The sequence below is a fragment of the Sceloporus occidentalis genome, unplaced genomic scaffold, assembly GCF_023333645.1.
Source record: "Sceloporus occidentalis isolate IW3139 unplaced genomic scaffold, rSceOcc1.0.p SCAF_97, whole genome shotgun sequence".
NCBI classification, from domain to species: Eukaryota; Metazoa; Chordata; class Lepidosauria; order Squamata; family Phrynosomatidae; genus Sceloporus; species Sceloporus occidentalis.
The window spans coordinates 3,157,862-3,219,475 of NW_028317077.1; the positions used below are offsets into that span (position 1 = coordinate 3,157,862).

The following is a 61,614-nucleotide window of genomic DNA, read 5'->3' on the forward strand; positions in this document are numbered from 1 at the left end:
CTTAGCTCCACCCTAAATATAAACGCACTACTGTTTAAAAGTTTGAGGTCACGTAGAAATGTACTTGTTTTGTAAAGAAAAGCTAATTTTGTCCATTAAAATAACATAAAATAGATCAGAAATCCAGCGCAGACGGGGTTAATGTTCTAAATGACTATTGTAGCTGGAAACGGATGATTTTTAATGGAATCTCTTCTTAGGCGTACAGAGGCACTTTATCACTCCCATCACTCCTGTGTTCCAATGGCCCTTTATCACACCCATCACTCCTGTGTTCCAACGGCCCTTTATCACTCCCATCACTCCTGTGTTCCAATGGCCCTTTATCACTCCCATCACTCCTGTGTTCCAATGGCCCTTTATCACTCCCATCACTCCTGTGTTCCAATGGCCCTTTATCACTCCCATCACTCCTGTGTTCCAATGGCCCTTTATCACTCCCATCACTCCTGTGTTCCAATGGCCCTTTATCACTCCCATCATTCCTGTGTTCCAATGGTTTTCACTGTGTTTAAGTTTAAAACACTAATTCATCGTTAGAAAACCTTTTTGCAATTATGTTACAGATAGAAATTCTTTTGTTTTCCATGAAAACAGTTAAGTGGCAACACATTTTTGAATTGTAGTGTGTATATGTATTTCCCATCCTATATGTATATGTTCTAAAAGGGAACATCAAGCAGTTCTAAATGTTAGGCACTCCGCCATGTAAAATGTTCTATCACTTTTTTTCCCCCATATGGGTACAGCAACGGTATCCTAGATTGCTACAAGCCCTGTATGTATTAACCAATGCTCGTATTCTTAGGCATACAAATGGCCTGCATATCCCCCTCTTGCCCCAGAAGGTAAGGGTTGAGAGCAAATCCACAGCAATCGGCCCCCGGGCACTTAACGTTAGTGAATTTGTGATTTTAAGATACACGGGGGGGGGGGGGCAGTTTCTGCTAGCATTTTACTATCAGGATCGTGTGATTTACTTTATTGTGAGTCCGTTATGAATTTGCACAGTTCTTGTGAAGTTAGTCCTTCTATAGGTTCTATAGAGTGTACAATTTAGGACACAGGAAAGGTACAGCTATTGTCCCTTTAAGATATATTTCTCTGTGAGAGTTCTAGGATCCGTATTCCATTTTTTACTTCGTAACTATCAATATGTTTTGTATGTTTTTTTTATTTTATATTGTTTTCTGTATATATTGAAAGTGCATGATCTATGTTTGTGTTTGACCGGTTCCTGAAGTCTTGCTGCTGTCCAGATGTTTCTATACATACTTTGTGTCTTGTAAAAAAAAAAAAATGTATTAAACATATTGGAAAATGTAAATAAAAACAGAGTTATTTGACTCAAAAAGAAAGGACGCGTGACGCGCGGTTCTTGAAAACAACGTCTTGTCCATCAGGTATTGTAGAGTTACTTTGTAAGACATTTTTCATTGTAGCTAATTTGATTTGCGTCACCGAAAGATTCAGCTGGATTAGACAACGTGAAGGGCAGGAAACAGGAGACGATTCTTATTCAGAGAAATGGCGGGTGTACAAATTGTTTCTTTATGCTTTACATATGCAATGGAAAACAAGCTGGAGCAGATGCAAGACACAAACGCGCTCCCTGATTTGTCTGCTACACGGACAGCTGTCTATAAAAGACGGAGAAGGTTGCATGGAGCCCTTCAAAGGTTGGCGGCGTCCCGTCGGAATGGTTGTACCAAGGCTGCTTCTTTTGACAGCTTCTCTGGCTTCCATCGCCGAAAACACGACAAACGTATCTTCAACATGTTTCAAAGATACCCTGGATTTCTTATCTGACCTGAATTCCAAGGAGCCGCAACCGTATGCTGTGCTAAGTAAGTCTATCTACCCTACTTTATTGGGAAGGCGGCCGATAAGTGGAACGGACTACCAACAAAACGTGTAGAGGCTAATAAAGTGAGAGAATTTAAACATGAATGGGATAGACATATGGCTCTAAGACAAGGCCAATGACTGATTAAGGTCTTTACAGCAGGAATAATGGGTGGACTAGACGGGGCGAATGGGTCTTACCTGCGGGCAAAATGTTTGTTTCCATTTTACGGATGTATCTAAGTCCTTCACGACAAAGCCTGTACATGTACAGGCTCACAATGCATTGTTGTTAATGGGTTTAAGGGCAACCTGTTGCCCTTAAGGGGTTAAGTATGGTTTTAGGAGGCTTGTTGGAAAGGACCTTTGACTCTATTTTATTGTGTTTGATTGTAACTGTTACGCGTATATATATATATAGATCGCTATTTCTGTTTTTTCTAACCACATTTGGGTGCTTTTATGGGCCAAAGGGAGCTAATGTGCTTTGTCCAAAATATGGTATTAAAGTCAATTAGTCAATGCCTCTCTTTGTAGGTCTCGTATTACTCAGATTTGATAATCTGTGCCACAGTTTACTCATTGTTTGTTCAGTAAAGCAGGAGTTTGCGAGAGAGTTATAGGTATCAACTCTCTAATAGTACCATGCATTGGGAAGGGCAAAGCCCAGCAAGATTCTCATGCAAGATGAGCTTGGTTAGTAAATCAACGAGGGCCATCTCCACTCTTTTTGAAGAATGAACGTACAAAGGTTTGTGTTACTGAATACATAGTGAAGTTGCACCGCTGGAACTCCGACTCCATCTTTAGTGAATATGCCTCATAGTCCATACACATCTGCTCCATTTCAGTATTTTAGCAGACATCCCTTCTCCTGCAGAGTGTTTCCACGCGAAGAGCTAAGCATAGAGAATAAGCCCCTTCTCGGCTTAATAGCCTGTTAACTATCTCACTACGTCATTAAAAGCAACGGGGGGTTATTAGACACATTGCAAATGTTACATCCTCACGCACTACACTTTATTCACTAAAGATTGCATCTCTTAATGATAGTATTGCATTGTAAACCTGTTGGTTATTAGAACTATTTCATTTTCCGAGTACCCCTGCTGTAAGCTGCTCAATATATTATAAGAGACAGCCATGCGCATTGAAGATTATTGGATTAAAAGCAATTGAGAACTCTCTAAAAATAATAAAAGTCCATCTTTTATGGGTACAAAGGGGAAATACATTAGATATTGGATTTTTTTTTCTTTGTATTTCGATGGAGATGAAACAAAGCTATTTTTTAGCTTAAGATACATTGTAAAATTCATTTTTTAACTGGATAGGACCGCTGATAATAAGTAATCTCATATCTTTTAAGTGTCCCTCTTTAAGAGTGATGGTCCCACTTTGGGACCCAAATCCTTCTATTTTTATTTCCTCTCCCGATGCCCCTCTTTTCTAGGAACTCGGAATGTTTGCTGGTTATGAGGGCATCACAGGGTTCTACAGCCCTAAAAGTGACTGCAATGTATATCGAAACAGCCGGAAATGGGTTTATAGATTAAATTCTATAACAAAAATGTATTGTTGTTCTAAAAAGCATATATATATATATATATATATATATATATATATATATATATAAAGAATAATTGTACCTTTCATATTCTGTGAGTACCCTAGCGCCACCAACAGTTTTTACACCTAGGGGAGGCTAAACATGGACATTTTGGGGCACACTTACACTTTTTCAATGCACCACTTTTTAGCCATTAGATCCCTGGCGCCACCTGCTGGTAAAACAAGAGACGTCAATTCCGTAGGCGCAGAGACCACTTAAAGATCTTCATGGCAAGGGTCCCTTCATTTAAGAAATCTTTGAGTGAAAAGACCACACATTGGCCAGGTTTAAGTAATCTGACAAAAGCATTCATATAACTGTGTACTATTAAATTATAACGTGCCACCCTCCCCAACCTCGGGAATTTGCCTTTAAAGTGGTTTACCCTATTTTTATTCCTGTATATAGGGTTCGTTACATATCTGTATATCTTATGCATGTTTATGATTTTTATTGGCAAACAGAAAAGAAATATAATTTAAAATGTAAAGAAAACTGTCTACTTGTAGATGATGTTCCATACTGACCCAAACACTGGCCACCCATATTATATGGACGATTAAATATGTCAAAATAAAAAAAAAATCTGATTCATGCTAAACCTAAGGCCAATTTTTAAGCCCTGCGTTCATTTTGTTAACAATACATTTGGGGGAGATGCAGTGTTTATATTTGGGATAACTATTTAAAATATGCTTATAGCAGGGCTGCTATCAGAAATCTTGATGCCTGGTATAAACCTAAAGACAGGACCCCCTGCCATGCCCCATACTCCTGATAGGGCCATCATTGGGATCCAACCCCAAGAAAAAGGGCCACGAGGTGCCATATTCCAAAAAGAAGACACAATACACCCACACCCTCCCCCTGGGCCGATACACAAGTACTTTTTGGACCCTCTGATGGCAACCCTGTTTTACACACCATAAATTCTGGGACCCAAGAAGCAAAGGGGTAAGACATTTAGGCTCATGGTCTTATGGAAAAAGGCAATTAATCATATACATTTCAGAAATAGTTAAGGCTAAAGTACCTTTTTGTTCCACTTTTGTGCTTATAAATTGTTAAGATCTAATGTGCACTATTTACCTATGAAAAGTCCAAAATTGACCAAAAATATTATCGCAATAAAAAAAATAAATAATAATATATATATATATATATTATTATTTTTTTAAATAAAATGCAGTAAAGGAGTGATTTTTGCAATTTCTTTTCTTTTGTGTTCTGTGACTTTTTTTGTGATTAATTATGTTTGGCTTTCTTTTACCTTAGGTGATTTAAGTTTTAAAGTTCTATATAAAGTTTCCTGCAGGTAATTTTTGGTATATACAGATATACGGGGGCTCGACTCCGAAAATCCAAATACTATTGTTTTACATTATTTAGGAAAGAAACAGTCGCCTTTGTAGTAATCCTCGAAGGACACGGATATGCAGTGATATTTCAGTGGGCTTTACTTGTAAAGAGTAAATGTAAGAGGAAGAAAAAGTTACATTTTGATTAAAACATTGGAAAAGGGGAACGGGATTAGTTGTTACCGGATCAAAAAAAAAAAGGATATTAATAGAGGACTGTGTGCTGTGATTTATAAAGGTGCCTTATTGCATAATAATGCTTAATAATTAAAACTTAATTAAAGGAACACTCCAGCCATCATGTGTCATAGTATATATGACACCGCGTAGTCCCTTTAAATTGGTATGGTGTCCCCCTTTTAAGTGCATGGGGGGACAGCGCAGCACCCCCTCATATGCTTTTGCCCCTTTTCCCCAGCCCTCAGCTATATATATTTATGTAACATTACATTTCTAAAAAAGTAGAACTTTTATTAGTATACAAAGGGTATACTTTGTATGTATTCTAGTTCAGAGGGTTTTACATAGCATTTGATAAGAAGATGACTTTTTTGCCATTTCTGTTTTTTAATATTCATGTCAATAATGCTATTTTTTTAATTTTCTTAAATCTTCCTCTTTTTGACAATCCTTGAGTTGTCCAGCTCTGTGGTTTACAGATACCAATAAACACTATGATTATTTTGTTTGCTTTAACGTCTTATTGTTTTTGGAATATGGGGGCTTTGGTAACCGCAGCATTGGTTGAATACATTTGTTTCTCTCCGGATCCAATTTAAAGAAACTTTATCCAGTAGTGATATGGCAGATGGTATAACCGCGGAAATATAATTTCCTAATGATTTAAAAGGAACTAACATCGGATTTGCCGGATCTTGACAGGTGACCGCTGGGTCCCGCTGCTAGTCACTCGTAGCAGTTCTTAAATTCAGCAAACCCAAGTAAAAACATAAAATATTCCCCAAAAATCATCTCATGGGACTTTACCTAATCGTGCTGTTATTAAGAGGTGACTGCTTTGTATGATACGGTAACCTCTGTTCTTCCGTCTGAAGACTTGAAATGTTTATTTGAAGCCTATATTTTGTGTCAAGAGCGAAACAAAAAAATTAATATTTTATTTAAAAAAAAAAACAACTGTATTAACCCTTTGTGCTTTTAACGTTAGGTTGATTACAATGTATGTGGTGTTTTCTGTTGCAGTGTACGATGCTTTGGGGAAACAAGGAAGCAACCTTCTGAGTGGGAACATCGACAGAATAGGATCGTACAGCCAATGCCGCTCAGTTACAGCTCCTTCGAGGAACTTCACAGGGGAATATTGTAAACTGCATGTGGAACAGGTGTATGAAAATGTCACATTCTCATATTGCGGCAGTAAATACCCCATGCCGTTTCTTGGCTAGAGCAGGGGGGTATAGCAAAAATAAGGAAAACACTGGAGGTGGAGAATTTCATGTGATCGTGGGGCTGGTTGGGGTAACGAGGGATGGTGGTTAACGGGACTGGGTGGATGAGTGATAGTAGACTAGTTTAGGGTTATTTAGCGTAGACAGTGGTAAGAACTGGAATAAAGTTGTTTAAATGTAAAAATATGATGGTTAAGGGATGGTTATATAGACAGGTGTGGTAGTTCAGCTCAACAAGAACACACTCATAAACACAACAGGAAAACACACAGGGGCTTATTCACTAAAGGGGGCGTTTACGGGAGAGTTGTGTTTCAGCTCCATGACTTCGCTGTATACTAGGCAGGTCCGTCTGCGATGAGCTTCTGTTTGTTGGGCCCTGTATAATGTATATTTCTTTAAAAAAAAAAAAATCTCCTTATACATTGAATTATACATTTTACAGGGCCAGCTCAGCCATTCTTCTAGGAGAAACCTGCCATGTTGGTCCTTCATATTGAATAGTGAAATTGAGGAGTTAAAAACTTTCCTGCAAACACTTCCTTTAAAGAATAGACCCCAGAGTTGAAGCAAGCCATGGCTGCTAAGAGTTTAATCCTAAGGATTTAGGTAACGTATATGAAGAAGGAACTTACTGTAACTTTATTCGTGTGTACCTGCCCTAGGAATTTTTCATCAAAAAAGGTTTTAAACCAATTGATTACATTATAATATGGAGTCTTCCTGGTATTTTCAATTCTCTCTACTACCAACATTAGGAACTGAATGTGTAGGTTCTGCTTTTAATTATTTTTCTTATTTTAATGACTTAATACAGTTGAAGTTTTATTATTGTTATTTTGGCTGGAGGGATCGCTACCTTCTGGTTATACAGATACCGTTTTTGTGTAGTAAGCATTAGAGTGGGGTAGATATTGGGTAGACTGGGGTGAAGAGGTATTAATATGGGGGACACAGATAATTCAGTCGTCCGTCTTCCCTGAAAAATGCATAAATTATTTCTGAAATAAGGCGGTCTATGATGCGATGTAGTTAGTTACCATTGAATATTTTGTTACTGCAAGTGTACTAAAAGGTATACATTTTACTTTATTGCCATTAAAGGAAGGAACTAAATTTGTCATCGGGATTTGTGTTCCAAATTCATGCAGCAGCCAAGACATAACTTCACTGTCAAAAATGGGTAAGAATGATATATTCACATGCGTTTAAAAGTTTGGGGTCACTTAGAAATGTCCTTGTTTTTGAAACGATGGAGACGCTTGTGCTGATGTAAAGATTAACGCTAACAGCGCATGGTTTATAGGGCTCAGCGTTACTAATATACTAACATCTCTTTCAGATGTTTTTGAATATAAGGGTACTTCATTTTTGGCTCCTTTGCCTGTTGTTTTGACCCAAAATGCGAGTTCACTAACAGTGATGACTGCGACGTGTGTGAAAGGGCTCTTTGCGATCGATGCATTTGCAATTGTTTGCCTGTAAGTATAAGTTTAATAAGATAATTAAGATATAAAAATCTGTTGAATTGTGAGAATTGTTTACAAATTCTAAATTGTACATCATCATTTTCCATGTCCTTTTTTCAGAATTTGGCAATTCTTTGCAAGTTGATCATATGTGTATATATATATATATATATATATATATATATATATATATATATGTATATATATATGTATATATATATACATATATATATATATATGTATATATATATATATATACTACTGTATGCAAAAAAATGAATATTTTTACATTTCTTTAGAATTGGTCCATTAACCCCCTATTATCAAGCCAAAGGCAACATATCAGCAGATATATACATACAGACAGACACCCATCCCCTCCATATAATGTATACAATCTCCGGCTATCTATTAAACCGCAGAGGTGAACAAAGCCCAAAACTAAATGTGTTCTTTAACTTTTCTCAACAAAATCCCATAGGATCAATGATATATCCTTTTAATTGGGCCATATCTGCTCACCTTAATTTGGGGGGGGGCTATAAATGAACATGATCAGATACCCCCTTCAATTAGGGAGCCTACGCAACAAATATAATACACAATGGCTACATTAGATTGTTTATTGCCTTGGATGATGTATCTTTAACCCCCCCCCAAAAAAAATTAGGATGGCATCATAGACCTTTGCTCTAAATAATACTCCTGTCCCATTACTAGCGAACACGCATAGCATAATCCATAATATGAATCAAAGTAATATCTTTTTTAATGCTTGGTGACATACAAAATTAAAGAGAAGAAACAAAAATGTATTTGACTTTTTTTCTTGGGTAAATTGTTCAGCAATCCCTCCAGTGCTATTGCGGAAATAACCAGTTATACATTTTCCCGCAGATGTCTCTGTGGCGCTCTAATCATCCTGCCTATAATTGGATCCATTTACACCGGAGTTCAGCAGCTAAAAGTCACTCCGTCTTTTGCACGCTTCAGGAGTATTAATTCCAAAAGGAAAGACGCCATCAGCACAGAACGTGATAAACTCGCATTAAAATCCTCTTTGCCGCTGGCTGGGAATGATGGCCCTAAAAAGACAAGAAGTAAACAATACTACAAATGTTATTCTTAAAACATAAATGAGACAATTCCTTTAAGCAGATCGAGAATGGTCACACTGGGAACTGGATGGGCCAAAGGGTTCTTATCTGCCGTCAACTTCTACGTTTCAATATGGTACAAAGGATACATTGGTGTAATTAGTGTAGAAAATCAAGAAGAAGAACATGACCCTAAAAATATGCCCTTTCACCCTAAAACTGAGGCACAGCTCCTTATAGATTGTGAATACCTAAAATGCCAATATATAGTTCTGGGGTAGCCATTGGCGGATCCAGAGCCCAATCTCCGAAAGGAAAACTGTGTACATTCTATGTCCATGGCTTTATAGCAGTGCCAGGGGTTGGGTCGTGTGACGTGTCATGTCCTTGTTGATGTTGGCAATTTTTCCACCAACCACTCTTCAGCCTGTTGAGGCACTTTCAAAAGCACCCAAATATCATGGGGGGCAATTTCCCATTTCGCTGCCTATGGATCCGCCCATGGGATCAACCCAAATCTGAGCAGCAGGATGGTAAATGTGTGCCTCCTTAATATACCCAGCGCTCAAGACGTTAAATAATTCCAATGGCTCCATGAATTTACTCAACATAAGTAAAATATTTGTGAAGAGTTTCCGTTTCATGACATTAACGCCTTTTTTTTTTAAAAGATTGTATAGATCACCTTTTGAAGAGTTTTTGCTTACAAGAGAACATTTCCACTTTATTGAAGAGTTCAACCAACCGGGAATATCCAACGTTGGATGGAATCAGAGTTCTCAGTCTCCTGTGGATCGTTTCAGGACATACTGGTCAACTCGCGTCGGTCTTTAATATGGGTATATATTTCAATGTTTTCATTCTGATGCTTTCCATCTAATTGCATTTTCAACAACAATCCCAGATCTACATAAATTATTTTCAAACCTAGTCTTCCAATATCTTATACATTAAATGCATGGGATGATTTTGGTATCATTTCCCTAATAAAAGAACACAACAGACCCAGGGCAGCGCCCCAGCTGCCCCCTCCGCAGTTGCTGTCCTCTCTCCTGGGATATGATGTCATATCTCGGCAAACTGCATTTTACCGACACTATTTGGTGATCTGCCCGTGGTTAAGCTGCCTCCCTTGAAACTGCCACCCTAGCCCTACCCAGCCTAGGGCAGAATATGCCACCGCTAAAGATACTGCAGCTGCTTAATACAAATTATACTACCTATGGCCTTGAAGTACCCTGAACGTTGTTCGCCTTCATGATCTTCTCGATGAGGACAGGTGAAGCAAGTGAGTAATAAGTACAGTAGTCATATCGACATCATGAACTGGGTACAGTAGGCACGAATACATTAACCAAGCCCCATAGAACTTAGATTTTGTAGAGTATTTTGATAAATTTTAATTTAATAAACATGAATATCTTAGCAATATAATTTTTTTTCATATATTGTGCCTAACCAACCTGAACACAATAACTGGTGGAAACGTCTCAAAGTCTTTCATAATCCGTGATTTAATCTTCCTCTGTAAACAGTTGTTCTCCCCTTTAAGACTAAACCCAGAGGAACCGTTGACATGTCACACACTCGAGATCATTGACACCGAGGAGAAGGGGAAACACGTTACATGGTGCAGGGCACAGGAAAGCAGGTCATTCATTTAATAAACAAATTCTAAAAGGCGCTAATGACTGTTTCTTTAACTTGTGTTGCAGATAATTCTTTTGAATGGAAATCTAAGGTTCTAGAGAAGCCGGTATATTTCTACACATTGAGCGGGCCGGTGTATTTGGGAGTGGATTCATTTTTCTTATTGAGGTAAAAACACATTGTGCTGTTACATTGACTATGTGTAGAACATACATTATATACCGTTACATCCTTTTATTACCATGTACCAATTGGGTTGCTTGAGAATATGATTTCTGTTTTGGGGCTTACTTAAAGAAGATTCTAAAGAGAACAATGCATAAAATACAAATAAATCAGGTGATTTTACTGTCATCAGGTGATATTACACACAAAAAAGAATGTATATACATAATACAATTTTATCTAAGGTCTTGAAAGCTTATGAGATTCTACATCTTATCTTGCACATGTTGTTCGACTTAAGAGTATCACAAACTTTGGACTTGGAAGACTCCATAAATAACAAACTTTTCAGTACAACTTTATGGTTTGACTTTATTCAAGTCTAGAATTCCAACCTGGGCAAATAAAATGACAATTGCAACCAATAGTCTAGAAAATGTAAACCAGTATGCTATCTTAGAAGGAACGAATACTTAAACATTTATTGTATGTCCATTAATATTAGGTGATGATCAGCCCAGGTAAAAGACCCAACCAAACATACGAAAAAAAAGTAATGGAAACAATAAAAAAATAAAAGCATAAAATATAAAACTTCAGCAGGTAGCACTAAATCCTCATGGCTGTTGGATATTGGCGCTATATAAATAAAAGATAATAATAATAGTGACCATTGGCACAACTTCTGCAGCGTCCTGATTGGCTAAAACCTGGTTGGAACCTGAAAGTCCCCAGTTATGAAGACTTGATCTCAGGCGGACTTTAGCCAAGTAGAATAAGTTTGAATAATTAACAAAAGAACATGTATCATTAAATTGCTGAACATAAATATAAAAATGGACACAACGTGTTAATTGTTGAGACATAAGACCACAAAGAGACTCCACAGAATAACAAGACTGGAGAGATGCCTCTCACCTGGCATGCCTTAGCTGCTTATCACATTAACAAACTTCAACACAGAAAATGGTAAGTTACGTCTGGCTATAGCTCTGCCGTGATCTTTTAGCCGGGCTGTAAATCATTTTGGCCTTTTTAACAAGTTTGCTGAAAAGACATTTAGCAAAAAAAGGTAATATAATTAGAAAGGCATTTTGAAAATGTTTGATGTACGCAATTTTATACCGGTGCACATAATTCCTGACATTCACTTGCATGCTCTTTGCGACACGGCTCTGAATATCGCCTTAATTTATGTACATTGCAAAATAGTCTCCGGCTAAAGTTTTGATGTTCTCAGACGACAGTTTATGGTGGTCGTAATCATTAATTTTAATCAGGTTATAATGTTTTAATGAGGCTTTTGTAGCTGTTAGCGGAAATTTGTAAGTTTTAAAGGTATCGCTTTATGGATACCAGATCATCTCAATATAGGCTGCGTTAATGATTATTTATAGGGGGTATAAATAATAAATCGAAAATGCCAGAAAATGCCCCCACTGTATAAAAGTTCCTCTGATATCTGACAGGGCCCCACAATGCATTGGGGGACATGCCCAGGAGCTCTATGCCTACATTTGGGTTCCAAATGCAATAATGCCCTTGTGGGGGGCAAAAAAGGGACTTCTTGAGTAGGACGCTATTTGGTTGTGGACCAGCCCTGATTGTGTTACACTAAAGTACACTAGTACCTGTAGAAACCGGTGGACATGCATACCTGAACTGATGTATTTGCTGAAATCTGCCGTAGTTGTGAGTTTTAACTCTTTAATCATTTAAAAGTTTGCCTCATTCACAGTTTTGTGCCGGGAACATTTAATGATCATGTGACCCAAAAGCAGCCACTGATAGGTTGTTGCCACTGAACCTTGTTTTGGATTTAAGTGATTATGCTTTCTGAAGCAAGAATAATAAGATAAGATACATGACCCTAATAAGTCCCCGCTTCAGCTGGTGCGAATTGTTTGAAGACTTGACTTTTGCCCCCCTGCCCAGCCAGCCTCTGTTCTTATTACCATATGATATAACCTACCCTGGGGATAATAGGCAATTACAGGTTATTATATGTGCATGCTCTGCGATATTAAACCAAACATGCCTGATTTTAATGGAAAATCATCTGTGACTGTTCCAGTTATTGGCCAAACATATTATGTGCCAAAACAAAACATTTATGTGGTTTAAATTTTACTTTTTTGATCATTCCCATGAGAAAATGACTAATATCACAGCTTTCCATAGTAATGGTCCAATTTTACTAACTTCATCACTTGATCACAATTGATCGAGAGAGCATTCAGCAGATTTATTCATTCAAAATCTGTATACTGAGCAACTAGGTCTGCATTCTATTCTATAATAAATGCATATGCTGCAGGCTACGTTTTAATCCTTCATAGGTCTACATTATAAAAAGTTCAGACCATTGGAATAATCCAGATTTTATTATATATTATATATTATAAAATATGAAATCAAGTTAAAATACTTCAGTAACAATGGATGGTTTCAAAATAAGGACGACTGTAGTTTGGTGAACACACCATAACCCCAGCACTGTATACAGTAATAACCCTCAGTGCTGTATAGTAATAACCCCCAGTGATGTATACAGGAATGTTGGTCAGCGTTGACTAAAACTTGGTTTTATCTTGTTATGTTCCATTAAATGTCCGTTATCTGCACACCTGGAGGCGGCCGTTGTTGTCAGTGATTTGATATTTTGGGTGGCTTTCCTTGCTTACTCACCCCACTGAGCTGATTCTTTATGGCGATGCTAACAAAGTCTGTTCATCCATAAACTTTCATTACTCAACACAAATTATACATTGTTTGGTTCAGGAGAAGATGGGATTTCTATTAAAATAGAAAAAAATCTATACTGCAGGGGCTACGGCTAATCAATGACCCAATTTATGCTGTGCAACATTTCCTGATTATGGTCATACATATTTTTAAGTTCAAGAGGGCCACATCCATCCTTTACATATGAACATTAATTACATATATATTCTACTACTGGCTTAAGAGCTTTGGGGTAGTGTTTTTAATTTTTACTTAAAGTGGTATTTTGTAAAAAATATTTTTTCACAAATTGTGCTAATAATGTATTTTTTTTATATAGATTTAATTTTTTTCTACTTTTTCTGAAAGGGTCTCCATCTCCTCCTCCTGATCTGTCTGTGCTGATCACACTGTGATCAGCAAGCAGGGCTCCATAGCCGTACATTGCTGATCACGGTATGTGTGATCAGCCAGCAGGGGGAGCAATCAGTGAACTGACACCTACTGGAAGGGAATGCTCGATCGCTTGTGCCAAATACATTACACAAGATCAGTTGGCAGCTTTTAAGGATGTACCGGTACGTCCTAAGGGCATCTAAGGGGGTTGCGACTGAGCCATTCTATTGTGGCATTATAATAAAGAGCCAGGGTGTTTGTCTTGTAGACTGAGTTTTTTTTTTTTTACAACATCATTTTACCTGGAAGTTTCTTTTTAAATAATCAATGCTATGCAGTCAAAATGCGTAGCCCTTGTACAACCAAGTTGTTATAAGTTCTATTTTAGCTTTCTATCCTTCTCAGTGTCAAAATGTAATTTGGCAAGATGAGAAATTGTACATTCTTCATTCTTTCTTCATGTGGATAGGAAATACGAACACTGAATGTGTCCTGCAGCTGCGGGTGGGAAGTCGTTATGCGCACTATGATAATATCTAACAGAAATGTCACAGAGCTGTCACTCTAATGGGGTCATGGAGGATGTACGTAAACGCAAAAAGGCGCTGATTACTCTTATAAAACATGACTTAATTACTTCTTGTCCCTGAAATCGCCCGCTAGTCATTTATGTGATTCAAGATGCCATTTTAATAAATACGATATAGCAAGTAGATAAAGCTAATGTAGACCTTGAGTACACTAATTAAACTTGGGAAACCTAAATTTGATTTTTATCGCATCTGTCTATGGCGCCTGAAACTGCATGATTTGGAGGGGGTTTTTTTCCAGCTTTATAAAAACATTAATTTAACATTTCTATATAAAATGATGTCATTTCCCAAGGCAGACAGGGCAGAGGGGCACAGGTAATCAGTTAACGTAGCTATAAAATTAGGCGGGTTAAACTTTGAGAATGTCAGCCCTGAGATATCCTCTACCGATCTGAGTTGCATTTGGTTATGTGAGTGAATTTGATGACAGATAAGACCCATTTGGCCCATCTAGTCTGCTCGTTTTTCCCCCTGTAAAGAGTAAAACCTTTATCATTCCTTGGCCTTGTCTTCAGGATTCAGGATAGCCATATGCCTGTCCCATGCAGGTTGGGACCTGCTGGGTGGCTGTCCTGCCTTTCAACAGCCTTACATCACATCCTAAACTTCTGTTCCTTTAGTTTAAAACAAGGCGTTCTCCAAAGCTTGCTAACATTCGGCAACAAGAAACTTGCAATATATCCTAGTGACCTTGGTAGAGCCTTTAACACAATTAGGGTCCAGCAGTATACAGTAACCAAACTTTCCACAAAGTTCTGGGGATTATTGAATTGACCAAACTTTCCTAGAGTTGCATCTCTGTAATTTTATAAACTACATCATATAAACCTTTAGAATTCACTACTTCATTTGCAAGGGGTCTATGTTGGCAAAGAAGGTGGCTTTCTGAGTATTTGCTCATATGCGCAGTGGCGTGATTGCTGAAGGTTCTGCGTATTGAATGCTCTTTCTATGCACATGTACGGTGCGTGATTTGGGCACTAAGTATGCAAAGCTGACAGCAGTCTGAATAAACGGAACACTTTGGGCCAATCAACATTTGCTATATGGTGCTAAAAAATTCAGGACTGTTGGCAGGGATATTTATACTGGCATCCGAATAGCCATTCCACCAGCCACTAGACAAAAGAAAGGGATAATTATCATCGGGCATCGATTTTCCTGCATGTAAAGGGGATGGATATGGAACCTATGGGACTCTCAATATGCTCATCCAGCCTCATTCTTATGGAGACCTCTGAGGTCCTGAAAGCTTATTTTTGACTCAATAAATGGTATCAGCCTAGACTAAAGACTCCAGTATCCTAATGCATAATAGTGTATTTATTACTGCTATTAAACTGCTTTCTTTTTTTTTTATAGTGGATTCTTGAGTGCAATATCATTCCTTAAAATAATAGAAAACTCAGAAAAAACCCTAACGCCTCTTATAATGATGAAATTTATATACAGGAGACTAAGGAGGTAAGTTTATAATACGCAAAAACAGTTAAATAGTAGCTAAAGTACGGCTGCATGAACAAATACGAAGATGTATGTGTTCCGTTTAATGATTTTGTAAAAATGTAAACATGGCTAAATATTTTCTATTATTGTCTTTTATATGTGGCATAAGTAAGTGTGGAAATATGTTCTTAGCACTTACAAGACCCAATAAAAGGTATCAATTTCAACCAAAAACTCCATGGGGCAAAGACCAGGTTTGATTTAACCCCAAACTCTCCTACTAATACCATGAATTGGTATCATCAATAGCTATAGGAGATTGCAGAACAGTGTCGAGGGCATAATGCCAGGTTGGTCAATTGCCCCCTTTAGCAATTATCTGACCCCCAAGTTGAGGGATAACATTTTGCGTTTTGTTTTAGGCTCCAGCCCCTTCATCTGGCTTCTATCTGTTTTTCCATTGCTCTGATCACATTGGTTCACTGGGGATCTTTCTGGGAGCTCCCTAAACATCAGTGGGACAACTGCCGACGTGTCTGGTGGGCTAATGTCTTGCTGATAACCAACTTTGTGTCTGTTGCAGAATCAGTGAGTTTTCTGTTTATATTTTTTATTATCGTTTTTCCTTTCTGCCTGAAAAAAATATATACCGGTAATATACAAGCAATACATTATACAATATATGGACAAAAGTATTAGGACACCTGACCATTGCACCAACAGGGACTTTGGTACATACTGTAGACATTTATAGGATGTTGGTCCCCCCTTTGTAGTCTTTATGGACATTGCTTTGTGCGCTGGGGCACAGTCATGCGGGAATAGAAAAAGGGTTTCCCCAAATTGTTCCCACAAAGTTGGAAGCATAGCATTGTCCAAAATGTCTTGGTATGCTGAAGCAATTACATTTTCCTTTGCTGGAAATAATTAACCCCACATTGATTTCAATAATTAGGAGGTATGTCCCAAAATTTTGCCCATATAGCGGTGCACAAAGCAAAGTCCATAAAGACATGGTTGGGCAAGTTTGGTGTGAAGAACTTGACCGACCGCACAGAGCCCTGACCATCCCTGTTGGTGTAATGGTCAAGTGTCACAGTACTTTCGTCCATATAGTGGAAGAGTTGTCTTGGAGCTCATTCTACCAACTGAGATTGTTATCTTTCCACCTACAGTTAATGTCACAAAACATACATATTTAATATGACTGTGAATGACTCTACAGGGTCACATAACACAATGTAACGCACATAGATTGCTTAGAAGATAGACCTTGCGCAAGTTTAAGAGGGATGTCACCGGAGCTACATCTAACATGACCCTAATAATTTATTTAACGTCTAAGATAATAGATAATATCACCCTTTAACTAAGAATCAGAAGGCATCCGTGTATGTGTGTTTGACAGTGGATAGTGCTAGAGGGTGTGTGCTAGCATATGGTGCTAGGGTGTGTGTTAGAAAATGTTGTTAGAGAGTGAGTGTGTGTTATCATATAGAGTTAGGGTTAGAGTGAGCGTGTGTTAGAATGTGTGTTTTAGTCTGGTGTATGTGTGTGCGTAATTAATGTAGTTGCCAAAACAATCCTGTACCCAACCACCAGAAGCCCTAAGATCACCCCTACCGGGGTCTTCCTGCTTCCCATATTTCTCCCCTGTAGTTTGTTTTAATCAGAATACTCCATTTCCTCCTAAATACCATATATTCCTACACTAAAACAATATTATATATTTTATTAAAACTACTACTTAGACTGTAAGCTCTATGCACCAGGGACCTTCTTTCCTAATGTATTTATAGCAAATGTACCCCAATGAAGATGTCTGTATAATTTTTGTACTTATTATATGACAGCACATATTATACCTCCCTTTTTATTATACTGTAAACTGTAAAGCGGTGAGTACATCATGTGCTATATATATAAAAATATGCATACATACACACAAACCTCTTATGTTCAAGGAGACTCTTTAAGAAGCAGTGTGAGATCTTATAAATAGGCAGATCAACCAAATGACCCTTGTCTGCTGACCAATTCTATGTTTTCAGCGGGGTATATTTTGAGGGTTTCTACCATCGATCTGTGGATCTGTGTTTAATCAATACATTGTCACAAATTTAATTGTACCTGATAAAATCAGATTCCCAGGATATGACACTTTTATTGTGTCCACAGCTGATCTAGAGTAATGGCGGCTAATGTGTGATATTGTCTTATGTTTCAGTGCAGCGGCTGGGCATGGTACCTCTCAAACGATTTCCAGTTCCATCTCACAACACCAGTCCTAATCTTCCTCTACGTCAAGTAAGTGTTTCCGCAGCCTCATGTAATTATTTGGGCTGCGGTACCTTTTTAGGGGTAGATTGTTTTGAAGTCCCTGGTGATAGCTGATATTAACAACATAGATCATTAAAAGGACAAAATCCCACACAAGTGTCATCTCGTCTATGAACTATATGTGTGCAATTCATTCCCAACTGTAACAAAAAATGAAGACTATTTTTATAGCAAGCATCAGATGACTAATTAAGGAAGATAGACTGTGACTTTTAATATTAAAGCAATTTTAGGTTAACATTTACTATTATTATCAGAAAGATGTGCAATGCATTGCTCCCTACGCTTCCATGGCCCTCCATACTGCAATCTTTTGGCAAACAATTTATGTATTTATTTTATTTCTTTTTTTAAAAACTTTTTTAAGGTTTTTTGGCTAGAGATCAATTTGGGGTCTTTAAAAGCCTCAGTCATCTCTCTTTCTTAAGCAGATAAAAAATGAAAATAACAAATGTGCAATACGTAAAATATAATACAAAACGAATCAAAAAATCAGCGCATACCAAGTGTATACCATTCAAAAGCACCTATTGAAGACATAAATATTGGGGATTCCGTCACACCTTATGGCCATATATCACTTAGCCCACCACAATGTCAAAGTACCCTAAGTTTGGCGAGTCCTATCTAATTTTTCATGGCTATATTGCTTACCAAGGAGCTGAATCAGTGGGACTGCATTTTAACCCAAAAGAGTCTCTTGAAGAACTTAAAGCCTCCTCTGCACACCACACATGAGGCATCTGCGCGGCAGGAGGGGCTGATCAACCATAAATAATTATACAGAGCCCCGTGATGTCACTAGGGTTCTACTGTCATCAGGGATTTATTTGGGGTCTAGATAGACCTTCTTTTCGTAAGTCTTTCGTGTTTCGTGACATCATTGCCATCGTTGTAAAAGAATGGGAACAAAGGAAACTCGTAATGTATGGAAGTGTAGCTGGTGCTTATTCTAAGAATGTTAAACTTCATCTGATCTCCCATGTGCCGTGGGGGAAATGTTTCCTCTGGTGCATAATACTTAAGATGTACTATTGACAAGTTAGCAAATTAAGCTTTTGTGTAATTTCCTCCTCCCTTGCCTGCACCCATTCAAGCAGGAAGCATACTTAAATACCATGCCCTCGCATGAGTAGTAGCGCAAGTCATCTTACGTCCCAACTCAACAGGAGCTGAACTCCCACACTTGCTGGCTGACACTGATTGTTATATATATCTGGGAGTTGAGCGGGCATGCTACTATCCATACACTGGAAGGCAGAAGTCTCATTTTTGTAACTGATTTTGTTTCCTAGTGCAATGGAACTTGTGCAAGTGTCAAACACACTGGGATAGCATGCTAAATATTTAGTGTATATATTTAGCAGTCTTTTTCCTCTTTTTTTTTTTTCTCTTAGAGCCAAGCGTGCACTGTTCGCCGTGGCGGTGCTGCTACTTCTCACTTCATCCCTCGTAACAACTTTACTCTCGTATTATCTTCAACTTTCAATCCGGTATCCAACAGGGGACAGGTATCTGTTAATCATTTACAGTATTATCACACAATAGCCTAAAAATTACTATTATTATTTATTGTTTTATATAGCGCCATCAGACATAGAGTAGAAAAGACATAACAATAAGTATATAACAAGAAGACAAAGAAACAATAGGTGAGGAGGGCCCTGTTCAAATGACCTTACAATATAGAAAATAAAGCAGCACATCAGGAGCTTGGACAATTTTGCCCCTACTCCATCAGAACAAACCGTCTTGTATGCTACCATCTTGGGTGGTACATGGTTTTTGGATGTATTCTGCATTATATACCCTGCATACAAGCACATATATAATGTCTTGGGGCTATGTCCTCTGAACAGGATGACATTCAAGGCTTACTCGACTACGTTTTCTATAGATAAGGAACATGAAATTATGGCATAAAAAAGAAAACAACAGCTACGTTCCGGTTGCTTGGACAATGGGCTTATAAATTGTAAAATGTGCCAAGTCTGTTGTCCTTAAAGGAGTAATATTGCATCTGCATGATTTTTATCATATTGTGCTGAATTGTGTATTGAATATGTATTGCTAATTTGGCCATCGAGTCAATAGGATTCACTTTCAATAATACTGAACTATAATTTGAAATCGGATCATCTGTAGGGCTGCATTTAATACTCCTTGCAAATGCCATCAGCTAAAACATTTTTAAATAATAACACAGGATGCTGTAGGCAGGCATAGTTAGAATCTGGGGACAATATGAAAAAGGAAGATGTGGGTGGAACTACTGATCAATGTGATTAAGGTAAAAAAATAAATTACTTATATAATGTGAAAGAGGTTTAAGCACCTGAAAGTAAATTTATCATTAAGTACAAATAAAAAATCATATTTTTTACAGCCACTCTCGTCTGAACTACTGGGTTGAATATTATACAAAACCTTATTGCCGATACGGACCATTTCTGATTGGTATAACTTTGGCAATTTGGATATCCAAAAAGGAATCGCCTTGCATTAAATATAAGGTAACTGGAATCAAATTATATATAACTATAACTGCTTTATCTCTTAAACATAAATTATAACGTTTATTTTACATTTTACATTTACTTATCATACATGTTTATCCTGGAGTACTTTGTTCCTCAGTAACATAAGTGTGTCCAGTGTTAGAATCACTCAGGAGTATTGACCCAAATATATCACTGTCCATTAGGGCCACGCCTAGGCGGGTGCTCTTAATAGCAGGGGAACATCGGGCTGGAAGCTCACTGTGAGGGGAGGGGGAGGCAGGAACATGGAAGCGGTCAGCTGATAAGGTAGGGAGACATTGAGAGACAGAGTGAGTGAGAGAGTGTAAGAGAGTGGGTGAGTAAGAGTTAACAAGAGCATGAGAGAGAATGAGAGCTCATGCAGTACAATCTTCTGTGTCTGGATCACTATATAATTATAGGAATTATACAGTGCCACCCTCAGTGTCTGGATCACTATATAATGATAGGAGTCATGGTGTACCATCTTCTGTGTCTGGCTCACCATATATTGATAGGGAGGCATGCTGTACCACCGTCTGTGTCTAGATCAGTGGTTCTCAACCTTCCTAATGCCGTGACCCTTTAATACAGTCCCTCATGTTGTGGTGACCCCCAACCATAAAATTATGTAATTATATATTGTAAAATATGTATTTTCCGATAGTCTTAGGCGACCCCTGTGAAAGGGGGCGTGACCCACAGGTTGAGAACCGCTGGTCTAGATCACTTTATAATGGTAGAAGATATACTTTCCCACCCTCAGTGTTTGGATCACTATATAATGATTAGTCATGGTGTACCACTGTCTCTGTCTGGCTCACTATATAATGATGGTAGTTGTCTACCACTTTCAGGCTCAGTTTATAGTGATAGGAGTTATATTGTACCATCGCCAGGCTTAGTATAAAATGACAGAAGTTATGCTGTGTTACCCTCAGTGTCCGGCTTACGATTTAATGATGTAAGTTATGCAGTTCAACCATCAGTGTCTATATATTGTAATGTGAATTATGCTGTACCACATAAGTCAGGCTCACTATGTGCTTATGCTCACTATATAGCTTCACTGTATGATATTTATGTCTGGCTAACTGTATACTGATGAGGGCCATACTCTAACACCTGCACATGCATTATGGGGATTAGAGTACACAACCCCTAGTATGCCGAAGGTTACTTTACTGTCCCATTGTCTCTAATGTCCCATCAAGCTCATGTAGAACACTTGCTCAGACACAAAATGTGAATACATCACAGGCAAATAAAAACACACGAGGCTGGATATATATATATATACATATATATATATACAGATAACAGTCTATATTGGAGTGTGCTGGCAGAGCAGGAGAGGCAGGACTGGTTAACAAGCGTGATAAAGGCACAAAGGCAGATGCACCACGGCACAATACGAACTTTAGATATGGGACATTGGAGCAGACATCAGATAGGGGACCAGAGGAGCAGATTTTGGATAGGGGACTTTGGAGCAGACTGGGTCCTTTGGCAGGGGACAAGGCTGGAACTGCTCAGAACAAGAGCCAAATCAGAAGCCGAGAGCAAGGTCAGGACAAGCCGAGTCAGCAACAAGAGATCAAGAACAAGAGCCAAATGAGAAACCAAGATCAAGGTCAGTACAAGCCCGGTCAAAATGGGTAGAACACTGCTAGAAACAGCACAGTGCCAGGAAGCAAAGAAACAGCAGCACTGTATACACCCGATGCAAAGGCCCAGACTGGAGAACAGAGCAGGTATATAAAGGCAGGGCTAACATCCAGATAAAGCGGCTCAGCTGTCCCAAATAATTAAAAAGTGGTGCTCCTGAAAGAAAGTGTGGCCACTAGTGGCTGCAGGTAGGCATAACAATGTATAAAATAGACAGGGTCCAGGCAGAAACCCTGACAATGGTACTGACAAGCTGTTTGGAGGAACAGGGAGGGCACCAAAGAACCATTTGGGCACAAGTATGGCACTGTCAAGCTGTTTGGGGCCAAATATGTCACTGGTAAGCTGTTTGGGTGCAAACATGGTATTGACAAGCTGTTTGGGAACAGAGATGGCACCAAAGAACTGTTTGGGCACAAGGATGGGACTGTCAAGCTGTTTGGGGACAAATATGTCACTGGTAAGCTGTCTGTGGGACAACGATGGTACTTGTAAGTTATTTGGGCACAAAGATGGCACTGACAAGCTGTTTGGGCACCAAGATGACATGCTGTTTGGGGACAGAGAAGCTGTTTGGGGGCAAAATGTGGTAATGACAAGTGTTTGGAGCAAAGGTAGCACTGGTAATTTGTTTGGGGGCAAAAATGTACTGACAAGCTGTTTGGGGGTAAAGTTGGCACTATGGGAAGTAGGTGACATGTTACTTGATTGTTTTTCTACAGGTACATGCTGCTATTGGTTGGTTCTGTTCACTTCTCACCATGCTTCTGATAATTGCACTGTGCTTTGTTTTTGATGACACCCCTACCTCCTACTCCATCATGGCTGCAATTTACCAAGGACTCCATAGGACGTTATGGGCGGCTGCTGTTGCCTGGATTATTATTTCATGTCAGGAGGGATATGGAGGTGAGGATGGTTAGAGTCTTCCACGCAGTTAAAAGACATCAACCTATTATAAACAAGAGAAAAAATATGTATTTCAAATGTTCCTATACCACAAATCAAAACAAAACATAAAAAACATGGGAAAGCACTTCTATAAATAGGCCATACTGAGCTATAGCCATTGACCGTTTCAAAATTCTCTTTTGGAAGGAATGATCTTTGGTTGATAAAGGATTTTTTTGTTTGTTTCCAACATTCCTTTTTAGGTTTTATAAATAGTTTACTGTCTTGTAACACATGGAGCTTCCTGTCAAGGATTAGTTACGCCTGCTACCTAACACATCCCGTAATTATAATCCTTTACTGCGGACTCCAGGAAACGCTCTTTCACTACTTGGACATAAACATGGTAAGGTCCCTTTACTAGAAAATCCCTAGTTGGCTTCTGTAATGCAGATTTTAGGAACACAAGGGTTGGTTGATTATTAGAGATGTAGGGGAGGAGTGGAATGTAGTTAATATAAGAATAAACAAAGAAAAAAGAATAAGGATAAATGGAGAAAGCATGGAAAGGAGGCTAAGCAAAGATTGCCATGAAGACCACAACGAGGCCGGAGTTTCAGTATATCCCAGACTGAGTAGTGACCGCTCACACAGTGACATCAAACAGGTCTGTTTGTGACCCTTAGGGCGTGGAGTATACATGTATTTTTCTTACTAGGGCTGAATCTGAATTATGTAGAATAGGAAAATATAGTGTATATATATATCAAAATAAAGGATAAACAAGAGCAAGAAAGATTTCTCCTTCGTACATGTGTAGCTTCCACTAAAACATTAATTTACTATGTATTCTACATTTTTATTTCCCAGTTTTACATGTTTATTGGACATTCGATGCTGACGATCACCGCCGGATTTATTTTGACAGTGTTGGTTGAAAAACCATTCCAACAATTGTTTTATAGTTAACCACTTGTATATGTTGCAAATGTTTTATTATATTAAATGATTAGTTATTAAACTGCTGTATTTTCTTCACTCTTAAGAGTTATCAGAGCGATACCATTCTATCTGGCGCAACAAAGCCTCCATCAGTAGGTATATACAATAAAGTGTGGGTGCAATGTGACTTCATGACCATGTGACAAAACCAGTAACTTCAGTAACATATATAGTTATCATCTTTAGAATCACTATGAGGTTCTCTAGTATGATAACAGTGTCTTAGATTGCTTACCTTGGGCAATGGTATTGTTTTAGGAAAAGTGTAAGCTCTTTGGGACATTTTTATCCTTCTGCGGTAACAACGGAAATGTGGAAGAACCAGAGGAATGTTTCTTCCTCTAGAATGTCTCTTTATCAACATGGCCCAATGCATTTTATGTCCACGGGTTATATCCAGTTTAACCTTCTAGTGACCTTCATCGAACAACAGATGGGCCAAAGCGCACCCAAACTCTTAGTGTGTAATTTCTGCAGCACATAAAAAAACTATGCAAATAGGAAATACATTTTGGGGTTCTAGAGACGATCCTTTTGTTCCCAGCGACAGCGTACAACAAGTCTGTGGGTACGGTCACAGCCTACGTAGAAACATATAAACCTAGAATTTGACAGCAGATAAGATAGCGGAAAAGTGTCCTTAATTTATTAAAATTCCAGGCTAACTGTAAATAAGTAAATGTGATGAAGAATGGGACGTATGAATTTACAACTCTAGTACACAATGTCATTTAACAAGGCACAAGAAGAATGATAAAAAAAGCTAACGGGAAATAACTTGGTGAACATAAGGCTGAATTACGAAGACAAATCCCCAGAACATACAGAATTAAACACTTCCTAAACCCATTTAGCATGCTGGCACTACCCCAAAGTGTCATATATATATATATTTATCCTACAATCTACGGTTCTATTAACCACTGATTGAAAGCAGACAAACAAAAAAGGATACAAAAACCTATACCGGTGAATTTACGCTGTTGAGCAAATGTTTATTATAAACCAGAGTTTTTTCTCCGGAGAAGCACTTTATCTGACAGTAAGTGTATCATTATCTGTATTGAAGATTGTAAGTTGTGTCAATTGTAATCATTGGCTTCCAAGTAAAGGAACACAAGATGTGTCGGGAAAACAAACTTGCTTCTGTCTGCTGTTTTTTTTCTCTATGTATTTCCAAAATGATTATAATTAAATGATTATTAAAATGTTCATCTACACATAATCTGAAAATATTCAGTCTTTTTCAATGCACTTTATCAGTTTATGAAAGGTACGCCATGGAAAAATGTTTAAACAAGTGATAAAAAAAAAGAAAACCTGACATTTTATGTATTAGGAAGGGATTTTAAAGATTTTTTTAAAAAAAACAAGCTACAAAGTGATAAAGTAAAAGCACAGAATATAACACTTTAATAAAACATATCATGAAAAATGTTACAAAGGTCACTCTTGCTTCTTCTTTTACTCTATCTATTTCAGTAAAAAAGTACGTTACTGTCAATATAGGATCCAAATGTTATTTCTCATTCCCACCTTCAGGGAGTTCGGTATTTCAAGAATATTTAATAAAATGGCCAAGGTATTACTTTGACCTTTTCATTCCCTTTTTAATAGCAAAAGACGCACATGGGTTCTGCTGTAATATTGAGCGAATGGTATGTTTGGGCTAACACCTTCTCAAACATAAGAAGTGTGTCAAATGTATACTCAACCCCTAAATCATTTAACCTTTCTATATTTCCAATATATTGATATTACACTTATGCTTTTAATTTAGTAGATTATATTGGATGCAGTATCATTTCCAAATCCGAGCATTTTTATCAGATGAACATCCAAACGTGTATAAAATATAATAATACCGTATAATAAATATTAACTAGTATATTTCATTGTTTTATGACATCCATAGGTAGTTTTTTAAAAACAATTTGCTACTAGAATCCACTAGATTGTGAATTCTTCTTGAAACGTTAAAAATAATTTATATAAAAATCTATATAATCAATACAGGCTGGAGAGTTATATAACCCAGGCCAAGAGGGAACAGGATATTGACGGATAGGTAATAAATCATGTGTGTTGCAACAGATTATGGTGATGTCATGATGGCATTATCTTGAGAAAACGCTGGCTTCCTTTCTGTGTGGCAGCTTCATCTTTTTTCTTCTCTCCTCTGTTCTATCTTCCATCTGCTATCTTCTTTCTTCCTCCGCATCTCCGCGGACATAACCCAGCAGCGACTTCTGCCAAAATGGCGACCCTGCAGTGACATCCTCCCCAATCCTCCAGTATTGCCCTCAGTATATGAGCATGATTAGCCCAATTAATGAAGCCTGTCACCCATAGTAAATAATTATATTCTCTATACGATATGTGAAGGATAGAGATGCACTAAACAATGCACATTCATCAGCCTTCTCAATGTCACATGTCACAAATCTTAGCCCTATTTATCACTTTGAAACAATACTGAGTATAAATGTGGTCTATCATCTCTTTAGCTAATCACCATGGTGAGGGAACTCCTACAGTGATTACTAATGTCAGATAAAATATATTTTAGGTATTGTGCTGCTTTCTTTTTCAAAAATAGTTCTAGTTTTTGCATGATATATATTTTTTTCATATTAGGCATTTATATGTGTTCTAGCTCTATTATATTAGCCACATTTGCTAGACCATCACCATGACTCCTTATTATACAATAGAGTGAACTCGCCCAGCTAGACCATGGAATGCTACGGAGAAAAGGACTTCATTGGACAAACAGGACTTCATTAGCATTGCCATAAAGAATCAGCTCAGTGTCTGTCGTGTTTAAGCAGGGAAAATCATCCAAAATATCACGACTAACAACAATGGCGTCCTCCAGATCTGCAGATAAAGGGAGTTTGTGGTATCAAAATGAATCAAAGCCAGGATTTTTGTCAAAGCCGTCTGGGGTAGTAGTCATTGTGCCAAACTAAAATTTGGTGGTTCCTACATCCATCTGGTGAACCCATGAATTTAGATTGTTACTCTTACAAGGAGCTGTGTTAATAACCATCCATTATGGCTAGAAATATTCACTCTGTAGTGAAACCTGTAGTCCAACTACACAATTTTTTTTAGTTTAAAACAATAGTTAATAGCAAAAACAAAAAAATCTGTACACATTCATTCCATCTGTCTGTACTTGGCATCACTGGCCAAACTGAAACAAATACTTATTGATTCAAGCCAGCCCTCATTGCAGAAAAGCAATTGGACGTGCGTACAATATTCGCTGAAGATTTGGGAAGCTGAAAAGGCACACACCTGTTTTTGAACTACAACACCTATTATCCTCAACTATTAAACCAAAGCTTTCAATACATAATGCTGCTGGGGAAACATTAGGCTATTCCTTGTCTGTTAGTTCACTAACCACTGGAGATAAATGCCAATAAATAGCAATAAATAGCATTTATTGTACTAATCAACAAAATATATTTGTGTTCTCAAAAAAATGGTTAATGTGGTCATTCAAGCTGCCAATGAGAGGGAAAAAAATAGCAGATTTGAGCAAAAAAACTAAAATAAACAGCCCAAGTAATGTTATTAAGGGTATCAGGTGCGCGGTGAATATTATTTTTTTTAGTCTGTTCTGTAAGATATTAATGTACACCACTAATTAGGCATTTATCTATTATTTACTTGCGCTTCTATTATGTTATTTTGTAAGAAAAACTCTGTTTAGTATACTGTGCAGCATAATGGGTTTAGGCCGTGTATTTTAGCGCCAAGTTTATGCGAACTCATACAGGAAGTGGCTGTGAGGGGGTGATTTTCCTCAAATGTAACCATAAAATGGCTTCCTGTTTTATGTCAAGAACTGAAAAGCTTGGCTTCCTCCAAGACTTGTCACTTCCACAGCTTTATTAACATAGCAATAACAGACGATGCATTTTTCATCAGTTTACCTGTATATATATATATATATATATATATATATATACACGTAGATATATAGATAGCTATATAGATATATGGCGATATAGATATAAACTATTTATATATATATATATAAACCTATAGCTTAAATTAAAATGTTGACAATGTAATTATCTTATCAACAAAGGTATTTTATAAATTATCAAATAAACTACAGAGCCAACAAACAGGTTATTTCCAAAATCTCAAGGTCCAGCTGCACCTGGCCTTCCTGTGTTAACACTGTCCCAAAAGCTGACTGTATTCTCTTTTTTCTGATATCGCGTGCGGAGTCATGGGATTTGTAGTCCACTCCATGCACGCTCGCCTTGGCTGGCCAAATCCATAGACTACACGTCCCGTGGTACCTTGCGAGCGGCCTATGAACGAGTACCACATGGAACAGCAGAGAGCCGGAGAAGGGGGCGGCCTGGGTGTCTTGGCAACAACCTGGTGCCTCCTCTTGCCAGCCGCTACCGCCTGTCCCCGGGCTCTCTCTGTCACCCTATGATCCCCCCTCCACGGTGGGCACTATAGACACAGCCACCATGGATTTGTTTGGGGACCTACGGAGAATGAACAAGAGGCAGGTGAGTTGCAAGGGGCATCTACAGGGGCACCCGGGGTATTTAAGGCGAACTTCGCTTAGGGCGCTAGCGATCAGTAATACCATCACCTATGTTATTTAAAGGGAAATCATCGCCTAGGCTGTCTAAAGGGGCATCTACGGGGCTTATTCAGCCCCTGGGGTATCTGATGGGGCTCCAGCACCAGTGTTTATTGTGAGGCTCCTGTGCTGTCATTTCCTTACTAAATCTTTAAGAACTGTTCCAAGAAACCGGGTCATCAGTCAACATGTGCCCTGATCCCTAGGCCCAGTGCCTAGGGTCACATGATCATAATTTATTGCATGGCCTTGTTACGGTTAATATAATTTTTATTAAATAATACTCTGCGTCATATCGTGCAGCTATTAGAATAATTGGTAATAATATCATTACAGTATCCGCCATATGGAAAGGGTTTTTCGTCTCTGAATAGCCTATTTCCAACATACCGCAGTTTGTCATTTGACGGCAACTCCCATCATCCCTAGCATTTAAAAGCAGATCAGACCCTTTCGCCCATCTAGTCGCCCATTTTTCATGCTCTAAAGACACACCTTAATCAGTCGTTGGTCTCAGGAGCCGTATGCCTATCCCCAGCATGTTTAAATCCCCTCACTGTATTAACCTCCTACCGCTTCTGCTGGGAGGCTGTTCCTCTAATCTACCACCATCTATGAAATGCATATCTTACATTTCCCTCTCGTTTAGGACATTTGCTAAAATTACATTTGATTTCAGAGCTACGATCGCACGCACATATATAACAATAGTTGTGCAATTAGTTGTTTTTAGGGTTATCAGTAATACTTTTGTCTGCAAGGCGTTTTAGCGGACCAACAATCATCGAATAAAATGCAGAAATGCCTACATTTCCAAAACCTCAGACATCCCTTCTTCATATACAACTTTTTTTTTTAAACAAAGAAAATAGAGTTTATTAGCTTTACAAATGAACGGGTTTCTCATGTACACAACAGGTCTATTGATGGCTGAGTATGATGGGAGTCGGCACAAAAGAACATCTGGTGTTGAGAATGGCTAGCGTCTCCCACGTTAGAAGCTCACATTTTCCACCAGATGCAGAATGAATTGAAATTCACCAACCGACATATAACGCCATATGTTACCTTTAAATAGTGATTCTATGACGAATAAGTGACAAATAAGGGGGAAAATAATATTTTGTGTAAAAGATTAAAAGTAATCATAAGAAATGAAAAACTTAATTATGGTCATTTTTTTATAATGAAGGTCGTCTTTTAATCAGACCTCGAGTCCGTGGCACGGCCTACTAAGCCTAGGAGCTGGTCACTCACGCTGTCTCTCACTCACACTCTCTTTAACGCTCCCTCGCAATGTCTACCTACCTACCTTCCCCGCCCATCGTTTCCATGTCTCCTTTCCCGAAAACTCAGCTTCTCTTGCTTCTTCTTGTTCTTCTGTCTTCTTTCTTTGTTGGCTTCTCCCCGGTATCAGCTCCGTAATTCAGATACTTACGCAATTTCTTCAAGAGGCCAGAATAAAGCACATACTTGAGGTGGAAGCTGCTGCTGCAGAGTTGCAGCTGCCATCCTCCGCCATTGCCCAACAATTCTTGCCACTCATTGACTGAAGCAGTCAATCAGTGGCAGGAAAGTGCCCCCAATTAAATTAACGGGGGGCTCCTCCTGCGTAAATAGACCCCCTGCCCGCTGCGTTCGTGCAGCCAGCGCTGGGACTCACTGTCAGTAAATATATGAAGATGCGCTCGGCTGAACATTTAACGGGACCTCTCGGCTGTCATATGCATTAAAGTCCATGAACAGAGGCCAAGTAAAGCACAATTTATTATATTATTATGCACATTTATTACAGGCTGTCCCCATAAAACAGGCAATTTTATTACTGCATCCGGCAGTATTTAGGAACAGCAAAAGAGACTGCTTTATGGCGATTGCTGAAAAACAGCATATGACAGCAAAGGGAAATGACTGCAGGAGCTTCCTGATCACCCGGGGTTTTTGGTATTCCAATTCTACGGATTCACATAGAAAATGTGTTCCTCTTTTTCTTAGGACTCCGTTAAAATTCCGTTTTTTTCTTTGTGGCCATTGCAGCAGAACAGAATGATTAACAATGAATGGATGAATGATTATCAATCCAGGGATTATTAACCCTTTGCGACAGGTACACAGCGATTGCTTGTGCGCCTGTCGGATTCCCAGTTAAGATCATCGTGTGACTGGTTTGGGATATCTGAAGCTGGCTCTGTCTGGTCTCGTTCCTGATCGTGCTGGGAGTTTGTTCAGTTAATAAATCCATCCCTTCTCTGAGTGTGCGACATTTAACTCTTCGAGCACTCTGTGAGTGCACGTCTATTTAGAGGATAATCGTACTGCAGTTACTTAAATACTGGGCCGCTTAAGTAGCGGTGTGTACCTGCGCATGCATTGTTCTTAGTAATTAAGCCCACGCCTGGTTTGGCTGGTATAGGAAACGTAACACAGCAGCGCGTGACACAGCAGGCTGGATAATAAAGCCAGGAACATTGAAGTGTTTCGCCGTTGGCTTTCAGCGTTCTGCTTTCATCTTCCCACGACATTGGCATAAAGCACTTGTAACAAAAACGCCTGGTTTGTAGACTTATGCGTTCAAATTCGTACAGATTTTAATTGTAACAAAAGTTGCCAATTTTGTCAATTGGTAGGAATGTCAAAAACGAGGAGGGACACCCCCCCGATTGTGGGAAAGGGAGGGGCTGTGCCCATGGCTCCACCCCTTTATGGAAGTGCTCCGCGAGGCCAGAATAATCCAGACAGCTTCACGGAGAAAGAGAGCCTCAGAAACGCTTCTCTTTCTCTAGGAATCTGTCTTCATTATTCTGGCCTCTCGGAGTATATTTGTAGTTTATAAAGTTTTAATTAACGAAACGTATTGGGTACTTCCTGCTTATACTTCCTGCTTTCAGGAGAGGAGTTAAAGGAGACCCAAAGTCTTATTTTTTTAGAAAGTCCGTGCCCAATGCATACATTTTTGGGGACTAGAGCCTTCCTTTCCGTTACCGGCAGCTGCACATCATATGCTTTATGCCATCCATACATACGTAGTCTGAGTATTGTGAGACCTGCTGCCCTAATATAATTATAAAGTTCAATAATAAAATTTGGGAATTTTCTTATTCACTTTTTTCTACAATTTTGTTAGAAATCTCAGGCAGGGATCGTTTGTAACTGGCATTATTTATAATGACATTTAGAAATATTCCTTGGTTGACAGGCCAGATAGAATTCTAAAATAATGAACTGATTATTGATATTTTTTTTTGTAATTATTTGTTTCGCTCAATCCGAGGGGCCATTCAATGTATTAGTAGGTTGCAGCTGAACATCGGGTTTTTCCCTGAAGGAACGGCCGACTTGGCCCTGTGTAATGCCGTTGTTTATAAAAAGATTTATGGTTGCCCTCAACATCTTGCAGGAGGCACGGAGACATGGCTCCTAAAATATAACTCCATAGAAGGGGTTCTAAAGAGCGCCCCTATGCCGTACCCATTCATAAAGTTGCATGGAGACTCCTATATCTCCCGGTTCTTCCTCTGGCTGACACATAACGCTCTTGACTATGGATGTTCTTGTTAAACGCCATGACTAACGTTCACTTTTCTTTGCTACCCCGCAGCTGTACTACCAAGTCCTGAACTTTGCCATGATCGTGTCGTCTGCCCTCATGATATGGAAAGGCCTGATAGTGGTGACGGGAAGCGAGAGCCCAATTGTTGTGGTATTAAGGTAAAGAGGGGAAACTAAAATTATTTTCCCAGCACCTTTATGTTGTAAATGTGAGGTGTTATTCTCTTTGGGGATAAAGGATATTAAGTGAACATATACCGTATTTGCTCGATTATAAGACGACCCTGATTACAAAACGTAGAAAAAAAAGAAAAAGCCTTAATATAAGATGACCCCATAGGAAAAAAGTTTTATTAGTAAATATTAATTCACATGTGAACTATTTTTCACATTTAATAAAAACTATGATTGAGAAAAATGCATTTTTGGTTTTTATTTCCTTTTATTTGTCAACCTACCCTCCCAGTTATGCACATCTGCCTCACGGCTTGCTACTCTGCCCCCCTGATATGCCTTATTTCCCCTCTATATGCCACTCTGCCTCCCTGATATGTCACTTTTCCCCTGTTATGCCTTATACCCCTATATGCCACTCTGCCTCCCAGATATGCCTTATACCCCCCCTATTTGCCACTCTGCCCCGCAGATATGCCTTATACCCCCATATGCCTCCCTTATATGCCCCCCCCCGACTTACCGATGCTTTCCTAGACTTGTCCCCCGTGCTCCAGACTCCCTGGTGTCGAGTGGGGGCAGCCGGTGGACGTGTGGGCTTTTATGACTGAGTACCGGAAGGTCACGTCGCGCTGGTGCTCCGTCATTGAAGCCCTGACCTTACCAACTAAACCGACCAATTAACATAGTAGAAAATTTGTCTATATGCTTGGTTCGCATTTTTAAGTTTGGCTGATTTATCTTAGCTTTGTTATGACTCATGTATTATGTCACGTTTTATTTTGTTTCACACAGTGGCAGCATGGAGCCCGCTTTCCATCGAGGAGACTTGCTATTCCTTACAAACTTCCAGGAAGATCCTATCCGGGCTGGAGAAATTGTGGTATTTAAAGTAGAAGGCAGAGATATTCCAATTGTCCACAGGGTCATCAAAGTTCATGAAAAGTAATTACTCTTTTTTTTTTTTTTAAACATTTTCTACAATCCTAAAACAATCCTGTGTTCTTATTAAATATAAAATAGTAATTAATAATATGATATCTCTAAAACACTAAGTAGGAAGCAATTAAAGATATATATATAGAGAGCTGCAGTGCTTTAATGACACAAGACTGGTCCCCGTTCTCACCCTCCACCTACTTTATGGCTCATGCTCCTCGTTTATCAGCTATTGGCCTTAAAATGCCATGGGCAATTTTGGACCCAAGTCCCTTCTCAAGTCAGCGAGTACAAACTGGGAAACCTCTGATCTACTGAATACACTCCATAGTCTGAGACCAAAAGAAATGAAGGTGGAAACACGACCTTCTATGTCAACATCCCTAAATGACTAGTGGCCACAAACCTGTTAGTCCGACTTAAGTAATAAGAAAGGCAGTAGACTGTCCAAAGAGAGGATCTGGCAGAACTTGCCATTGCCAGTTTACGTAAGAAGTAGCAGATGTGTCTGAATACTGATTTGAGAATATTTTTCGGCTTGTGACCAGACATCCCTAGACTTTTCAAGCTTTACATGTATCTCGAACTATAGAAGGCAGCAAATGTCTGCGTCAGATGAATGAGAATGAGCCAGTTGTTTCTTAACTGCCTATAAGGCGCTGTTCCATAAACTTTAACCGATCTGTCATTTTATTGTAAAATGTATCTATCTTATAAGTAGATCCGCTATAAGGAACCATTTTTGATTTTTTTCTTCATAAACGCGTTTCTCCTTTCCAGAGAAAACGGAGATATCAAGTTTTTGACTAAAGGAGATAATAACGAAGTTGATGATCGAGGTTTATATAAGGAGGGCCAGAACTGGCTAGAAAAGAAGGACGTGGTCGGGAGAGCACGAGGGTAAGAGGCTTTCAACTAAACATATTCTGTAGATCTGCTTTATAGATTAAGACCTCAATGAGTTATTGGAAATGGAAACAATTATTTTACAATGTATTGCTTGTTTAGAAATATAAAATATTTGGGAAGAAGGTTTCGGAAAGTACACGGGACTCCTGCATGTTTTAGTGCAGGGAATCCCGGCATCCGTGTTTTGTTTCCTTGGGTTGACCCACAAAGACGGTATTGGCTTCCATATCACGGTTCGCGTTTACAGTGAATTTCATAGAGGTGAACTTGGAAACATTGTATCGATTCTGGCTCATAAATACTGCGTGTCTTAACTGCTTTGTCAGCCAATCACTTTCCCAAGCTGATATAGTTGAGTACATTAAATTAACCCATAATATATAAATATATAAGAAGCTAAGCTCATTTATACCACGGGAGCAGCAAACGTAACGTCCAACCGCTTTTGCAGTTCTTTTATTTTTTTTATTAATGTTCTTTGTATAATAAATAAAATAAAGAGGTACAGAGAATATTTCAATGGGATCTGGTGTGAAGCACAGTATATCTTGATTTCTCTTACTTTGCAACGGGCTAATATACTATCAGTATAAAAGAAATAAATGTTCCAACAGACTTGTACGGCCAAAAAGGCCAATTATTTTACTCATATATTACACAAGATCCCTCCATTAAAGTTGGAGCGAGCCTTGCCTCAAATGACTTCGTGTGCGTATTAATCCCGGTTCGCCAAGCAAGCTAAGACTTTTAGAAATACAATTTCAGGTGAAGGGAATCTCACGGAAGAAGCAAATGAAAAGAATCAGGAGAGACCTAGGAGAAAACATTGCAAGCTTTTAAATTTCTCCAAGGAACCTTATGCAACCGAGTACGTGCAGTACCCAAGGCAGTAAAGCCGGAGTAATATGATCTAAATAAAGGCAACTTGTCTAGAATCATCTTGAGAAGCTTTCTTATATTCGGGCATATTCGTCATATTTAGCACGGAACAATGATTTTCAGCCTCGCCTTGTGGAGTCTCCCTTCCCATGGACAGATGGACAGGAATGGCCGCGCCTGGACAGCCTTAGATCGTCGTTCCCAACAAATCACTTTAGACATTTTTCTCAGGAATTATTATTTAAGAAACTAATATTTCCTGCCATCTCTTGATATCAGACAAACAGATGCTTTGTTCTAAAATTGATTTGCTTACCCAACCTAATGACAGAGTAAAAAAAAAAATGCTAAAAAAATATATCTGTCTGTTACTTTTACAAGAAAATGTGCCACATGTTTAGGTCACAATGTGCTAAGAGGTTCCCCAAATTGCTGTGCAATGCAAATGATTGCAGAATAAATAATTAAAACGTGAATCTGATTTAACAGATCGGATTGAAAGTTTTAACAAAGTATTGTGTAACAAGAATTTAATTTGTGGATATGAATCAGTAAACACTCTGTTATCACCAAAGAGTGCACCACCGTGACCTCATAAAGCTTAATATCTCTCCTGTTTTACTCAAGGTTTTTGCCATACGTTGGAATGGTTACCATTGTGATGAACGATTACCCAAAATTTAAGGTAAGAAAGAAAATTTTAATATTTTTTCCGATCCTTGCTCAGTTTATGCCTATCCTATGCATGGTTAAATTCCCCAATTGTATGAACCTCTACAACCTCTGCCAGGGGGCTGTTCCATATATCAACCACCCTCATAGAAAAGTAGACCTTCCTTACATGACATCTAAGCCTGTGACGCTATAGTTTTAGACTATTCCTCAACCATTATAGTTTTAAGCTCGGCCTCAGTGGTGCAAATAATAGCCGTGCAACCAGTTTACTTATTTATTTAGTTGTGGTCTCCCATGTGAATGCACAATTCTGCAGAATCTCCGCACACGAGTCTGCCTCTCTCAGCATGGATTCCGAGGGGGGCTAACAAGACCCTTGTGTGCATGCACAGAGAGTGCAGCCATTGATCTCAGTGGGAACACTTTCCAGCCACTGATCGGCTAGTTTCATAGTTTTAAACTATAACTACTTCTAGTATTGATATTTTAGTTGAGCATTTTAAATGCATTAAATAATTACTAATGTAGCAAACCCCCTTTATTCTAATGAAACATACTGTATCGACTACCGATAGTATATTCTTTATATTTTTATTTCTATATATATATATATATATATATATATATATATATATATGAATCTAGTTGAGTTTGATCTGATTATATTTTCGTAAATTGTCGTATTGCGAATTCTTTAGATTTTTCCAGAAGCACCATATCCACTTTACGGTAGAAACATCTTCTCAGAGAGTGATGAATAGAATAGAATACAACAGCATTTTAGACCTTTCATAGCGGACGGAAACTATTTAATGAACAGTTAGGTTATCATTGATTTAAATGCAATATAATATATTTTTTGGATGCTTAACCTTTAATATATACGCTTTTCTTACAGTATGCGGTTTTGGCGATTATGGGAGCTTTTGTACTTTTAAAACGTGAAGCATAAAATTGGAAGCAAACCCTGATAACAATGAAAACATCGTCACTAGATCTAATATATTCTGTTTTGTTTAATTCTATTTTTTTCTGTTAAAAGGCAATGTGAACTCTCCTGGCCCTGTACAAATAAACGTCCTCTTACAAAACACTGTTTTTGCCATTTATTTATGCTGTATTTTTGTCTTAATGGTCTAAAAATTTGGGAAATAGTTTTTTTTTCTTCTTCTTCAATTGGAGAGCTAATGAAATACATTAAAAAAATGTTTAGGATATTTAAAAGAAAAGACAAATCAAAATGGGTAAAACCAAAAATAATACAAATCATATAAAAACAATGTATTCAATACAGCAACGTATAAACATAAATACCAGTACCCAGGCAGATAAAATTGGGATACCTCCCTTGAATAAAGTGCTCTTAATGTAAAAAAAAATGGCCGTCTTTTCATTTATCTTGTGTATCGGCGCTGGCTGCTGGTATATATGTTGTATATTTTGATCCGTTCTTAATAAATTAAATGCCATTTATGAACTAGCATGCTTATATAACTCAGATCCCATTATGGAAAAAGTTGCAGGCTAATCAATATTTAATATTAAATTAATTTGTTGGTTTTTAAACTTTTTTTTTTTGATGGATTTAGACTTACCCTACAATATGATGTTAAGTCAATAATATCTTTTCTTTGTAATAATTAGCAATTTGTCATGCATAGATTTTCTGTACAGAGTCAAATTGTTTTCTGATCAACATTCACTTTGTGAATGTGTCCTCAATGACTCACTAAAGGTTCAAAGGTTAGTATTTAAAAAAGGTCAAAACATTTTATTCAATAAAGTATTGTGTCGGTGAAAGATTTATCTTATGGAGATCACTCAGCTATTTTATTACATGGAAGAAAAACAAGATACACAAAAAAAACATTTCCTCTAAAATAAAGACAGTTTTTCCTATTTTTGCTTGATTTTTGTTGCAAGAGATCACATGGCTTGCTGTAACTGCATGAAACTGTACACTGCTGGAAAGTCTATTACCATCAAGTCCTCCCAGATCCTTCTACATAGTGGATACACAGCCATTCAATTTTATCATGCCTGTTTTTATGCCCAGATGCGTATGTTTACATTTTTCTATGTTGAAATGCATCTGCTACTCTACTGGCCAGTCTCATATTTTCTCTCAATCCCTCTGATTTAGTTACCTTTGTGTCATTCACAAATACTGACATATTGCTCGTATTGCATAGTGTCCTATGCCAAACTGAATCGGGTGGAGACCCTTGGAGTGCTTCATTGAAAACTTTAGTCCAACTGAAAAAAAACAACCCCCTGTATCTCAACCAATTCTCAATACAAAATACCTTCTTCCAATCTGAGATGTTCACATTTATTAATTATTTTTATTTATTTGGTTGTATGACACTTTACCTCTCTGGTCAATATTGCGGTTTACAGTATCATAAAAAGCAAACAAGTGATCTCAATTTAACTTATCATTATCATGTATTTTATAGTATTGAAGGATGATTTCAAATATGGATTTTCTAAATGTATTATAGAGGTCCAAATCTCAATTTAGGCTCTTTCATTACGCATGATGCTTAACCCTAAAACTTGCCATTATTGTTTCAAATTCTAATTGCTTCATCTGGGACTATATCTGTTTAGTCTGTACACATGAGAAGATATTTAGGGTGATGTGCTGTTAAGAACTATTGAGTTTTTACAGGTAATAAATACCCATAATCAATAATGTTTTAGGACTAACCCAACGGTTTGACGTGAGCTATTACTCATAGAACCATGTTGACTTCCACTAATGATGTTATTGAATAGAACAACTTATTGGTAGTATATTTTAGGAATCTTTCAAATAGCTTTCCCAGTATGTTAGGCTTACCGGTCTATAACTTCTAGGCCCAAAACATGTTCTTTTTTAAGTAATGAAATCACATTTGCTTTCCTCCGGTCCATCTCCAGTTGCAAAAGGTACAAAAATAATAGGGGTCTGTCAATCACTGAACTAAGGTGTTTTATTAAACTCCAGTTAATTCAATCAATCATTTATGTGAATGATGATGACCAACTTACTTCTCTAATCTCTAACTGTGAGGATCTTCACTGTTTTATATTGTCCAAAAATAATAATATGCACTTGAGCTTGTCACCTGTAACTGGCATACGTTTCTATCTTTTAAGGGGTTAAACTTTTTCTATTATTTTGCTATTGATTTATTTGAGAAAAAAAATTGTTAGCATCTTCTGGAATCATTTTCTCAGTCTCCACTTTAACCTTATTGCCGTTACAACCTTTTAAATGTTTGTTATATTTCTGAAAGGATGCCTGTCCCTTCTGACTTAAAACATTAAAAGACAATTGTTTTGTTTTTACATGCATTCATCATTCTTCATTAAGCCCTTAAGGACTATTTTACGCTATGGGACTGGAACATTTTTCAGGTTGTTGGTTTGTGTTCCTTCCACTGTTATTTCTCTCACAACTTATACATATACGTTCAGTTGTATGAAAAAAGAAAGTACACCCTCTTTGAATTCTATGGTTTTACATATCACGACATAATAAAAATCATCTGTTCCTTAGCAGGTCTTAAAGTCAGGTAAATACAATCACAGATGAACAACAACACATGACATATTACACCGTGTCCTGATTTATTCATTAAAAATAAAGCAAAAATGGAGAAGCCATGTGTGAAAAACCAAGTACACCCTTACTGCTTCCATGAGAAGATGCTAAGTAGCAGACAGGTGCTGCTAATCAAATGCCTTTGATTGGACTGCAGAATTCAGGCATGAATGCCAAGGAGGAAAGACATCAGCCATGATCTTAGAGAAGCAATTGTTGCTGCCAATCAAGTCTATCATTCTACAGTGAGAAATATTACTCAAAAGTGGAAAATATTCAAGACATTTACCTATCTTCCAATGAGTGGACGTCCCAACAAATTCACCCCAAGGTCAGACCCGATCTTTAATGTTCTGCGTATGCCATAGACTGCATTAAAATATGCTATGATGTCATATCCTGGCACACCGTGTCTTAAAGCCACGCAACGCCTTTTTAATACCTTGCGGAAGGTGAGATACACTACTAACAGAGCCAAACTAGCCTTTCTAAAATAGTTGTAAGTGATTTGAAACAAAAATTTTTCCTAAAATACATTTCAGATACAATGTTATCGCTGTTTCCCAAATGTTCCCGTACTTGGATACTGGATAGAAATTCACTTTTTCTAATCACCGATTACAATAAAGAATTATTTCTGGTAAGTTCCTCCACGCATCATCAGCAGGCTCAAAAACCTATTCTACCTAAAATACAGATTTAATTTATATTAATCATATAATACTATTTTTTTGTAACTTCTAAGTCCAGTTCCTCTATTTTAACCATTTCTTGCATTTGCAAGCGTATATTTAATGTAGCAGCTACATGCCTTTTGGTGACTTACCTGCTAAAAAAGTATCTTCTTTTTATCTAAATTATCCCTTCTCGCATTCTCCTCTTTAGATCCGTATACATATAAATATGAAGATGGAATACCTAAATTTGGAACCTTCGTCAATCATTTTTATAATTAATGTCGTTGTGTTCATTTAGTTTCCGCGAGGAAGAACATTAGTACATACTGAAGGCAGTCGATAGGTCTTATTTGTTAGGTAATGAGTAGATTAATATTTCAGATGTTCTTTCCAGGATTTTCCATCAAAAAAGGATGTCACCGATTACAAATGTTGTTTTTTTCATTCACAAAAATCTCAGTATCATCCGGCATGGAACAGACTGTGTGTTGATTGTATTTTGTGATAGGTAGCTTGTTACTCTTGTTCAATTGATGAAAACCCTATCAGGATATCTATAAGTCTGTCACCTCAATGTGAGATGTATCTCTCGTCTCATATTTTGTTGCCAAAGGTTTGTTAGGTGTCCCAGGCAGGTGTCAAAACACTAGGAAACATTAGCAGTTTGTCATACAATTACTTATTCTGTTGTTCATTTACATTGCTCATTCCTAGATAACGAACGTAAGTTAATTATACGGCAGGTGCTGTGTATCACCGTGGCTTTCTGTTTGCTATCCAACTACATCAATGAATGTGTGATATTTTCTAGAGTAAGGTGAGGAATGGCAACATTTAGCCAGATGGACAAGTTCAGCCAAGTGGTCTTAGTCATAGACCAGTCTGACACATTGGCCTAGTCCTGTCCAGCTTTTCCCTGAAGGTCTGAATCGAAAGCTACCAGTTACGATATAATTAAGGTCTCCATACTTTGTACTTGCCGATGGCTGTGAATATTCTAATACAACACACTAAAGAGGTTCAGGAAGTGGCCCAAATTTCCAACTTAGGGCAGACGAGGTAGTAGTTGTCCCTCGACCACCTTAAGCCTATGGACGATTACAAGCAAGTGGTCTTAGTCAAAAAACAGCCCAACACATTGGTCAAGTCCTGTCCAACTTTATCCAAGAGGTTCTGAATCGGAAGCTATCAGTTACAATATAATTACTGTCTTCATCCTGGTGGCTCTGATATTCTAATATAGCACATTAAAGAGGTTAAGGATGCGGACCAAATTTCCGAACCAGAGCAGTTGAGGTGGCTGTTGTCCCGTCTGCCCCATTGCCAAACCACAACCTCCTGCCTTAATTCAATGCTTAACAGTACAATTAAAATAAAACGGTCCCGCAAACACATCCTATGACTTTACCTATATATTTACACCAGAAGAACGGACCTTTAATGCATTGAAACCTCGTTTGAGTCTATGTTTCGTTCCGACAGTACAGGGGCCGCTGAGATGCATTACGTACACATTTATCTAATGACACAATAAAATAATCCGAATTAAGCCTGACAAGAGAACTGAACCTGTCCTCCGTTCTCAAGATGCAGCCACATGGCCAAAGAAAGAAGCCGGAAAGTCAACCAGGAGGAAACAACCAGTAAGCAAAGTCAGGAACATATCTGTATGTTTAAGATACGCCGTAAACGAACCATTAATTATTATTTATTCATTAAACAGTAATGTGTGATCCGTGCAGTAGACGCACAAATAAACTCTCTGGCAGTCATGGTGTTAAAGAACAAGGATCCGCCATCACATGAGATCAGGGAAATATAATAAGAAAGAGCTTTGCAGATATAAAGTAAATTGTTGTGGGAAATGTTGGTGGACTTTCTGAATTAACGTTTCAACAAAAAAATTGCCTGAGGTGGAACGAAGCCAATGAGAAGAAGAACCCAGTAACCATAAATAACGGAGCATTACACAACGAGCTAATGATTTTGGAGAGAAATACGGTCAATAAGGCAATCTGTGGTTTCTTTCACCATTACATTTGGATTCGTACAAACGTAAGTTTTAACAAGGAAGTAACCCTCAATGATGAAAGATGCTGCCCCGAGATGCTGGTGCTTGAAGTAAATGTGAGTCCAGAAGGCGGCAGGGACATCAATTTTGCAATCAAAAACCCTGCAAATTTCATTTCAACCGAAAGGTTAGGAAACAAAATTTTCTTGGCCGCACACAAATGTGGCGAAAACGGGAAAAAAATGTGCCCAAATCGATTTTGCTCGCCATGCACAAGTTTATTTGCCATCCCACAAAATCAACTCTTCTTTTGATTCAGTTAACAGAAATTGCCTTTCTTTACATATGTTTTTTGGGGCGCAATGCTGTTTAATTTTTCCAGCTTTTTATAGGCATGGCGCTTTATATGGTTTCTCAACTTTGGGCAGATTCCTCCATTTATTTTTTAATTTTATTTGATTATTAAATTAGTTTTAAATAACTAAACGTGAGTGGCACCATATATTGTTTTGGGGGTGAATATAGGGGTCCTGCTTGCTTTCTCTGTTTAGTCAATTGTGTGAGCTGAAACTCCCCATACAAACTCATGGTTTCAACGCAATCTTCCATACCAGGGTTTATTTTATACTTATGTAGTAACTAGAGCAAAATATATAACCTGGAGTAAAAACAATTCTACTATAGACATATATATGAATGACGCTTTAATAGATAATATAAAAGGTGTAAAGCAGAATCTTAGTTAATTGTGGTTTCTGAGTGGCGGGGAGATAGGTGACACCCTCTCTAGTGCTTGATTTATATGCCACTTGGCATTGTGTATTCTCAGTGCTCATTCACGGGATGTCTGTCCCTCCTGATAGAATTATAAAAGTGGGAGATAACATAGAAAACTGCAATAAATATATGTCCGGCGTGAGTCAGTGACGTTACAAAAAAATTTCATTTGTTCGGCTGGAAATGAAGGTTAGATTTTCCGGGCGAGTGAAGACACACAATGGAGGAAATCCATCAAGTGGCAGGAGGCAATGCAAATAAATAAATAAACACGCTGTTTGTATTAGTGCCATGCTACACAATCTGCCAATTATTGAAGTATTATTATAGTCCAATATTATTCACTTAACATGTTCAGTACCAGTGGATTAAGGTCAGTAAGGGAAATTGGAAAGCAGGAAAACAGATGCTTGGCATGAAAAACAACACACTAGAAACAATATTGTAGTGTGTGTAGTGCCCACCCTCTGTAATTAACACGCACACTCACTCTAACACACACAATCCCTGTAACACATGCACGTTATGAAACAATCAGTTACACTCCCTAATACGCACTCATCCTAACACATACACACCCTAACATGCACTCTAATACATACTCTAACACACACTTACTCTAACACACAGTTAAACACACTCTATCACACCCTAACACACACTTATATATATATATATAGTTTATATACATACATCGAGAATAAGCATAATAATTCGGACTAGGTTAAATAAGAAGGAAAACAGGAGGACGTGTAACTCTTTGATGACCTTCCTAACTAGTTTCGGCATGCAAAACTAATAATAATAAATAAACATGTTTGCACATCACAAGCATAAAAACAATATTTGGCAAATATTTTCTGAGTAAAGTCTCAAACTTTTTTTTCAATCAAGAAATATTTCCTAAGGAAGGTAGAACACAGATACATATGTGTATAATAATAATAATAATAACTGATCATGTGTTAAATATATTTTATGGTATACAGGACCATGGCATTAGGGTTAATTTAATTTTCTTAGTTTCACCTAATACACTTCCTCCTACTATTTTTTTCACATTTTTTCAAACAACTGCTAAGTAAAATTAGGAAGCTAATTACTGTACGGTGTAAGCAAACACTGATACCTGGGGCTGATGAACATTTGGTGAAAGGTGACCAATTTAAAAGGTTAGATTACATCTAGCAGTTGTAGAAATAATTACTATTGGAAACAAAGAGTAATAACATTTGAGTGACATGGATTATGCTTGGTATTGGCATGTGTGACTCAGCCCCAGTATTGGAGGTAACGACTGAGGCTGAGAGCAGCATGGCACTAGAGGGGAGGCAACAGTTTAATAAATTCTGACACCAGACCTTCCTCTTTCATTTATAAGTGCCTCTCACTCAAAGTGAATTACAATTAAGAAAGTATTGGAAGGGAAGCACCAAGTACCAGACCCAGCTGCCTCCAGCATCAGGACCACAGTCAGCGCCTGCTTCATCCAACATCAGAACAAGAGACAGCTCCTGCTTCTTCCAGCATCAGGACCAGAGACAGCTCCTGCTTCTTCCAGCATCAGGACCAGAGACAGCTCCTGCTTCTTCCAGCATCAGGACCAGAGACAGCTCCTGCTTCTTCATCCAGCATCAGCACTGGAGACAGCTCCTGATTCCTCCAGCATCAGCAGCAGACAGAAAGCTCCTGATTCCTCCAGCATCAGCACCACAGAGGGCTGCAGATCTAAACTTCATTGAGAGCTCTTACTCTTCCAACTCCAGCCCCACAGACAGCTCCTGAAGCAGACAGATGATGGAGGGCACTCTGGTCTTCTGGAAATACCGCACTCTCTTCTCTCTCATTCTGTGTACCCTGCTTCTTTTTAGGGTTCATTTAGCACAATCAGCTCCTGCACCCCAGCAACACATAGAGGCACCTTCACTGTCCAAAATATCACCCAGAGGAAGCCATTGGGCTGTAGGTGAGTATACTAGCTGCTATATCACATTTGAGTACCTGTAGTTGTTACTGCTAGCATCCAGTGCACTGGTAAGTATGTTGGTAACATAATTAAATGTATATGAATGTATGGGGCTTAGAGGAAGAAGCTGGAAGCCATTGAGTAGTAGGTACAGTCAAGGTGTGAGTGCTTCAAGCATCTCAAGGGTTAACTGTTAAACCTGCCTTTTTACACATTGATCCCAAAAGAGTGCCTATGTACCAAACAGGATACATTGTATTCTAAAAAGAATCATGCAGTTTTCCCAATTTATGTAGACAGTCTGTTGAATCGAGTTTAACCCTTTGAAATGGGGTAACTGCAATCAAGTAATTATATTGTGCTTTAATTTCATTTTATCATCAAATTAATGTAACATTGTGTGTGGTATTAACCCCCCCCATGTAGTTTTATTGAAATTGGAAATATCCGAAATAATTGAAATAATCTTGAAAATGACATCCAACGGCGATTCTGTAACTAATTTAACCAATTAAGTAAAAGTTCATAATGTAATTCACGCATCTTAACTGCTTAGATTCCTTGTATCATAATAATAAATGTACATTATTTTTGAAGACATGAATAATGACATTTTTCTATTAAACCACAACCAATTTGTGAATTGTTTATAAATTTATACTGGCCAACACCTGATTGTGTTACTATTACATTATATCTCTATACTTGCCATAGAAAACAATATTATATATTTTTTAAACTGATACATTTTGATCACATTTATTTAAATTTGAATAAGAACAAACACTACAGGGATAGATTATTATTAAAATATATAGATAGAGGATTCTACTTGGTTATTTATGAACATTTCAAGCTGACAATGTGTTACATAGTATCTGTCTAGCCCAGATCATCATAATAATTTAATTACAATTACAATAATAATGGCAATTTCTTTCACATTAGAAAACTGTTTTTACTAATTGAAATATAAAGACTATAATCCATTAAAATAGCACTGTATTCGTATAGGCGTTCAAAAACTATGGTTTCAAGGTTTTGTTTAAACTCCTTACAACAGAATTTAGTGGGAAACCTTTATTTTTTTTTAATTTTTATTATTGAAAATGAGAATAAATCATTTCCAGCACCGAAAAAGCTTTGCAAGTCAAACGATGAACAGTTCTTTCTGATTATATAGAAACCAACATAAGTGTACTTCAAATAGTTAATTCTTTTTTTTATCTATCGTGTATTATTCTATATTATGTTGCCTTGCATTGGATTGCATATTTATTGTTTTATATGTAAATGTGTGCTTTCCTTGACCTTTATTAGGGCTAAAATGTACAGAAAAGTGCATTCTCCAATAAATGTATAGATCAGCATCAGCTTTTAAATCAAGTAGCTCTAGCTTCGCTGAGTTGTCTACAAGTTGTCTACGAGTTTTCTACGAGTTGTCCGATAAATGTATAGCTTTACTTTTTTTTTGTTTCGCACTCTTATCTTTTAAGGTCACCTAATGGGGAAGAAGAGTATAGAAGAATTTCCATATGGATATGATGGAGGAGATAAGATGTCTACTGTCTACTCTGAAGGAGACAAGCCAATGGAGGGCTACCAGCAGTGGAAGGAGGCATTTGTCAATTTATTGAGGATGCTGGAGGCAAATGATTACAGAAACTCCCAGCCAGTCAGAGACACAACATTTTATAGCAAGAAGCCCTGGGACAATGAAGAAAATAATTATAAAGAGGTGCGTGTATCATTCTATATAGTTCCACATTTTACACCTTTAAATGTTTCCATATTAGTTTTAAGAGTATATTGTTTTCCTTTCCAATCCCAGAATAAGGCAATAGGGAGCATGCTGCCATAAAAAATGATACGGATTACTCGAGAACATTTCAAAGGAGGAATCCAGTTTGTTCACTAAACGTTGAGATTTAGTCTCACCAATTGAACTTTAGAAAAGGGGGATTGGTTGGGTCAAGCAGCAGTGGCGTCGGCAGAGGGGGCCATGGCCCCCCCTAAATCATGCTGTGCCCCCCGGTGTGCCCCCCCAATTGAAACGCCGTCTTTTTTTTTTTTTTTATAGATCCGGAGGAGAGAGTGAGAGGCGCCGAGCGGTTGCTGAGGAATAAGTTCTCAGCGACCGTTCGGCGCCTCTCACTCTTTTCCGCGACCGCGAGGCCTCTGCCTTGGTCGCAGTGCCGGCATTTCAAGCCGAGCGCCGGTATATGATGTCATATCCGGCGCTCAGCAATGAAGCCGCGCACACTGCGGCAGAACCAGGAAGACAGAGACCTCGCGATCCCGCCGCTGGACTTCTACAAGCCCAAGGTAAGTGAACTTCAAAGGGGGGGGGAGGGTAGAAAGTTAGGAGGGGGTTAGAGAGTGAAAAGAGGTAGATAGGAAGTGAGAAGAGGTAGATAGGGATACATTGGGAGGGAGAGAGGGGGTAGATAGGATAGATTGGGAGGGAGAGGGGGTAGTTAGGATAGATTGGGAGGGAGAGGGGGTACTTAGGATAGATTGGGAGGGAGAGGGGGTAGTTAGGATAGATTGGGAGGGAGAGGGGGTAGTGAGGATAGTTTGGGAGGGAGAGGGAGATATTAACATATATTGGCAGCAGGGGCTAATATTAATATTAATTGGCAGCAGGGTCTAGTATTTATATTCATATTGGCAGCAGGGTCTAGTATTTATATATATATCGGCAGCAGGGGCTAATATTAATATATATTGGCTGCAGGGGCTAAGTTTATATATATATTGGCTGCAGGGACTAATAATATATATTGGCAGTAGGGGCTAATATTAATATATACTGGTAGCAGGGTCAAATATTAATATATATCGGCAGCAGGGTATAATTTTTATGTATATCGGCAGCAGGGTATAATATAAGTATATATCCGCAGCAGGGGCTAATATCAATATATATCCGCAGCAGGGGTTAATATTAATATATATCAGAAGCAGGGTGTAATATTTCTATATATTGTCATCAGCAGGGGCTAATATTAAAGAATGAGAAATAACTGCCTAACGTGTGTGTGTATATGTGTGTATATATATAGTGTATATGTACCGTTTTATAATTGGCCCCCATACTTTGGTTCCTGGCCCCCCATGTGCCCCCCCTAAATATGAAAGCTGGAGACGCCACTGTCAAGCATATGTAGACTTGATCTGACTTATCAGGGGGGGAGAACAGCAGACTGAGCCAGCAAAAATGTCTTCTGTCCTCCTTCTGTATCTGACCCATCCCTCTCCGGGGTCCGGGACAATGACTCTCGAGGGCAAGTCTGCCCTTGTGCAAGGGCTTTGTATTCCGGGCTACTTGGTCAAAGCATGTCATGCCCTGCAACAGGCAACTCAACCCATGGTTTATTGAATAAACCCCAGAGCAACTTATTGTATAAATGTTATTCCGCAGACTAATAGAAACGTAGACTACTCAGTCTTACTTCCAATATTCTCGTGTAGAACATTGCTACATACTTGCTACATTTGCACGAACAAAAATTTAGCTCAAATAGCCAACCATCTAAAGAGCCTGATTTATATGAATTAAGTGATCTTTTCTTATTGCTCCTGCAGCAAAGGTCACTCATTTCAGCTCGCAAATGGTAGAGGGTATTTAATGAACATTTGCTCTACTAATCTTGGTAAAAAGTTACACATTGGAGAAGTGTTGTATTCTCTGAGAAAGCAGCTTGTAACTTCTTAGCTAGAAGCTGCTTTCCCAAAACATGGGCGAAATATAAATATAATTTTGGCTTCAAGATTATCCAATGTTATTTTTTTTTTGGTGACTTTTCAAAAAAGTCAGATTCCCAGCAGCAGGGTAGTTTGGAAACAGTTACAAGATAGAGTAGAACAAATGCAACTCAAGTTAAGTAAATCTATTCCACACATGGCCGGTGAGATACTATAACGTTCTATCATTGTGCAATCTCGCAATGTATTCTTCGTGAAGTCACCCTCCCATTATTCAAGAGCTACCTACCTAAAACCCAATTCATAGCACTAATAGGGGTAACCAAAGTTATTGTCAGATAATCTATGAAGGTCATAGGTAAAAACCCAGCAAAAACTAATGGATTTGAAGAAAAGGTAGTTGAATTATAGTTTCAATCATCATGAAACATGCTGAGTATATCCAACGTGTGCACTGTAGAAGGGGTTGTGTATGCTTAACTTCAGTTTAGTATTTGCAAGTATAATAGTAAGCAAACAGCACCAAAGTTGCAACTTTAATAACTTTAGAAGCAGTGAATGGCGCTAATCACAATATCCTAAAAAACCTAATAATGGTGAAAAACAGAAACTTCATATATTGCCCTAGATCCAATAGTATTTTTGTCTGAATGAACGCGTCGGATTCTACATTCTAGTGAAGAGATGCGACATGGTTAGAATTCTTCTTATTGGATTAACGCTCAATGAAAGGTCGTGAATTGGTTACTTGCGGCTGGAGAGATAAGAGCTATAAACTCGGTGTTGTGAGAAAGGGAATCAGTTTGGTCTCGGGTTTCTGCAGGGTTTCTGCCCCGTCTCACTGCCTTCCCCCCTCTGCCCCTTCTCACTATCTACCCCCCCTGCCCCTTTTCACTGCCCCCCCGACCCTTCTCACTGCCCCTTCTCACTATCTACCCCCCCTCTCTCTATCCTTACTTACCTCCTTGCCGGAGTCCTGCGGTGGAAGCGGGAGGCATCCGTCTTCTTGCTCTGCCGCGGTGCACGCTTCACAGCTGAGCACCAGAATAATTCCGGCACTTAGCATGAAACACAGCCAACTCGACGGAGAGTTAGGGGTGCCGAGCGGTTGCTGAAAACTTCACGAGCGACCGCTCGGCGCCCCTGCCCAGGACTTAAATTAAAACACCGGGTTTTTTTTGTTTTAACTTTATTTAACATCCTCCGTGTTAAATAAAGTTATAAAAAACTTTATTTAGCATGGAGGATGTTAAATAAAGTAGAAAAACAAACAAACAAAAAAAACACGATGTTTTAATTCACAATGTTTTAATTTAAGTCCCGGGCAGGCACCCCTGTTGCCATGGCGCCATGTGCGGCCGCACAAGTCGCACACTCCTAAGGCCGGCCCTGCATGCTGATGTTGGTGACCATCTTCCAAACCTTGCATCAGAATCACTTTTTATACATATATATACCCTTCATTGATTTCGTTGTTGTTTTTATAATATTTATTTTATGTTTTTCTCTGGATTTTTTTTTCTCAGATGTTGGATTATCTGTACCAGCTGATGGCCATGAGAGATACAACTCAAAGTTGAGTGGACTCGCTCCGTCGGAAGGGAAGACATAAACGATATCTTTGAGGGGATCTATCTCACAAGCATTTGATTGTTACCAGATAACCAAGATTTTATTTCTGTAAACAATACAACTTGTTGTGTAAATTATATGCGTTTCCTCGTCCAATCTTTTTAAACTCATTATTTCAAAGCAAGGTCGAAATGACTTTCTTGTAAATAATTGTTCAAGGAAGGGTCTTCCAAATGCATAATTATATTTTAACACTTCTGATGATTTCGTCTTTTTAGCTTGTAGACACAAAATATTTTAACATTCACAATAAAAATTCAAATAAAAATGTAGTAAAATGCGTCCTTAATCTCTTAATATTATACGGTTTAGTGAATGCTAATTCAAATAATTAATATGCTTCCCTGAAACAGTAAGATATATAATTCTATAAATACGTATATCAGGTTGTTACCAGGAAATTGGTGTTTAGGGGTGTTTAGTTAAAAATGAAATGTATGATCAAACAAAGATGTTATACTATATTTGTACATTAGATTGGGGAGGATTAGGAGGGCCTGGCACTTTAAGGCCAGTGACCACCCATAGCCACAAACTGCAGGACCTGTGCGCAAGGGGACTTATGTGCCTCCCTAGGGCCGACGGTGGTCTCAAACCTGGGGTGGTCTTCATCAGGGATAGATTGCCCCATATATAAGGTGATTTGGAAGGGGCCTCAAATGGCACTTTGCCTAGGGCCAAATGGAGTGTTAGTCCTGTCATTATTAAATATACATTAAAGCAATGAAACTAAATGCTGCTTGGTAAATTTGAACACCTAACACCGGGGCAGACTGGCGTTACATTGCAGCAAATCGGGGGAGTATGGGAAGCCAATGGTCAGGATGCCCCGGCATTTGCCCGGTGTGCCAATTAGCCAGTCCAGGCCTACCTAACACTTTATAACTGTATAAGCAGGACTTAAAAACATCATTGTGGAACTCAGAGCATTAACAGAAGAAATAATTTCAGACTATTCCTATCCTGAAAGCATCGCGACCTGACGCTCACACCGTGCTGCTCCGTTGGTGAGGAGATGTGAGTGAAAATGTGTTATGAGTCAGAAAACGCACTTAACGTGCATTATGCTCCTGTGAACTGGAGCAGAGATAACGGTCCTACGGCTATAAACCAGTATCAATCACTTCATTCCAACAAAAGACCATTCAGTGACTCGCAAATACGCGCTGCTCATATTGGATCATACGCACGTCACACAACTTTGGGGGTTATTCACTAAAGCGGGAGTTTGCAGGATAGTTATGGGTTGGTCAACGATGTGCATTGCGAAGGGTGAACCCTGACAAACGTCCCTGGCAAGATAGGGCTTGCTTGGCCCTGTGAGATGCATACTTATATATGTGAGATTTCTTCAACATCACCGTACCCTTAAACTATGCGATATCGGGGGCCAACTCAGCTCTACTTGCAGAAGTTCATCAGAGTTGGCTCTTCCTAAAGCATAATGACATTGAGTCTTAGTGAATAAAGTGAATATTATACTGAATATATATATATTTTTTTTTTACAAAAGTAGGAGTACGTAGAAGTTCCCAAAGCATTCTTAAGTTGCAAATCAGATTAAGGAGTCTGGTGAGCAGCAGAGTTTAAAAGTCATAAGTCCCAGGATTTCTATTTCTGCTTAATTTCAAGTAAAACTACAGGAATGTTTGTGAAAATATTATGAGTGATTAAACTAGCATTTTAAGTCTATAACAGCAGTACTCCAAAACATCTATAGAGATGATAATGTTAAACTATTGTGTTGTGTATAGAATATATCATATAGGGATAACAAACTACTGGAGGACAATCCACCCAAGTTCATATCTCCTGCAAACCAAGCAGCTCGGGGTGGATAATGGTTTCATATGCATAGGGAAGGGTTCTACATAATACATAAAAATTTAAAGCGACCACTGGGCTATCATTCACATTAAAGCGCATTTGGTGGCTGGATTGTAGCTTTAGGTCAAATATAAGTGAACGATCCTTTGTCTTGAATGTAGATACCATAGAAATTCTTAATACTTTTACTATGATTTTAGAATCAAAAATATGCTACTGTAGATGATTGACAGTCAGTGTAGCCTGTAGACTTTACCTATGGACCACTTCAAAGTTGGGGCTACTGCCAGCAATGCATTTTGGCCTAGACCAACAAGGCCGAAGGTGGCACGTACAGAGGTCTACCCTCTGACACAAAGCCTATTGGGCAATCATGCTCCCAGGCGCACTGCTCGAGCTGGCACCGACTGGCCTCCATAGCATGCTGCACCTGGCTCCATGTGTCTTTCTGAGGCTGAGTGACAGGATATGACATCATAACCCGGTGCTCAGCAGTAAGTACAGCAGCTGCAGAAGTCAGTCCCTGGAGTGGCTGCAGTTTGCCTGGGTGAGAACTAAAGCAGCACCCAACCAACCTAAATACATAGATGGCTACTGTTGTGTGTTTGAAGAGTCAGGAAAATGGAGTGACTTTTGGCTCATGCAGCAACTGGAACCTTGAAGATGGCCCATGACAAAACAGCCCTAAATTATTACATTCCCATTGCAATAAAAACATATGATCAGTAAGGATCAAGACAGAACCCTTTAATTGAGGACGAGTGTTAGCTGGTAGGGTTCACCCAAGATACTGAAGGGCATTCCGGGCAGAGCAGAAAAAAATGTGCCCATTTCCATCTGCAGTGCCGTCATACAAAAAGGTGACCGACGGACGCAAATCACTTTAACAGTGATTTATGAATGCTTCATGCTGTAATAGGTCATTGTAATTATGTATCTAAAAGTTGGTTCAAAATATTCAGTGTTCTGGTTTTGCAACTTATTTATGAAGGTGCAATGTCCACTTTCGCCACATGAGGGAGCACTTGCACCACTGAACCCAGAATGTTTTGAATGCAAGGTCCTAATTGACCACATGGGGGAGCACTTCCAGTACAGGATCACAAGCATGAAAAACGAAACCGTGATGATACATTGGGTAAAGAGGGGACTGCTCACATAATAATGTATATCGAGCAAGCATTGAGCTTGCAGGGCCAATATCAGCTAAGGAAACCCATTCCATCACAATACACCTGTGTTTTGTCTTTTTGTATTGTCCAGTTAAAATTTTTCAATCAATAGAGAGCCCGGAAATAAAAGAAAATAAAAAGGCAAGGCATGCAACATGTCACCTGTTGTCAATAAACTTCTATAAGAAAAACAAATTAAAATATATTTAGTTACCGCTTGGTAAAATATTCCTTGACAAGAACTGCCTGCACAAAGCAAGTTCTTTGTTCCTATAATATTTCATAAATCATCATTTCCAGTGAATTCCAAGTTTTTCCTTGATGAAATGTCAGTTATTATAATCTATACTATTTTGTATCATTCAATCATTTTATGGATCCAAATTATTTTATTTTAAGGTCAAACTAACTCACGATAATATACTCCACAGATCATTACCCATATCTCACAATTTTCAATTATTTAACCACCTAAAAAATAAAGCTTATTGCACTTTTAAGAGACCGATTTAAACAATTGTGTGTAATTAGCAAACTCTATATTTAAATAAAGGTCCTAAACTGGCTTTTTTACTTCTATGTTAAAGCTCTATAGAGTCAAATCCATTCATATTAAAAAAACTGTAGTTATTTTGCAAGTCACATGATTAGTGAGCAGGAATTTCTAAAGCAAATAAAATGACCTTCACACATTACAACATTTACATGTGCATTTTCTTCTTGCACTCTCTTTATATATATATATATATATATATATATATATATATATGTCTTGTGACCGTGGGATTTTGCTGTCAGAGAAATTGAATGCAAATGTTGTTTTTAAGGTACATCATTTTAAAAATAGGCACATGTGCTAGTTGTTACATAGTTCATAAGGTTGAAAAATTACCTAAGTCCATCAAGTTCAACCCTTCTACCTAACCTTCCTACTCTTGATCCAAAAGAAGGCAAAAAACCCCTAATTCAGCTACTTCGAGTTCTGCCATCAGGGGAAAAAAATTCCTTCTTGACTCCAAGAGGCAATCGGATTTCTCCTTGGATCAAGAAGCTCTAGAATATTAATGTTATTCTATTTAAAGCCCTTGTTCAACTTTAGATTGTAAGCTCACGAGCGGGGTCCTATTAAGCCCACCATTCTTGCCAGGAACTTTGTGTAAAAGTAGATGGCAAGCTCACAGGCAGGGTTCTCAACTCCTGTTGTGTCTGTATATGTTAATGTATATATGTTTTGCATTTGTTAATCACTCCATCAAAATTTTACAGGTCTGCGTGGCTTGTTGGTGCTAAATAACTAAAAGGTAATAATGATACTACTATTAATAATGTAAAATATGTAATGCTGCTTGCTTTTAAAATTACCGTTTTTATTTGTGAGAGGACACACTGTGATTGTGAATGATTGCATTCAGGTTTTTTTTCCAGTGATGAATTCAGCAGTGTAGGTTTGACCTATAGGCTGTCTTGCCTCATCATGTAATACCGCTAAAACCCACAAGATGGCAGTGTTTCATTATGTCAGGGGTGTCCAAGTTTTTTCTGCAGTGGGCCACTTTATCAGAATTGTATACGTGCGAGGGCCGCACTCATTTTTCACTGTGAGAAAATATGGCCTTTAATAAAATATGCAGATTAAAATAAAGTAAATGGCACAAAACCTTTACTTTTCCTCTCACTGATTTCTGGGCCTAGAAATATCCAACCAGTAAATGCTAGAACCTAGGCATGATGGGACTGTGATTGCTGTTAGCAATCACACTCCTATCATGGCAAGTCAGCCAGTACATGCTGGTACAGGGTTGCTGTAAGTGATGTGCAGACCCCATATTGCTGGCAGCATCAATACACAAGGGGGGCAACTAGCTAGGTTTCAGCATGTACTGGCTGACTCGACATGATAGGAGTGTGATTGCTAACAGCAATCACAGTCCCATCATGCCTAGGTTCCAGCACTTACACATCCATGCTATCACACACACTCATTCATTCATATACTCATTCATTCATTCACAGATTCATTCCCTCAATCGCGCATACTCATTCAAACACCCTCCCCACCCCCTTACCTGCACTGAAGCTCATCGATGCCGCTCACAGACTTCAGCAGGGGGCGCGGCCTCCCTCTGCGTTCTCTCGTACTGCACAGAGGAAGCAGGACTGAAGCAGAGTTATGTGATGTCACGTGAACTCTGCTGGGTTCCGCTTCCTCTTTGCAGTGCAAAAGACCCTCCCACTGGTAAGTAGCAGGGCTCTTGTTGTAGCAGGGCTTGAGGTATGGCCCGCGTAAGATCGGTTGCCCTGGCTGCCGATCTTACGCGGGCCGCACCTCGAGGTCTCCCGGGCCGCATTTGGCCCACGGGCCGCATGTTGGATGCCCCTGCATTATGTTATTTAAATTCCATGGCCAAACAAAGCACGACTGTTCTTCTCAGAAGGTCCCAGGACTTAAATATACACGTGATGGGTGGCTATGTACTGTGTGTGTGTGTGGGGGGACAATTCTGATCCTGGAATTTCTATTTTCACTGATTGATTTTGCTGGGTCTGGCTGTTAAAATGAAATTACACCTGGAGTATAGAGAACTTTGAAAAAGTAGCTTTTGACAGCAGAAAAGAACAAATTGCCATTTTATGTCTTCCTATTCCCTCTGTGAAACCAATAACCATGTGTACAGAACATAATCATTTTTAAATCAGGGACTGGTTAGTAGGGTCCAGATGCTTCCTGGATTTTAGCTGCTCAATCGGCAAGTGATTGGGGGCAGAACTTGGGGGGTGTATATATATATATATATATATATATATATATATATATATACGGTATATACACCCACATGCAAACGCTAGTGTGACCTCACATGTTCCTGGCTAGCTCAAGGACTTCTATCCCCTAGCACCCGTTTGATTACTAACTCCAAAAACCCAGATATTGGCGCCGCCTAATGGCTCTGCGAAGGCAGATGCTTAGGTCTCCTTTATGATGGAGCCATGGCTTGATCTAAAGAAGACTTTCTTCCCGCCGATGTATAAAATCATGAGACTTGCTGTGGCTTATTTGTTCATCCACAAGTTGGGGGATACCCAGGGCCATTTTTCTCACTCTGCTCACTAGGCTTGTGTCTAGAAAGCCATGTTTTTTAGGGGTGCCACACCGTTGCCCTGCCAACTTTTCCTCAGCTCCACCCAATTTCCATATTTGGTAATGTTTAAGGATTTTATGTATATTCCCCACCCATAATGCATATTTGCTGTTGTTGTATATATATACGTTATAAATATATTCTCTGTATGTATGGAACAATATTGCTTGTTTGGCATTGAACAAAAAAGAAATTCTAAATAATGTCATTTTATTACTTGGCATCTTATAGACTTGTACAGTTTTTATTCCGTTGGCGTTTGCTGAACTTTAATGCTAAATCAGATCAGAAGCTTTATAAGAGCAAATAAGAGGTTAAGGATCTAGATGATTTAATCCAGTTTGTAAGAAAAAAGTTTTCCCCGAGCAATTAGATGCTGGTTAAGGAATTAATCACTAATGGGTCATTAACTCTGACTGCTATTGTACAGTTAACAAGCTGAGGCAGGATTATTAGACTCAACACCCAATTAAGCAGGGCAAGATATTTACAGCAAGCACTCTTACCAAACAAGCTCTTGGACTTTACAGAGAGCCTCGAGAGAACGGAGAGAAAAACTATTTTGTGTAGTTTTGTATTCCCAAAAATGCACTTAGACCGTTACTCCGATACATTGTTTGAAACGTGAAGGCCATCAGTAAACCCAAGCCTTTAATTGTATGTTTTATCTCCCTATTTATTAGAGTCCTGCGCCACAATTAGAATCAACGAATACATTTACTGATGCGCCAATAAAATTAATAATAAAAAACTGAGCGATCATGAGATAGAAGGATACATACTGTATGACCCCATGAATATATGTATTGTATTAAGCACTGCGTAAATTGTTGGCGCTATATAAATAAAAGATAATAATAATAAATAATAATAATTATAATAATCAATAATCCAAACCTTTTTTTATTGAGAAAAAGTGCCATTAAAATATCATTTCTACATGTTAACAGGCATGAGGTGTTTTTTTTCCCCTGCATGCTGGAAAGCGGATCTCACGGAAGATCGTCTTGCTGCATGCTGGCAGTTTTTTACTTATACTTGTTTGCATGGCAGCGGGCATGAAAAAAACGTGAAACAAATTGTTCAACTGCTTAATCCACCTTCATAGGATCAAAACTATAGGTGGGCATTGAGGAGTTTTACCTGCAAGAAGGAAAGGGTTAAAAAAACTTATCTTGGGGTTATTTTCTGGTTTACGCGCTTAGCAAATCCCCCATGGACCATTTAAATGCTTCTTCGCAGGGTATAAACACAGGTCATCTGAAATGTTTCCTGGTCTTTAACTGGAATCATCATTAAAATCCATGTCGGGAGAGGTTTTCTCCAAGAGATGTTTATTCATAGAAAATCTAATGACCCTTTCTGGCCAATAAATGGTCTTTAAAGTTCCATTTTTGGCATCGAATGCCTTACTCATTCAATATAGGGAATGGCCAAACACGATACTATATCCAGAGTTTAAAATGATCGACCCGGAATACGGAGAGTTCCAAGGCATGTTCATAACGCAGAGTGAAGTCAACGAGATGAGCCTGAAACCTCAATGCTCGTCCAAATTCATTTGACAACTCTAACTTTAAACCCTTCCGTCGAACCCATCAACCATGATCTGTGGGGTCCTTGGAGCCCTAATCGGTCTATAGGGTACAGCCAACTTTGGGATGGGGAACATTTTGAAAACCAATGTGGAGCACATCCCTCTGGTGTGCAAAGTGTGGACATCATTATGTTGGCGTCTACAATTTCTTAGACCCAGTATACAGAACATTTATTTTTTTAAACACCCCATACCTTGATATTGCGTTCCCAGAAAATATCACAACCGGCCGGGGCACAGAGGTCCCTGGCTGTAGATATTTGCACATTGTCCTGCGAGTGGAAACGTTCTTCAAGTGAAGCTAAACAAAGTTGACATGCTCGCTTCAGACGGGGCTTTTTAAGCTAAGCACAGATTGTGAAAATATAATTAGGGACGGGTCTTTGTTTCTCTACAATGAGTGGGAAATCTTGAAAGAAAAGGTCTCCCAGGCTTCAGTGAACCAGCTCTGGACACAATTACCGGGTCCCTGAGTCCTTCACTTCTGCTTAATGAGAAACGTTAATTGCCACAACTTCCAGATTGTGTTGAGCGTTTTGCTCGCCGAAAATAAGGAGTGTTTTATTTAAATGCCTCTTAAACTTCCCGTCCTCATTAAATGTTGTAACAGAGATAATGAAAAATGAAAAGCGATGTTTCAATTTTGTTTTCACTTAAAACAAAGTAATGTTTCTGGCTATTCTACTGTTTAATGGCAAACGCGTTTGGTATGTTTCGGGTTCGTTCATGAATGCTTAAGAAATGTATCCTGTGCTAACCGCTTTCCAGATTTTCCCAGCAACCTTCTGGATCTATAATGGATCGTAAGCTAAAAAGATGAAAATAGAAGTCCTTGAAATCACTAAAGGCTGATTCATAAAAAATGGGTGTTTTCTGGTGAAAAGACATATTTTCAGTTTATGCTGAGATTTATTTGGACTTCTTTAGTCTGTTTTTCCGACATATTTTCCAGCTCTATAGATCACAAAGAATAGAGGAATGTCAGCCAGAGCTGAGTCGACTAAAACCCCTTCTTTTATTCGCAGTTTTGGTACCCATGAGCGTCTGTACGTTACAGTTCTGGTCAATTCCGCTTGCAAACACAACTGACCTTTAAATCAAAAGGTTTTAATTTATTCTTAGCACCCAACCTAAAAATATATGCATGCCACCGGAGCCTTCCAGATTTTTATATCTAATTTTATATAACATAAAAATATATTATATATGTTATAAATCACTGGGGCACATTTATAAAGCTCACTATTACAGGGCTATAAATAGAATTAATATTTTAGAGCTTCTTGATCCAAGGAGAAATCCGATTGCCTTTTGGAGTCAAGAAGGAATTTTTTTCCCCTGATGGCAGAATTCGAAGTAGCTGAATTAGGGTTTTTTTGCCTTCTTTTGGATCAAGAATAGGAAGGTTAGGTAGAAGGGGTGAACTCGATGGACCTAGGTCTTTTTTCAACCTTATGTACTATCCAACAAGCCAGTGCTCCTAAATTTAGGATTGTCTTGATTGATACATTTATATGATGATATATCTGTCACAACACATGTTTGGGTTGGAAAGAGCATCAAAATCCACCAGGACCATTCAAACATGCACTCTTTCGCCCACCCACACTTTGTTGCCATGAGCACTACTTTAGTCATTTTGAGCCAGTTTTTCTTTTTTTATGGATTATTACTTGTTGCACTTTTTTGCACTGGAAACACCACAGTGGAGCTGGGCGCCTGAAGACGCTGGTCTTTGGTGGTGGAAGTGGACTGCAACTTCAGGCTGCCACCTACTTTAAAGACCTCAGTGAGTCCTCTTTTCGAGGTGGCCCTAGAAGATCCGGCCATCCCTGGAGCTCGGTCAGGGAGGAAGTGGCTGCGAATCTACAGCCCCAGAAGAAGATGATTGGGGACCTGATTTCATAATTATTTTAGCGCTTTATTGAATATTTCATGATATTTGCTTATGAATGTTATATATGTTGTAATATATTTGCATATATAAATGCACAATGGAGTACATATTTAAAATAAAGATAAAAATAACACTGTACAGGGCTAGGGAATATGATGGTGCTATATAAAACAATAAATCAGAAATAATAATAATATTAACAGAAGTGATGGTTTCCGGGACTGCATTTAATTATTGTTTTAATGTAACCTTAGATCATGAAGGGATGATTTGCAAACGTACGTAAACACAACGTAAGGAGTACTTGGCTTCCACTAGTAACAGTTGAGCACCAATACCCGGGGGCACGTAGCACTAAGATGTTTATTCACTAAAGAGGATGATTTCAGGGCGGCTGCAGTTTCATCTCACTGGCGTTACTGGCCCAACCCTAGCGAGCTTCAAGAATAGCTTAGACAGCCCTGTATAAAGCATATTTTAATCTGTCAGAATTCAGAGATTCACCCCCCCCCCTGCTTGCAGACAAGGCTGACAAGGATGGCCGTTTATCACGTGCAGCGAATTCAGGGAGTTGAAACCAAGCAGACTATTTTGCCAAATCTCACTTTAGTGAATAAATCCCATAGGTTGGAGGCACTGATGAACAAGCGAAGATGATGGACACCTGGGGAAAAGCTAAATAAAATGAAAGACAGAATGGAGACTGAAACTAGAAAGTGTGATTTATTCTGGAGTTTTCAATCTGTGTATAAGAATAGCATGCTAGGAATATCTGCCATCAGATTGAGAATTTCTTTAGACATTTTGCTTTTTGGAAACATTTCTACTTTTACATGCACGTTGTAAATATCTTTATATTTTTGTGATCTTAACCCAATCTACTAGACCCTGACACCTTATGGTGCTGCTTTTTGGTAAACATTAGAATGACTGAGTCTTAGTCACCCAGACCCTGACACTCTAATAAAAGTCAATGGACGAAAGGATGTCATTGGGCTAGAAGAACTTCATTAGCATTGCCATAATGAGCTCAGCGTGGTGTTTGCGCAGGACCTATAACCTACAATATTATATGACTGCTAACAATGGTGACCTAATAGAGACCTCTGAGATCCAGAAAGCCCAAGGAACTTTACATCTTGCATGTTGGCTTAATAAAAAGTATCAACTTTGACTAAAGTCTCCATTTTCTCTTGGGCTAGTATGCCAATACCTATATTTCTTGTTATGATAAAATGGACAAACTTTATAAAAGATATCAGGGGTCCAACAAGTGCAAATATGACCCTTTGACTTCAATAACTGCCCACATATGGTGTTCTGGGATTCATACGGACCATATATTGATATTGAAGTAAACCCCTCATTATTCACCGTCTGAGTGACAGAGGATAATAGGACTTGGGGTCATCCTCCCCATTGTCTCGGAATATCTACACTACCATGGACTCCACATTTCCATTATAGAAAATAAATTGCTTGTCCACAAAATAAAATAAAGAATGACAGAAAAGTATAGTTAAAAAGAACCAATTTCAAAGGACTACTCTTGGTAAGACTCTAACTTACTGAGAAGGTGGTAGATAAGTGGAACAGCATCCCTGTGTACATGGTAGAGGTTAATACGGTGAGGGTATTAAACATACATGGGACAGTCATTTGGCTCCTGAATCTAAAAGGACTGA

At 38.5% G+C, this 61,614-nt stretch overlaps 2 protein-coding genes across 2 annotated transcripts; both read left to right on the forward strand.

Annotated features, from left to right (window-relative positions):
- The first annotated feature begins 28,671 nt into the window (after positions 1 to 28,671).
- On the forward strand, positions 28,672 to 36,912 carry LOC149284235 (signal peptidase complex catalytic subunit SEC11C-like). Its single transcript, XM_089496977.1, has 6 exons — positions 28,672 to 28,731; positions 32,407 to 32,516; positions 33,327 to 33,476; positions 34,251 to 34,370; positions 35,886 to 35,943; positions 36,832 to 36,912. The coding sequence occupies exons 1-6, from the start codon at positions 28,690 to 28,692 to the stop codon at positions 36,883 to 36,885; spliced, it is 534 nt and encodes a 177-aa protein (XP_089353103.1). The 5' UTR covers positions 28,672 to 28,689; the 3' UTR covers positions 36,886 to 36,912.
- Positions 36,913 to 44,787: 7,875 nt separating this feature from the next.
- On the forward strand, positions 44,788 to 50,244 carry LOC149284236 (gastrin-releasing peptide-like). Its single transcript, XM_089496975.1, has 3 exons — positions 44,788 to 44,956; positions 46,453 to 46,694; positions 50,191 to 50,244. Exons 1-3 carry the CDS (start codon positions 44,788 to 44,790, stop codon positions 50,242 to 50,244), a joined length of 465 nt encoding a protein of 154 aa, XP_089353101.1.
- The last annotated feature ends 11,370 nt before the right edge of the window (positions 50,245 to 61,614 follow it).

Bases quoted from the DNA above. Each gene is read 5' to 3' on its own strand.
- LOC149284235 (XM_089496977.1), top strand. From the start codon at position 28,690: ATGGATTTGTTTGGGGACCTACGGAGAATGAACAAGAGGCAG. The intron at 32,517-33,326 runs GTAAAGAGGGGA...TGTTTCACACAG, and splicing joins CCAATTGTTGTGGTATTAAG to TGGCAGCATGGAGCCCGCTT. The intron at 33,477-34,250 runs GTAATTACTCTT...TCTCCTTTCCAG, and splicing joins GTCATCAAAGTTCATGAAAA to AGAAAACGGAGATATCAAGT.
- LOC149284236 (XM_089496975.1), top strand. From the start codon at position 44,788: ATGGAGGGCACTCTGGTCTTCTGGAAATACCGCACTCTCTTCTCTCTC. The intron at 44,957-46,452 runs GTGAGTATACTA...TTATCTTTTAAG, and splicing joins AGGAAGCCATTGGGCTGTAG to GTCACCTAATGGGGAAGAAG. The intron at 46,695-50,190 runs GTGCGTGTATCA...TTTTTTTCTCAG, and splicing joins AAGAAAATAATTATAAAGAG to ATGTTGGATTATCTGTACCA.